This window comes from Neoarius graeffei, chromosome 22 (genome assembly GCF_027579695.1).
Source record: "Neoarius graeffei isolate fNeoGra1 chromosome 22, fNeoGra1.pri, whole genome shotgun sequence".
Taxonomy (NCBI): Eukaryota; Metazoa; Chordata; class Actinopteri; order Siluriformes; family Ariidae; genus Neoarius; species Neoarius graeffei.
In genome coordinates this window covers 1,359,995-1,420,167 of record NC_083590.1, presented here as the reverse complement: position 1 = coordinate 1,420,167, position 60,173 = coordinate 1,359,995, and the positions used below count along the sequence as shown (strand labels likewise).

General features: G+C 41.7%; 2 protein-coding genes across 3 annotated transcripts in view; both read left to right on the top strand.

Moving 5' to 3' along the window:
• Positions 1 to 5,029: 5,029 nt before the first annotated feature.
• On the top strand, positions 5,030 to 20,584 carry LOC132870496 (GTPase IMAP family member 7-like). 2 transcript variants are annotated; one of them, XM_060904153.1, is made up of 3 exons: positions 5,030 to 5,122; positions 5,685 to 5,753; positions 19,464 to 20,584. In XM_060904153.1, exons 1-3 carry the CDS (start codon positions 5,110 to 5,112, stop codon positions 20,378 to 20,380), a joined length of 999 nt encoding a protein of 332 aa, XP_060760136.1. In that variant the 5' UTR covers positions 5,030 to 5,109; the 3' UTR covers positions 20,381 to 20,584. The 2 variants fall into 2 exon arrangements, with proteins under 2 accessions (XP_060760136.1, XP_060760137.1); XM_060904154.1 differs by lacking the exon at positions 5,030 to 5,122 and adding an exon at positions 5,141 to 5,253.
• Positions 20,585 to 50,689: 30,105 nt separating this feature from the next.
• The window catches only part of LOC132871047 (GTPase IMAP family member 9-like), a 43,921-nt gene continuing 34,437 nt past the window's right edge, over positions 50,690 to 60,173 (top strand). The window contains exon 1 of the mRNA XM_060905201.1: positions 50,690 to 51,655. Coding sequence (XP_060761184.1) covers positions 50,700 to 51,655 — 956 coding nt within the window. The 5' untranslated portion in view covers positions 50,690 to 50,699. The remainder of the gene's footprint in view (positions 51,656 to 60,173) is intronic.

The following is a 60,173-nucleotide window of genomic DNA, read 5'->3' as shown; positions in this document are numbered from 1 at the left end:
AGTGATGCTGTAAATGATAAATGAAGAGCCAGAGGTGGTGAAAACACACAACATTTGAAGAATGAAAAGACAGTTGATTTTCTATACATTTTAGGCCATTTTTTGCCATTTTTGACCAAAAAGGCAGTTTAAATGTTGTCAAAAGTCAAAAACAACCACTTCATTTCATTCCTTGGGTCAGTGTTGTATGCGAAAATGTGTTCATTTGTCTCTGTATGTGGTTTACTTCAAAAGTTATCCCACATTCTGACAGTTTTATCATTTTCCGGGTTCCAGTCTAGGGCATTAAAGGGTTAAAAATGTTGACTTTGGGGCATTATTTCAGCTTAATAGCCAATATAATAATCAAATGGATACTGTAAATGATAAATGAAGAGCAAGGGGTGAAAAAAGAAACTTCAAAGAATGAAAAGAAAGTTGAATTTCTACACATTTTAGGCCATTTTTTTTTTTTTTTTGCCGTTTTTGACCAAAAAGGCGGTTTAAATGTTGTCAAATGTCAAAAACAACCACTTAATGCCATTCACTGGGTCAGTATTGTATGGGAAAATGTGTTAATTTGTCTCTGTATGTAGTTTACTTCAAAAGTTATGACCCATTCTGTATCCTTTTTTCAATCTGTCGGGTTCCGGTCAGGTGCATTAAAGGGTTAAAGATGAAGCCCTTGGGACATTATTTCAGCTTGGTACCTGTCAGATTCTGAAAGTAAACACTTTAAAGATACAAAAAAATCAGGTGTCATAAAAAAAGCCGGGGGGTGCGCGGACCCCTATTTCCATCTAGACTATACTGTACATACAAGGAATTTGCTTTGATGATTTGGTGCTTGAACAGTTAAGATAGAAGAATTTAGCAAAGACAAAAAGTAGCTACATACATTGAATAAAAAATAGAAGAATCTGAAATATATTTGAAAAGTGGACATATTTAAGGGGAATGCGCATGGGTTGTTGGAGTCCTAGCTGTACAGTGTGTCCGGAATGTGCAAAAACAGGTCACATGATGATGATGAAGATGAAGAAGAGTCATGATAAGAGTGCATGAAAGGAATAGAATATGTGTAATGGGCCAAGTCAATAACCAAACTGTACAGTATGAGCCGGAATGTGCAGTAAAGGTTCACAGAATAGGGGCGGCATGGTGGTGTAGTGGTTACCACTGTCGCCTCACAGCAAGAAGGTTCTGGGTTCGAGCCCAGCAGCCGATGAGGGTCTTTCTGTGTGGAGTTTGTATGTTCTCCCTGTGTCTGTGTGGGTTTCCTCCGGGTGCTCCGGTTTCCCCCACAGTCCAAAGACATGCAGGTTAGGATAATTGGTGGCTCCAACATTCAGTTGGTTGGCCAGGCGCAAGTCATTAACAGAGTGGGGGGTTGAAAGTTTGTAGTTAGTGATCTGTCTGAGCCCTTTCCAGACAGACGCAGAGTTGTTGGCTGAGAACTGGTGTTGGAGTTTCTCAGAGTACAGTCATTTAGCTTCTCACCACCTTGCTAAACCTGTTCCTCTCCCTACTTCTGAACGCATCTTCCTTTTGCTGCCTTAGCTGTCTGAACTTGTCTGTGAACCAGGGTTTGTCATTACTGTAACTCACCCTGGTTCATGATGGAACACAACAGTCCTCAGAGAAGCTGATGTAGGACATCACAGCCTCTGTGTACTCATCCAGACTATTGGTAGCAGTCCTGAACACATCCCAGTCTGTACAGTCCAAGCACGCCTGAAGGTTCTCCGCAGCCTCATTGCTCCACATCTTAGATGTCCTTACTACAGATTTCCTCAGCTTTAATTTCTGTCTGTATGCAGGAATCAGGTGGACCATGATGTGGTCAGAGTGGTCCAGTGCAGTGTGGGGGACAGCGTGATGGGCACTGCTGACTGTAGTGTAGCAATGATCCAAAATATTTTCCTTTCTGATCAGGCATTTAATAAACCATTTGTATTAAGGTAGTTCGTAGCTGAGGTTAGCTTTGTTAAAGTCACCAGGGACGGCGGCATGGCGGTGTAGTGGTTAGCACTGTCGCCTCAGCAAGAAGGTTCTGGGTTTGAACCCAGCAGCCGGTGAGGGCCTTTCTGTGTGGAGTTTGCATGTTCTCCCCGTGTCCGCGTGGGTTTTCTCCGGGTGCTCCGGTTTCCCCCACAGTCCAAAGACATGCAGGTTAGGATCACTGATGGCTCTAATGCCGCTTTTCCACTACAAACGCGGCTGAGTCGTGCCGTGCCGAGTCGAGCTGAGCGGGGCTGTTGGAGTTGCATTTCGACTACAACCGCGCTGAACCGTGCTGGCTGGAAGTGGGTGGACACATTGGGTGGAGTTAGCGAAAGTGGGTGGACGTCATGTGATGCCGTTAAGCAGCGCAAACAGTGACATCAGTGACAGTGGCGGAACAAGTCAGAGCCGGGCCGGGGACGGGGCAAATGACCGGGCCCTTTATTAAAGCTTATCATAACATCATTTTAGGCTACAAAATGTCCGCAACTGCGGTGTTTACCAATTTCAACACTACTGGGTGCAACTATGTTATTTAGTACATCAAGTCCTTCAAACGAACATGTAACTCAGAAACAAAAAACATTAGGATACTGTACATGGCTCATAATAAAACATCAATAGCCTATACTGCGCACATTATTTGAAGGGCATACGAATGAGCGCTCAGAGGTTGCAACGCTGACAGGAAGAGTCAGAAATAAAAGGAGGGCGGTGCAAACCTCATTGAATGCACTGTGTTTACCAATTTCAACACTCCGGGGTGCAACTATGTTATTTTGTACATTAAGTCCTTCAAACGAACATGTAACTCAGAAACAAAAAAAAACATTAGGCGACATACTGTACATGGCTCATAATAAAACATCAATAGCCTACTGCGCGCATTATTTGAAGGGCATACGACGAGCCTTGCGCTCCGCGAACTCGTGCACGATGCTCTGTATGTCACTGATTCAGTGATCTTTTCAGCGGTAGTCTCACGACCCGAATAGTAAACAATAAACATGGAGGACATGGAGTCGTTAGTGTTGCTGGTCTCGGTGCTGTGGCTTGTTGTCACCGACAACGCCAACAGATACTGGCAAGAGCGTATAGATGAGGCGAGGCGCATAAGGCTTCAGAAATTCTCGTAATTCATAATTCTTCTTCTTCCGGGTTTGCGGTGTTTACAGATCCCAGCGCGCTCGCGGGGCGTGTGTGGGTATGTGAGGACACTCCTCCTCACCAATCAGTGCACAGGGGAGTGTCTGCTCACGCCCCCAACCTCAGTCAGCACGGTTTGGCTCGCTTCAGCCCTACCCCAAAACGGTGCGAGTTTTAGGGGCTAAGCGGGGCTGAAACGAGCTGAGTCGTGCTGGTTTTTGGTAGTCGAAACGCGAGCCGTGTCGGGCTGAAGTGAGCTGAAGCGAGCTGAAGCGAGCTGAAAAAGGGTAGTGGAAAAGGGCCATAAATTGACCGTAGGTGTGAATGTGAGTGTGAATGGTTGTGTTTCTCTGTGATGATCTGGTGACTTGTCCAGGGTGAACCCCGCCTCTCACCCGTAGTCAGCTGGGATAGGCTCCAGCCCTCCTGTGACCCTGTAGGACAGGATAAGCAGCTACAGATAATTGATGGATGGAAGGAAGTCACAAAGGACAATAAATAGGGAGTCCAGGTTAGTCTGCTCCACACCTAGTATCTGATTGGCCAGCATGTTCTGCACATTGGCCTGCAGTGGAATGGAAACTCCGACCAGAATGAATAAAGCGAACTCATGGGGTAGTACAAGGGTTTACAATTAATAATAAATGAATCCAGGTTGGGAGAACAGTGCTGCAGGATCACTGACACATCACTGCACCAGCTGCTGTTTACATTAAAATGGATTCTTCCACCCTTTGTTTTACTGGAGAGATCTGTGTTATGGTCTGCTCTGAAAAGTTGGAAGCCGACCAGCTGCAGTGCAGAGTCCGGTATGAGTCTGCATCACCACGTCTCTGTGAAGCATAAAACGAAAGATGAGTGAAAGTCCCCGTTTCTCCCCACCAGCAGCTGGAGTTCATCCAGTTTGTTGCACAGTGAGTGCACAATGGAGAGAAATATCGCAGGTAGCAGAGTGCAAAGTCCACACCAACAGAAGTGGACGAGTACACCAGCGCATTCAGTGTCTCACTGAGTGAGCAAAGGCAAGGGCACCTTTGACCAGAACATCCAATAATTCCACGGATGGCACCAGAAAAGTTGATAATAAGTCCGCTGGAGTTGTTCCCCTGATGTTCATGAGCTCTTCTCTGGTGAAAGAGATTCGAGTATCGCAGCAGTGAACTGGATTTACAAACAAAATGAGACAAAACAGTGCACACTAACACACCAAGACAGTCATCCCTGGCACCCTCTGAATTATGGATGGAGGAATAAATGAATTCCTCTATCCATAATTCAGTCCAAATTACCCTCCTGTAAACAGACCATTTAAAGTAAACTCACTAAAACACCATAAAGGCTGGTGTTAAAACATTGAAATCAAATTATTAATCCTAGATCTATTTAAGTGTTCGACAGAAACCTGAGAAATATTAAAATATTCACCTCTGTGTCATTCCCACAGTTTTCCTGTTGAGTCCTGTGCGTTTACAGAAGCTCCTCATCGGTATTTGTTTCATTTTTAATGTTTTCCTCCAGACTCCATGTGAAAACCTGATTATACATTTATTCCTCCATCCATAATTCAGAAATCAGTGTGATCAGAGGGTTTAATTCAGAAGCTGAAGGTTAAATACATGACATTTATTTAATCCACACACTCTCTAGTTCTGGGATATCAACTCAGTTTACACCGTCCTGTGCTGTAATGAGTGCATTATGAGAACAACAATCACGGACATTAGTGGACCTGAAAGTGCTGAAGAGAATGAAAAGTTTAACCATAACCTGTGCAGGACTTTATTTATCTCCCTCTGACTTTCCTGCGCTCTCCAGCTGTGCCATGTGGGGTGGTGTCCTGGAGGAGAACTGAAAGTGTGGCCACCAGGGGGCGCTCAGCTCCCAATCAGGAGGAGGAAGTTGACTCTGATCTGGAGGAGGAGGACTTTACCCTGACTGCGAGACTGGATTGAAGAATAAACAGCGTTCAGATGACAGGAAATGTCGCGATCAGGTAAAGAAGTAAAATAGAACCTTGTGTTAAAGGCGCATGTTTACACTGAGCTCTGTGTGAATCAGATTCATGTAGAAACTGTGGAATGGATTTAGTTTCGGTTTAACCCGCGACTGCTGGGTACATTACAGGTCAGAGTCTCTCTCTCTCTCTCTCTCTGAGGTGGGTCAGGGATTTATTATCTGCTGCTGTTCTGGATCATTGTGTAGTTTTTAAAAACAGCAGGAGGCTGAGTGTAAAGCTGATTAACATCTTCATCACTCACAGTGGGTCTCTGCCTCAACTTAAGTTGTTTAATGGATCGAGGTGTAAATATCAGGAAGTGAAAGCTGGAATTCTGATCCATGATATCATACTCCTCTCTTCATCTCAAACCAAAATGCCTTCAGTGTAAAGCAAAAGATCTGGCCTCACTGTTCCAATACTTTTGGAGGAGACTTTTTAAAAAAATCTTTTTTAAACAGTTAGACACTAATCAGAGAGTAATGTGAAGAATAGCTGAGTGTGCTTATATGTGTCTGCGGGTGATTTATAAAGGACATCTTCACTTTCAATTCTCTAGTGGGAAAGCATGAGGGAGAAAAGGAGAGACCATCAGGAAGACGTAGTCCTGATTTTAACCGTCCAAACAGTAAGAACACACACACACACACACAATTACACTGATTTTCTGCTGTTTAGCTGATTACTGCTTCATGGCAATATTCAGGGCTTTCCCCAGAAAAAAAAAAAAAATTTTATATATATGGGTCTGTCTCAGAAATTGGGTACTGCGGGGGTTCCCCACTAAATATACTCACAGTCAATAAACTATATGGTTTTAAATGGTGATGTTGGTTTTAATTTGAAATAAAATGATGAAAGAAACAATACAGAAAACTAAATCTTTGATGTGAATACTCTATTCAGAATTTGGCAAAAATTCTGCAAATATGTGGAAAAATGGCGGCTTGATCTGGGACATGATAAATGGTTGACGACATCGCATTCCCTTAAATAGGTTGTAGTCCACTGAAAAGTCTACAGTTATCACTAATTGTATTTTAAGTTGTAACTTTATACACCTAAGGATTGGTGCACTCACAGAATAATCATAACCATAATAAAACATCATGCAAAATATTTGATCACCGTCGTAACTCCATTTTCCGCATACCCAAAACCAATATGATTGTGTGTTTTGATCTAAACGGAAAGCCTCAGGGTCAAGGTCACGACCTCACCAAAAGTAGTAACTTAAAATCACTACGCCATATAAAAATTTAGTTATAAATCTGTGATTTTGTTTTTTAAAACGAAAGCTGAAAGTTAGGTATAGAATATGTTTCTTACACTATGCTAGAAACACCTCATGGATGCACTGGGACGCATCCTCAGTGATGTATCCTGGGGTCCTCGGGTGTTTCGGGTCTCACAACATCATACACCCTCACCCAGGCAACCCAGCCGGGGTTGATCAAGCCCCGACTTGCGTCCCAGTAGCAGTCCACGGATCACCCCTTTTAATCCAAAGCCACCGTGTGGCTTTCTCTGTGGCTTCGCTTGTGAATGCAATGGCCCTCTTCTTTGCTGCTCCTACAATGCCCAAGCGACTCAGGACTTTGCAGAGGGAGCGCCCTGCAAAACCCCTACAGCCGACTTCTATAGGCTCGTAGAAGGTTCTCCAACCTCTCTCCCTGCACTCCTCCACCAGCTCCTGGTACTTGGCTCTTTTCCTCTCATTGGCCTCCTCAAGATGCTCTTCCCAGGGAACTGTTAGTTCCAGAATGATGAGGTGTTTTGAAGCCTCAGATGTTATCACCACGTCTGGACGGAGAGTTGTTGCTGCCACATGTTGGGGAAACCTCAGCTGCTTTCCCAGGTCGGCCTGCAGCTGCCAGTCATTTGCCGTGTGGAGGAGGCCTGTTGTTTTATGTTGGCGTGCTCGGGGTTTCTCTCCAGCTTTTACGAAGGAGACTGCCTTCTTTGGGTCATGATGGTGCTTGCAGGAGTTGATGGCAGAGGTTAAGCTTTCAGCAACTGCCTTAAGCACCTGGTCATGGTGCCACCGGTAGCGGCCATCAGCCAGGGCCTTTGGGCAGCAGCTGAGAAGATGTTCTAAGGAGCCTTTACCTGAGCACAGAAGACAAGAGGGTGTCTCACTCTTTCCCCAGACATGGAGGTTCGCTGGGCTAGGCAGGACATCATAGACAGCTTGCACTAGGAAACGGACCCGATGGAAGTCTGCCTGCAAGATGTTTGTCCAGGTGATCCTGTGCTGTAATGCGCTCTCCTACCTTGTCCATGCTCCCTGTTGCCGGAGTCCCACCGCCCTGCTCACACGCTCTTCCTCCATGCCTGCTCAGACCTCCTCCTGGATCAGGTGGTGTCTCTCCTTACTGCGGGTCTGGCTGATCAGGGTCTTTGGGTAGTAACCCAGACCTGCTCTTTCTGTTGCCACGGTACCCACCAGTGCCTTCTGTCTATGGCGAGACTCTGCCACCTCCACTGCTCTCCCAGCCTTCCACTTCCTTGCTGTCCTCACCTCGATGCCAGCTGCTGACACCTTGCAGTCCCTTGAGTCCCTGTACTGTAAGGCTTCTCTGGTGCGTACCACCATAAACTCCTCGGTGAGGCCGCTGAAAGGAAGCTGCAGTGTGTTACTCGCCCCATACAGTGCTGCACTGGTGAGACTGCATGGGAGGCCTAGCCACTTTCGAAGAAAGCCACTGATCTTCCTTTCTAGGGACTCAACTGCTGTCATTGGGACTGCATAGATTAGCATGGGCCAGAGGATTCGTGGCAGGATAGAATGCTGATAGATCCAGGCTTTAAATCTACCAGGCAAACCAGACTTGTCGACCTTGGTGAGCCAGGTTCCAAGTTCCATGCTGGACTTCAGGATGGCAGCTGAGTCTTTCAGGCTGGAGTCGAAGAGTTTCCCCAAACTCTTGACAGGTTGCTCTGTGATGGTTGGAATAACACAGTTCCTGAGATGGAAAACCGGAACTTGTCAATCACTTTCCCCTTCTTCAGCACCATCGATCTTGACTTGGAGGGCTTGAAACTCATCCTTGCCCAGGTAATGAGTCTCTCGAGCCCTTGTAGAATCCACCTGCACCCTGGGACCGATGTTGTAGTGACGGTCAGGTCATCCATGTAGGCCCTTATCGGGGGCTGCCATACACCTGACTTGGTCAGGGGCCCTCTGCATTCCACCTCGGCTGACTTGACCACCATGTTCATGGCTAGCGCGAAAAGGATAACAGAGATAGTACAGCCTGTTATTATTCCTTTCCCAATGCGATGCCAGTCTGATGTTTCTGACCCAGAAGTGACCCTCATCCGGAAATTGTTGTAGTAATCCAAGATGAGGTCCTTGATCTTAATGGGAACATGATGGAGGTGCAACGCAAGCTCGACCAGCTTATGCGGTATGGACCCGTAGGCGTTGGTCAGGTCCAACCACAAGACCGCTAGGTCGCCTCTGTTCTCGTGAGCCTCTCTAATCAGCTGTGTGATGACTCCAGTATGCTCCAGGCAGCCGGGTATTCCAGGGATCCCTCCCTTCTGCACTGATGGATCGATGTAGTTGTTCTTAAGGAGAAACTCTGTCAGTCTTTGAGAGACGATGCTGAAAAACACCTTCCCTTCAACAGTCAGGAGTGAGATGGTCTGAAACTGGTTGATGTTTTTCGAGTGCTCCTCTTTGGGGATCCATACTCCCTCAGCACACCTCCACTGGTCAGCGACTTTTCCCCTTCTCCAAATCACCTTCAGGATCTTCCACAGGTGCCGTAGAAGCTCTGGACAGTGCTTGTAAACCAGATAGGGAATACCACTGGGGCCTGGAGCAGATGCTGAGTGGGCTGCCTTGATGATGTCCTTGACCTCTTTCAGGCTTGACTCCTTCAGGTTGAACTCTGTTATTGGGGGGGCGGGGCTGATGAGAGATTTGTTGGGTTCCAGGTCTTGTTCTCTCAGAGGATCGCACACTGTGTCCTGGAGGAAGCGATTCACTTGCTCTATCGAGCACTCAAGCCGGCCACTGCGCTTGTCCCCAAGCAGTTGTTTTGTAAAGCCAAAGGGATTGGCAATGAACGCAGCTCGCTTCCTCGCTCTCTCTCTTCCCCGTCTCCGGTGCCACTCTGCTCTGCGAAGGGTCATCAGCTTCTTCCGCAGGATGTTTTTCAGCTCTGTTAAAGGTTGCTTCTCCTCATCAGCAGCAGTCTTGTACTGCTTCTTCAGAGTGCGAAGCTCCTGGCGCAGGCGATGTATCCTAGTGGCCCTGCGGTTCATTGTGTAGGAGGTGGGCTTAGATCTTCCTTTCTCTACCAGCTCAAATCTCTCTGAGGCATAGCTGAAGACAGAATATGTTATGACGGTAGCTGGTCTTGTATGAATTTCTGAGCTATAAAATGAGTTGTGGTCTATTTTTTACTGTAGCGTGTTATTTGTGTGCGGGGAAGGACACACATTAACAATTTGCATGTGTAGAATGGAATTTTCCACGCCAACAGTTAGAAGTTGATCGTGCTTCCATTTGTGGTCTCTCTGTTACACGGGTGATCTGTTCGGACGTTATCACTGAAAAGGTGAGTTTTGACAGTTTTATTTTGTTTTAGTCTTGCAGTATAAGGCAACAGAATGTTTCTTTTTCATCTTACTTTCATATTTCGTAGTGTTTGCGTATTTTTGACCAATATTTTGCAACCATGGCCAATTTAGATCGAACTTTTGATAGAATCTACGGCCAGTCATTTTGCCCCGCCCCTGCCTCGCGCTCCGTCTGGTGCGGTAGTGATGTCCCGTTGCTCGCGCGCCGCAGCAGAGACCCGCGCGACCTGCAGCCGGTACAGTCGCTGTTCTTTTACCACCGCCGTTATTCTCATCTTTCCGGTGTGTTCTTGATTTTTCCATTGTGTCCTATTTCGCCATATCAAACACCCAAACTGTATCATATTATTCATATTTAAGTGAATAATCAATTCAGTCATCATAACTTGGCATTTTTAACCCAAGCAATCAAAAAGAGGAAATTTATTCAATATTTTCACTCATCTGTGAAGGAGGGGCTTTAATTCTTCATGATGTAGTTATTTTATATGTAAATCAATTTTACAAAAGCATTTGAATTGTAATAAAAAAAAATTCCACAGTGGAGGGCAGATAAAGCAAGATGCTATCTTTATTCTTATTAAATATGACAAAAGAATCATTGAGTGTTAGGTAAATGCAAAAAAAAAAAGTAAAATTAGAAAAAAATGTTTTTGACCATAATGTCCCAAATGAGAGGCCAGTTTCTGAGACGGACCCATACACACACACACACACACACACACACACACACACACACACACACGTGTGCGTGTGTGTATATATACTCTCTTCATATCAGCATTCTCAAAGGCCAACGCTAGTGACTCGGTGCTGTTAGTGCAGTAGTCTCGTTACCTTCCAACCAGTGTAGTGTTAGTGAAGACCAATGCTAACACATTTCAAACCAAATATTATTATTATTATTATTATTATTATTATTATTTTCCCTGTGAAATTTACTGAGTTACTTTTAAAATCAACATCCACCACTACACACAACAGAGCGACCTGGCAGCCGAAATTCTCTCAAAACCTTCTGTTTTTAACAAAGCAAACCTGGCAGCCATGTTTGTTTACAAATATTTTTACAATATTGCACGTTATCAAGACAACATGATGTCACATGTCAGAGACATAAAACTTCCGCGTTAGCTAGCAACTGTGACAATTTGTAAACAAACATGGCTGCCAGGTTTGCTTTGTTAAAAACAGAAGGTTTTGAGAGAATTTCGGCTGCCAGGCTCTGTTGTGTGTAGCTGTGGATGTTGATTTTAAAAGTAACTCAGTAAATTACACAGGGAAAATAATAATAATAATAATATTTGGTTTGACTGTGTTAGCATTGGTCTTCGCTAACACTACATTGGTTGGAAGGTAACGGGACTGCTGCGCTAACAGCACCGAGTCACTAGCATTGGCCTTTGAGAATGCTGATATGAAGAGAGTGTGTATGTATAATAATAATATTGGCTGGGTTTTTTTGTTCTATCAGATATATTCCATTCAGCTATGCATCTTTGACTCATTTAGTATCATGCTAGCTGAATGGAATATATCTGATCGACCACAAAAAAGCCAGTCAATATTATTTAAATATAGCATGCCTCTTAATTTTCCAATTCCAGGATGCCAGGAATAGAATCGAGGTCAAATCACACAACAGTGCCATCTAGTGACTAGCGCCTAGAATGTGGTTTCATGTATGGTTGTGAATGGCAGTCAGTGCATGCAGCAAAACCCTTTATTTTCTGGGTTGAGTACCAGGATAGTCTAGACCCATTTATTACAGCATCTTCCTATTTCTATAGTTATTACTCATTTTCAGAGAGGAATAGGAAATATTTAGGTGCGGAAAGTACTCTGCATTGTTCAATTTATGGTATTTATTTTTTATGGTGTGCAAGTGACAGCACGGCACTGATGTTGCACAGTGCAGCAGAGCGCCAAGTATCCACACTTTGGGGAAAGCCCTGGTGATATTCATTAGTCTAAAAACTTCTCAGCATCCAAACTCACCATCAGCTCAGTCCTGTAACATCAGAGTACAGAACCAGGTGAAAGGTTTATTCATTAAAATCACTTCATGTCTTAAAGTAATGATGGATGTTGTTTCTCTTTACTTAGTTGTTCAGTTCTTGATATAATATGGATTACTACAGTTGTGGAATAGGGCTATTTACTGTATTTTTATTATTTACTGTTTAATCTCAAATGCATTAAGAAGGAGAGAAACTCGTCTGCTAATCACCTTTTGATGAGACACACCTGTTAACTGAAAAGTATTCCAGGTGACTCCCTCATGAAGCTGGTTATGACAATAGTGTGGAAAGCATCATCAAGGGAAACACTGAAGAATCTAAAATAATATCTGTCTCAATAATATTCTGATGTAAAGTGGAGTTCATCGTTCTCTCAATAACTGCATGCTTCACAGGTTCTGTGGCTGCAAAACAAACCCAAATCATCACCTACCCACCCCTCATCATCACCCCAAATCATCAGCCCTCTACCACCATGCTTGAGGTGTTTCTGGTCATACACTGTGTTTGGTTTTCACCAAACATGAGGCTGTGCATGATGACCAAACATCTCTATATTGGTCTGATCAGTCCAAATTATATTATTCCAAAACTTTAATGGTTTGTTCAGATATAATTTTGCAGACCCAAGTCACGGTCCATACTCTTTTTGGAGAGAAGGGGCCAAACTTCCATGAATTCCATACTTGTTCAGTCTTCTTCTGATTGTGCAGTCATGAACATCAACCATTAATATGCTTACAAAGGCCTGTATGTCACATCCCAGCTAACAATTGAACATTGAGAATGTTTACTTTAAAGTTCTGTGAATGTTCCCAGGGAATGTTGTAGTAACATTTTTTGTAGAGTTTTTATTATGTTATGGGAATGTTAGATCTTAATGTTATGAAAATGTTTTGGGAACCTAGTGAGAACCTTCATAATTTATTACTTTTGGTTTAAAAATAAATGAAAACTCAAGACATGAACATGTAATGAATGACTTATTTCTAGTAGGTTCCAACTGAACACTATTATGCTACTGCTAATACTCAAGTTTAAAAAAAATACACTCCAGCTCAAAGAAAAGACTCAAGTCATATGCGTATACAAACCACGTTTTGAAAGTGCATAAAGTAAAGAAATAATGTTCAATATGTATATTATTTAAATGTTTTTTAAATTCATTAACTAAACAATATATTACTAATTTCAAATATTGTGATTGAAAATTTTAGGCAAACTGAACCATCAAAATTCACTCAAGTTTTACAACAGAAATTAACTATAGTAATTAACACAGGGAAAAATGTAATTTTACTTGTAAGTAATGCTCAAATCAAAACTATATATCATGCTAAGTAATTTTTTCTTCTTTAAAATACATTTCCATTGTGGAGCAAATAAGGTTTGACTGTAAAAAGGCACATTACTTATAGTAAATTTACAGTGAAATATCTGTAAAACTTAATTTCTTTGATGATTCAATTTATCTAAATTTCAGTGCAATATATACTAGGCTGACTGAAAAAACTATAAATGTTTTGTTTAGCTCATCCATGACAAAGATGTTCAAGAATCACAACCAGGTGACAATCTATTCACTGCATTATGCACCTGCTTCTTCTTCTGAAATGAAAGTTAAGAACATTAGTCAGTATACTGTTGTGTGCCAATAGCACTGTACAAAATAAAACATGTAACACACAGTTACTTAAATAAAGGAATGTTTTTCTTTATCAGAAGTAAACAAGGGCAGTAATTACAGTTACCTGAGTCTCATATTTCGACCCTCCAGCTCTGTGGGGTGCATAGCGTAGAAACTCAATCAGCTCCTCATGAACATCTCTCGTTTTAGTATTTTTATATGCTGCTTTACATGCCCCCGGGGAAAAAATAAAGCATAATTTACCATATTGTGCTTTTTCTCTCAGTGGTGTTTGGGGTCTACTGAAGCGTTACTGCACAAGAGTATTCATGTACAGTATTATAATGTGCATGTGTAATCCTGATCACTGCATCTGATATTACAAAAACACTATGTTTATTTTTCGATCTATTGGTCACAGATGTATATATCAAAACAATAAAACTCACTGATTATGATGTTGCATACAGATAGCTGGTCTAATGGTTGCTTTCCTGCAGCCCTTCCTTTCAGGGTGTAATTCTCCCACAGGCAATTCTTCCCAATTTGGTACATCATTGAGTGTAGTCCATCTGCGAAGCCACTGCCACCAATTAACTGCAGTGCTCTTATCTAAAAAAAAAATATATCAAACAGACATAACAAACAATATTAAGAAAAATCAACATATTTCAGTCTGTATATAAAAATGTTAACATGTATATATGTGCCTTTAATTTTGGAACAGTAGTAGATAACAAGTGCCAGCTGGAACTTGAATTCTTCATTGACATTCAACCTTTGACATAATTCCTCCAGATCCTCAGTCTCACTTAATGGTTCTGGAATAAGGTCCGTGATGTCTACAGGCACGCCCCCACTTGATTTGGCAACAAGTGCACACAGGAGACGAAGCATTTCTATTTGGTTGTCTAGTAAAGTCTGGAGGACCATGTTGTTCTGGAAGTCTGCAAAATCACACACACACACACACACACACACACACACACACATTTATGCCTTAGTTGCACTTCAAAATCAAATTTGGTCTTCGATGAACATTTCTTTACTACCACTGATAGGAAGAAATACTGATGAACTAACCTTCATTGCTGGCACAAGTTCTTGGCTTGTTTCTCCTGGGTGTAGCCTGTGGTGATGCTGAGTGCTGTGTCCTGTTCTCCTGATTCAGATGTGACGGAAAGTATTGTCTTCTGGTGTTGCTTTGTACAGGGGATGGAGAATGTTGTCTTCTTCTGGTGTTATTTTGTATAGGGGATGGAGAATGTTGTCTTCTTCTGGTGTTATTTTGTATAGGGGATGGAGAATGTTGTCTTCTTCTGGTGTTATTTTGTATAGGGGATGGAGAATGTTGTCTTCTTCTGGTGTTATTTTGTATAGGGGATGGAGAATCTTGTGTTTTTCTGGTGTCACTTTTTTATTTCCTGATTTGTGTAGATTTATTGAGAGTTTATCTTCAAAATGTTCGTGATGTATGTTGAAACACAGAAATGAGGCTGCTTTGTAAGCTGCACTTGCGCACATACTCATTTGGCCTTTTACTGCATCTTGAATGTTTTTAAATGTAGATATGCATTATGAATATAATAGCATCATACTCATCAAGACCTTTCTAACAAGCCCTCAAACACGAAAATTGGTTAATAAATAACAGTTATGATGAATTTCATTTTTATCATTAGTAAACAAGTACAGTGGTGCTTGAAAGTTTGTGAACCCTTTAGAATTTTCTATATTTCTACATAAATATGACCTAAAACATCATCAGATTTTCACACAAGTCCTAAAAGTAGATAAAGAGAACCCAGTTAAACAAATGAGACAAAAATATGATACTTGGTCATTTATTTATTGAGGAAAATGATCCAATATTACATATCTGTGAGTGGCAAAAGTATATGAACCTCTAGGATTAGCAGTAAATTTAAAGGTGAAATTAGAGTCAGGTGTTTTCAATCAATGGGATGACAATCAGGTGTGAGTGGGCACCCTGTTTTATTTAAAGAACAGGGATCTATCAAAGTCTGATCTTCACAACACATGTTTGTGGAAGTGTATCATGGCACGAACAAAGGAGATTTCTGAGGACCTCAGAAAAAGTGTTGTTGATGCTCATCAGGCTGGAAAAGGTTACAAAACCATCTCTAAAGAGTTTGGACTCCACCAATCCACAGTCAGACAGATTGTGTACAAATGGAGGAAATACAAGATCATTGTTACCCTCCCCAGGAGTGGTCGACCAGCAAAGATCACTCCAAAAGCAAAGCGTGTAATAGTTGGCGAGGTCAAAAAAAGACCCCAGGGTAACTTCTAAGCAATTGAAGGCCTCTCTCACATTGGCTAATGTTAATGTTCATGAGTCCACCATCAGGAGAACACTGAACAACAATGGTGTGCATGGCAGGGTTGCAAGGGGAAAGCCACTGCTCTCCAAAAAGAACATTGCTGCTCATCTGCAGTTTGCAAAAGATCACGTGGACAAGCCAGAAGGTTATTGGAAAAATGTTTTGTGGACGGATGAGACCGAAATAGAACTTTTTGGTTTAAATGAGAAGCGTTATGTTTGGAGAAAGGAAAGCACTGCATTCCAGCATCAGAACCTTATCCCATCTGTGAAACATGGTGGTGGTAGTATCATGGTTTGGGCCTGTTTTGCTGCATCTGGGCCAGGACGGCTTGCCATCATTGATGGAACAATGAATTCTGAATTATACCAGCAAATTCTAAAGGAAAATGTCAGGACATCTGTCCATGAACTGAATCTCAAGAGAAGGTGGATCATGCAGCAAGACAACAACCCTAAGCACACAAGTCGTTCTACCAAAGAATGGTTAAAGAGGGATAAAGTGAATGTTTTGGAATGGCCAAGTCAAAGCCCTGACCTTAATCCAATGGAAATGTTGTGGAAGGACCTGAAGCGAGCAGTTCATGTGAGGAAACCCACCAACATCCCAGAGTTGAAGCTGTTCTGTACGGAGGAACGGGCTAAAATTCCTCCAAGCCGGTGTGCAGGACTGATCAACAGTTACCGGAAACGTTTAGTTGCAGTTATTGCTGCACAAGGGGGTCACACCAGATACTGAAAGCAAAGGTTCACATACTTTTGCCACTCACAGATATGTAATATTGGATCATTTTCCTCAATAAATAAATGACCAAGTGTAATATTTTTGTCTCATTTGTTTAACTGGGTTCTCTTTATCTACTTTTAGGACTTGTGTGAAAATCTGATGATGTTTTAGGTCATATTTATGCAGAAATATAGAAAATTCTAAAGGGTTCACAAACTTTCAAGCACCACTGTAAAAGTTTATGAACTGCGAGATGGATGAGTACTGCCCCTGACTTAAATTACACTAACGAGCACTGCCCTTAGAAATGACACACTAATTGGAAATTTTTCAACTCGCACAATTAATATACATTGCATTAATTATTTTAAAATGTGTAATTATTTTAAACAGTGGTGTAGTGCACTGTTGCCTCACAGCAAGAAGGTTCTGGGTTCGAGCCCCGTGGCCGGAGAGGGCCTTTCTGTGCGGAGTTTGCATGTTCTCCCCGTGTCTGCGTGGGTTTCCGCCGGGTGCTCCGGTTTCCCCCACAGTCCAAAGACATGCAGGTTAGGTTAACGTGGGGCGGCTTTGGGCTGAGGTGCCCTTGAGCGAGGTACTGAACCCCTGACTGCTCCCCGGGCGCTCTGGTGTGGCTGCCCACTGCTCTGAGTGTGTGTGTGTGTGTGTGTGTGTGTGTGTGTGTGTGTGTGTGTGTGTGTGTGTGTGTGTGTGTTCACTGCTTCAGATGGGTTAAATGCAGAGGATGAATTTCACTGTGCTTGAAGTGTGCATGTGATGAATAAAGACGACTTCTTTCTTCTTCTGGTAGACGTAGAGTACAAACTTTTAAATCTTATATAATCTTTTAATTCTTATAAAATCTGTTAAATCTTATAAAAATTAACATAAATAAATAGATAAATTTTACTTAGATCTACTATCATGAATTCCAGTTTCTATATAATATGCAAAGAGGGCTTATATTATTTCTAAAATATAGATTACTTCTGTAGAAAAAGTTTCATTTCTCTCTCAGTACACTTGGATCATTGAAAGCAACATACACATGTGCATACTGAAACTTTAATATATTTCATCCAAAAAGTACTTTAACATCATTCTCTTTGTTTCATCTATGTTTCTACTCAAGGATTACTCTCAATAAACGAATTTATTCTGTAGAGCTTAGAAATTAAATTATACCTTTACACAAAATGTAGTTGTGTTTAACAAATCACTGAAATCTCATTATCTCTAGCTGCTTTATCCTGTACAGGGTCGCAGGCAAGCTGGATCCTATCCCAGCTGACTACGGGTGAAAGGCGGGGTACACCCTGGACAAGTCGCCAGGTCATCACAGGGCTGACACATAGACACAGATAACCATTCACACTCACATTCACACCTACGCTCAATTTAGAGTCACCAGTTAACCTAACCTGCATGTCTTTGGACTGTGGGGGAAACCGGAGCACCCGGAGGAAACCCACGCGGACACGGGGAGAACATGCAAACTCCACACAGAAAGGCCCTCGCCGGCCACGGGGCTTGAACCCAGACCTTCTTGCTGTGAGGCGACAGCGCTAACCACTACACCGCCGTGCCGCCTCACTGAAATCTTCAAAAATAAATTGATGTACATGTAATAAGATAACACAATGTTAAAGTGTTCTCTCGTGTTGTTTTTTGATGCCTTCTGTGTTCTAGATATCTTGAGGAAATGTAAAGTGAATATATCCTATCATTATTTATTCATGTATATTAATTTACTCACATGACACTAGCTATATCCATGTACACATCAAAAGTTGGTGCTTACATAATTCAAAGTCTTAAGTGCAACGGCTTTTCCAGGACATACTTCTTAAATTCCAGGAACTTTTATACACACACACACACACACACACACACAGAGATACATGCATACACAAACATACAAACACACACTTTACATTGCATATATACCTTAAACATTCGTGGAACATTTGCATAATATTAGTGTGGTGCTCATATTCCCTGAATGTTCTCAGAAGATTCCCACATAACAGAACATACTAATAACATTGTGGGAATGGTTAGGAGAATGTTAGTTGTTAGCTGGGATGATGTAGCTCTTGGGTTTTCTTTATATAACTAAGCAAACAGTCTGACCTTGTTCTGAATTTGCTAGGACACCCACTCCTCTGGGGAGATTGGCATTATTTCAGCCTGGAAAGGGTTACAAAGCCATTTCTAAGACTCTCACAACTCATCTCAAATTTGCCTAAAAGCAACTTGATGAGCCCCAGGCCTTTTGGGATCATGTTCTGTTGACTGATGAGTCAAAAATTGAAAGACATGGATTCCATTATATCTGGTGTAAAGCAAACACCGTATTGCACAAGGATGACATCATACCAACAGTAAAACATGGTGGTGGTAGTGTGATGATGTGGGGATGCGTTGCCACCTCAGGGCCTGAGTGACTTGTCATAATTGACAAAACAATGAATTCTGCTCTCTAATTGAAAATCGTGAGGAGAATGTCATCAGTCCATAATCTGAAGCTCAAGAGCATTTGGGTTATGCAACAAAAAAAGGATTCACAGTGCAAGAGCAAGTCCACCTAAGAATAGCTCAAAATACAACAAAAGTAAGGTCTTGGAATGGCCTAGACAAAGTCCTGACTTGAACCCCATTGATATCCTGTGGCAGTTCATGATTTAAAATGCCCTTGAATGTGGCAGAATTACAGAAATTCTGCAAGATGACTAGACCAAACTCCCTACTCAGGGATGTGAAAGGTGGCATAACCAGCTATTATGTTTAAGGGGCAATTACTTTTTCAAATGGGTGATATAAGTGTGACAGAACTCTTTCTCCTTTAATAAATAAAATGATTATTTAAAAACTGAGCATTGCCAATCAATGTGGCAATTATTCAGAGAACGTTTTAACAAAATAAGTCAAATAATCCATAAAAATATAAATGAACAAAAATAAAACACATGATAAGATGTATTACTTTTGATATGGTTTGATAAATTCCTTCCCTGTGTCTACAGTGTCCATGTTGAGGATGGTGCTGGTGGGAAAAACTGGAGCTGGTAAAAGTTCCTCAGGAAACACCATCCTGGGCAGGAAGGCCTTCAGAGCTGCTAAGAGTGGATCATCTATAACTAAAGAGTGCTGGAAGGAGACTGGAAAAGTGGGTGGGAGGGAGATGATGCTCGTGGACACTCCTGGACTGTTTGACACAGAATTTTCTGAAAAAGAGTTGAAACAGGAAATCAGTAAGTGCATTAACATGACGGCTCCAGGACCCCACGCCATCATCCTGGTGATTTCACTCGGCCCCTTCACCGAGGAGGAACGTCTCTCAGTGGAGAAGATCAGAGCCATTTTTGGGGAAGAAGCAGATAAACACACAGTGATCCTCTTCACACATGGTGATGAGCTGGACCACACGATTGAAGAGTACCTCAGTACAGCTAACAAGCCCCTCAAAGATCTGATTAGTCAATGTGGACAGAGATATCATGTCTTTAACAATAAAGCAATGCAGGACCGCATGCAGGTTCTGCAGTTCTTGGAGAAAGTAGACAACATGATTTCAGCAAATAATAATGAGTACTACACCAGTGAGATGTACCAACGTGTGGAACAGCGGCTAAAGACCAGGGAAGATGAGCTGAGGAAGTTCTATGAGCAGAAACTACATGAGCAACAAATGGAACTGGAGGCCAAGTGTCAGGAAGAAAAGAGGAAACTGCAGGAGATAATTGATGTGTTACAAGAATCTGATCAAGAAAAGGAGAAGAAAATCAAACAGCTGGAGTCTCTGGTCAACCGGAGTCACCAAATACTGATGGAGTATGAAAGATATTATGAAGAGAAGCTCAATGCAGTGAGACAGGAAGCAGAACAAACTCAGATGTTTGAGGAGGTGCTGATACACATCCTTAGAGAGCTTAAAGTATAAAATAATATGCATTTTATTATTATTATTTTTTTTTACAATATATAGAAATTAAATGTCAAACTAAATACATTTATTCAAAGAAATCCTTTTACACTGTGAAACCTAACAGTGTAAATGACTAAATGAAATGTGTAATCACTACTTTCATATCTGATTGAGATACTTACTTCATTTGTCTATGAAATATTAAATAAGCAAAACTCATATGGCTCAAGTTTAATTACTCAAATAATATCAGTTTATATTTAGTCCAAACTTCCTTCTTTCAGGTTTATCACTACCCTATAGAAAGTAGGTGTTGTTTCTCTTAAAGGGGACATGCTGTGGAAAATATGTTTGAAATATATTGATATGACTGAGAGACGTACTGGACTTTTTGAAGTTGACCTTCCCAGACTGTCATGACCACAGAAAGAAAGTAGGTGGAGAGAAGAGACCAGTTACAAAAGTTCATGGTTTTTTTGTAGAATCTCTTCTCATTTTTTATGGTACTGCCCCTCATTAACATATGACTGCCTGTAGCAATCAGAATCAATTAGATAGACATTTATCTACATGTTCTATATGAATATCTACCTAGCTATTCACAAACCATACCTGGAAGGATCAAGCAGAGATGTCAGGGAGAAACATTAACATTTACTCCACACAATGCCTGTGAAGATTCTCAGTCATCCAGGTCATAGTAAACTGTGGGTGGTAAAAGAGAGCAACTGGACTTGCTTGAAGATTCTTGAAGATGTTTCACCTCTCATCCGAAAGGCTTCTTCAGTTCTGTCTGACTAAGGCCCTGTCCACACGGCAATGGATTCAGGTGAATCTGATAAAATTGTTTATCGTTTCGGCCTGGTGTCCACACGGCACCGGCATTTTGGGTGCCCCAAAACGAAATCTTTTGAGAACGGGTTCCAGAGTGGAAAGATCTGGCAACGGCACCGTTGCGAAGTTGTCTGGATGAGTAGAACGGATTTGTTTATGATGACGTCACAACCACATGTGCTTCACGCCAGGTAGAAGTGTAATGAACTCGATGCGAGTTGCCAACAAATCCTATAACTTGGTTCATGAAACGCGCTTACAAAATATTTTCACTGTGAATATTTATTGTGTAATGGTGCAAAGAGAGAGAGAGAGAGAGAATAGCCCTTAGGGCAGAGTCAATCCCGCCAGCAAAAATAGGGAAAAAAAAGGAGCGATCTCACCTCTTCAGATGTTGGTTTAAGTCCTACAATACATTCCTCAAAAAGGGCGTAGAAGAACAAATTAATCCATCAACGTGTAGCATTCAATTTATTCCGGACCATTAAAGACGCCGCCTTCCGCGTAGAATCATACGTCATCCTCGCCGCCATATTGGATAGGTCAAAGCGGAGAATAAAGATGCCTCATTCATGTGCTGCATTTAACTGTACCAACAGGTTTGCCGTCTGTTGGGGTTCACCCAGAAAGGGACCCCGAGATTCCTTCGTGAGTCCCCTCGGATCCGGGACGAGAATGATCAGGTCGAGAGAAACAGACAAGGAACCAGAGGTTTCACATGCCGGTTTATTCGCACAGTCACTTCATCAAAGATGAAAGATTACAAACACCTTTTATAACAAATCATAATCTCTCCAAACGGCTATTGTGTCTGTCAAATGTGTGTGTGTTTGTATGTGACCTCAGAGAGGGGTGTATGTGTGTGTGTGTGTGTGTGTGTGTGTGTGTGTGTGTGTCTGTGGGAGGGTGTGAGTGAGTGACATCATTTTGATATCTGTGTCTATGTGCTAGGTCAGCAAATTACATCTTAATTCCATATGTATGTGTGTGTGAATGAAGCCTTCAATCATAAGCAAAATAATATTTCAGCAATTCAGCAATTTCATTTACGCACGTCAAAGCGCGCGAGATGTTTTTACGACAATGTTTTAAACAAAGACTATGTTTGGTCTAACAAAGAAGTGGTGTTCTCCACTGGACGAAGGTCAGGCTACACAGGAACAGTTTAAAATCACTGCCATAGTATATGCAATAGTCCAAAATAATAAAGGATCTTAAAAAGCTCTAAAATATACTATAAATAATATATACTATAAAAATATAATATAAGAGTCTTAACTCTTTGTTCAGCAATAAGGCTACCATTACATCCAACATTAAAGTGTGTGTGGGTCGATCTGACATCAAAACAGACCTTGGCGTCGTTCAGACACATCTCTGATCAAAAATACACATTTCATAAACAAAATGTTCCCAAACAATGTCCAGCCGGACCTAAGGTCGTTTCAACTAATATAATTCGCTGAATTCTTAACTAAACTTACATATGTCTACATATATCTTGATTTAACCTACTGATTCTGATTCATATTCTGATCATAACCTACGTATAATAAAATTTGACCTAACAATCCCCTCCTTTGATAATAGTATCACTATTATCAAATCCTATTATCACCTCATGATCATATATGTGATTACATCGAAAATTAATCCTGAGTTAATCTTTGCCCTTCTTGACGTATATTGGTGCTCAGAGGGCGGGCATGCCCAATCAGCCCTCGTCCCACCTCACCGGAGCTTAGAGAAACTCAAAACCTCTTAATTCCCAGATACACGCTACTTCCTTCAGAGTAATTTGTTCTAAAACAGTGGGGGGAAAAATGAAATTAGAAGGCATATCGACCTATAGTGAGAACAGAGTCCTGTAAGAATACAGAGTTTCAGAGCATAGAGATGTGTAATAATAGTAGAAAACGGCATCAGATGAAAGACATAACACATTCGTGTGGTGTGCGCTTGTGCAGTCCAGTTAGCGAAGTTAGTCCAGAAGATGTTGTCTCGAAGTCCAGCTCGAGCGGGTAACCCTGCTCCGAGCAATGAAGTGGTCCAGAAGGCTCGGGCGGGTAACCCTGCCCCGAGCAAAGATGAAGCAGTCACGAAGGCTCGGGCGGGTAGCCCTGCCCCGAGCAACAATGAAGCCACGAAACCCGTGATGAGGACTGTCATGGTTGTAGTGAGGATGACTGGTTCCAAACGGAGTGCAAGATCTCTTCCCCTCTTTGTTCACAACGTCTTGAGGATTCTCAGTCGAATCTGTGTAGAGCTCAGAAATAGAGAGAGAGAGAAAACTGGCCAGAGGGAGACTAGATAGGGACACAAAAAGCGTTAATAGCAGCAAACTTGTTATTATAACACAACTTTGTTATGGAGCCTTCTTCAATCGAGTGGCATGGATCCACTGTGGAAAAAGATCAGTTAAAACAGCAGCAAAAGTAATGGCGACTATGTCTGCAGGCCCATTATATTGTTTTCCCAATTGTCCAAATCATTACTTTAAAAAAAGATCACACCAGCACCTGTCTCCCACGTGAAAGGGGTGTGTGGTGGAGATAATATTGTATTATTGACCTTGGTACAAATTTTATGCAACTTATCTATAAGGGCTGCAGAATACTCATCCATATGCATTTTCAAATCAGAGGTACCCGGAGCTGGAGTTCCCTTCTTCCAGGGGAGAACTTTATTTCCAAAAAATAATTTCTTGGTGTCACACGAATTTCAGCCAGAATGAATTATGGATTACAGAACCAAACCTGTGTCCTGCATGACCTTAATTAATTTGTCTTTCAATGTTCGATTAGTACGTTCTACGATACCAGAGGATTGAGGAATGTGAAAACACCAGTTTAGTTTAGAGATACTTACAAAGGTTTTGTGTGACTTTTGAGGTGAAAGGGGTACCCTTGTCTGAGTCTATGGCATTTGAAACCCCATAACTATAATAATAATTATTATTGATTTCTTATTATTTTATTGTTGTTATTTTATTGTTTGTTTTTCTTTTTTACTGTCCAGTGTCCTTAGGTACCTTGAAAGGCACTTATAAATAAAATGTATCATTATTATTATTATAACTAGGTATCAAAACGAGTAACTACCTTCGTGTTCTCTCGAGAACAGGGAAAAACTTCTACCCATTTAGAGAATTTGTCCACAATCAAGATGACAAAAATCAAATGAGAAAGGAAAAAAAGAAAGAGCATATGTCTCATGCAGAATATCAGGCTGATATTGATTGAACACACAGAATAACCACAGAGTGATAATATTATAAATTATAAAACAAGAACCGTCTGAGGGTTTAGAACAAAAACAAAACCATCAACAAAGATCCCTAGAGGGCTGGAGGGAAGAGATCAGACCTGATACTAGTAGTATGTATGATTTTTTAGAGAGACAATATCAATGTCATCCCAAGTGTCATCCCGAGAATTAAGGAGGCGTGCGAGAGCGCGACCTACATTATCAAAAGAGGATGTGACACGAACTTCGAGAGTCTTAGTAGAACAGAGAATAAATAGTCATATGTTAATTTAATTATCTATTAAATTAATTTAATTAATTTAATGGGTCTGTCAATTTTACAACCATCAAAGCACATGTGGAGACAGCCCCCAGACACACAGGTAAGCCTTGAGCAACAATGTCTAATGTTTTGGATAAAAACGCACAATGATGCATTCCCCCCCCCCCCCCCCCCCCCCTCATGTTCCCCAGAGGCCGTGCCCCGGTGTCCACAGGCATAGAGGTGGAAGGGCTTGAAGTGAGCAGGTAACCCAGGGGCGGAACAAAGGGTGCTTCTGAGGGAGTGATAAGCGACCACCATAGCGTCAGTCCAGGTCAAAGGATGTTGCAGTGGAGGAGGTTTTGTGTCTAGAATGACAGCCTTGAGAAAGTTCAAAAGTTCAAATACTTAAGTGTCCATGCAATATTGCAGCTTGGTTCTGGAAACCTTAAAGCCCTTATGCGCCAGATGTTGAAGCAGGAGCAAGTGTCAGTGTCTTGGCAGATTTCTGGTGACTCAGCAGACACCAGAACACACAGACCACAGAGTCCTGAGGGAGGGAGAAGGTCACAGAGCACGTTATGAATTACAGCTGAAAAAAACAGCAGGAGAGTCAAATGAAACCTTGAGTCCAAACGTAGTCTCCTCATGTGCGTGGAAAAAAAGGCAGAACAGAGATCATTAATGGCAGGAACCTGTGATATTACAGAAGAAACAATCAATTCATACGTAAATCTTGTGTAAAGTGTCTCACCACGCCTTGCTCGAGAAGAGACTGTAGGATGACATGGATCCAGAGAGAGAGGTACTGCTTATTATAAACAGGATGCACATGAATAGTTTCATGTCAATTTAAGTTCCAGGTTGCAGTGCAACAAAACGCGGAAAGGTTCAAGGACAATGAGTACTTATACAAGCCAATGTATCATAATCATGATAATTTATGAAGTTTTTTCTTAATGGTTAAACAAAGATAAACCCAAGTCTCCGATTTATAAACAAAAAGTTATTCAAGTAAACGTTTGTTAACTGTTTCTTGCTGAAAAAAATTAAGGTTAACTAAATACATTAAAAGCCTATTCATTCCATATCCTCTGTGGTTTTAAAGGCAAAAGTATGGAGGTTTAAAACTCAGCAAACAGTTAATCAGAGCATTTCATATCAATAGTTCGAAATTAGGAGGAACATAGTTACTGTAAGCTTAGCCTCATAAGTAGCAATAAGTTTAAAGAAAGATAAGGAGATAAAAAACAGGGCAAATTGAAATGACAAACAATTTCACTGGATGTAATTTGAATAAAATTGAATAGCTGATAAGCACTCTTTGTTGGATTCGATATGTGACAGAGACTCAAAATACATTTTTAATTCAATTAACAGTATTAATGAGAATTGGTTGTCTGTCTTGGACATTTTGACTTTATGTATATGAAATTTACCTAATAATATAAAGATATTACTTATTAAATGTATTATTGTGAGAAAGTGCCAAAAATAATGATTTTCTCTGCCCATTGCAGATTTCTGTGTGTCCTTGATTCTTGCATGAGTTGTTTATATTATAGCTCTCTGTAACAGTCTGGGAGTCTTATCTCAATGCTGACTGAGAAAGAGACAGAGCATATTGCTACGGAACAATTATTCAAAATATTATTTATAATAGGACGACAATTATTCAAAAATGTCAAAAAATGAAGTAAAGAGTGGGTTAGCTCGCTGTTGAACTAATTTCATGCTTCCCAGACAAGACAAGTCCACATTTCGCTAAAACGCGTTAGAAACAGGAGTCTATAGGATATTTAAAGGTTAGAATTACATATGATTAATAAAAATACCACTACACCAGCGGCGGTGAGAGCGCTGAATCCTAACCACTAGACCACCACACGATCAGTTTAAAATGTTTTAGATCAACATTAAACATTAGGTTAAACATTAAACTTTTCGGCATTCCCATTCACACGTAGGGTAAATATATTTGATGCCTTTTATTATGCCTTTAAACAGGAAGTGGTATAATACTCAATATTTTAAAAATGATTCCTGATAAATATCTTCAAATCTGAAAGTGATATTTGATTTGGCTGAATTAATCAAACTCTAAGCCTTAAATATATTTCTTCTGTTTTTACCATGTCTGTTTAATTTAAGTGAATGTTTTAAAAATGGTTTTTGTGTTGTATTTGCTTGTACAGTTATTTCATTATTTAAGGTCTGAACGCATAGAATTACTGCCCAAATCTGATGAGACGAGAGTTTTGCCCTAAAGAGCTGCTTTTTCTTTTATCCAGTGCGCATGCCCAGTTCACAAGCATCATGGGAACTGGAGTTCTCATAATGTTATTTTGCCGTCACATACTTCGTATCCATCATTTATAAGATCTAGACATGAAACTGCATTAATAGCTGCACTATTAATTATTAAAACGCATTAATAGTCTTGTAGAGTGCTCGCGGACCTGTTCAGAGATCACCTCGCAGACCACTCGCGACTTTCCTGATAACCTTCCAGTTACAAGTTTCGGACTATCAACACACAATGAATATAAAATAAAATGCAGATGATCTACTCACCAAACGCTGGAACTAACTGATTAAGAAGCAGATTTTTCCTCTGATGATGTTAAGGGAAGAGGATCTCTTCTCTTGGGTTTCTAACAGTGATGAGATTCACAAACGATTCGGATCTTTTTCGGGACGAAACATAAATGACTCGATCGAGCGAATCGATACAGACGCATCAACGCTGCATTTGTTGAGTTCATGCACACGTAATGGGTTGAGGAAAGTTCATACTTTAATTTCATGCAGCATGAAAGTGTGATTATTGTTTACAATTTGAAAACAGGAATACAAATAAGGTTTCCGTAGTTTCTGAAGAATCAAGAGTGAATCAAGTAAATTGATTCACACGCATACGAGTTTGTTCTAAAGAATCGATTCAGTGAAGCTTTCGTTGAGATTATAATGCAATAAACATAGTATACGGGCGTACAAATGAAGTTATACGGATTCTTTTTTAACAAAAAACACCTTCAATATTTATTTAGAGCTATAATCAATTCCCACGATGATAAAAGAGCACATAACCTTTACACTTTGTAGTTTTTTGTCAAACACTGAAGCTTTGTATTCATTCTTAAAGTTTATTGAATAAAAAGTACCTGGGATATATCATTGTTAATTATCATTCAAATTTTAGGTAAATCATTTTAATTTGCATCTTATAAGGATTTTATAAAGGAAATAAGGACTTTGGAAGTTGGTTGTACAGATTTGACTGACCAAAGGTTTGACATTTACCAGGAACACAGTTCTAACTGTTCATGTCCAGACTACTGATTTGTTGTTTCATTATTTTGTGCATATCCAGTAATGCCTTATATAAATGCTAAAACAATTAAAGATAGATTACACAGCTCCCAGAGATTGCAAATACCTGGATGAGGATAAATCAAAACTGAGCCGGCCAAATTGTCTAGAATCTGTGTAGAATGCTAAACCACATCCAATCCCGTGGGTTTTTTCTCGGGGTCCGGGTACCTTAATACAATAATACAATTAATATAATACAATTAATATAATATATAATTTTTTTAAATCTCGTTGCCGTTGTCGTGTGGATGTAGCCTAATAGGGAGTATCAGGTATTTATCCTCTCGTGGATGAAAAGCAATCCTAAGGTGTCCTTGAGTCATCCTGTTGGTGTGGGTCACTGGGGGCTGGGTGTGAACGGCGTAGAGAGTCGTTAGGTTGATCAATGGAATGCTGATTCTCTCTGTCCTCCTGTGAGTCACTGAAAACAGCTGGGTTTTGGTGTGCATTCATTTGTCTGGGAAGTGTGCCAAGGACTGCATTGTAGGTGGCTGATAAATGGTGTCTTAGGCTACGTTTACATTAGACCGTATCTGTCTCGTTTTCTTCGCGGATGCACTGTCCGTTTACATTAACCCCCCTGGAAACACCGGGAAACGGGAATCCGCCAGCGTCCACGTATTCAATCCAGGTCGTGTCTGGTCCGGTGCTGTGTAAACATTGAGATACGCGGATACGCTGTGCTGAGCTCTAGCTGGCGTCTCATTGGACAACGTCACTGTGACATCCACCTTCCTGATTCGCTGGCGTTGGTCATGTGACGCGACTGCTGAAAAACGGCGCGGACTTCCGCCTTGTATCACCTTTCATTAAAGAGTATAAAAGTATGAAAATACTGCAAATACTGATGCAAATACTGCCCATTGTGTAGTTATGATTGTCTTTAGGCTTGCCATCCTTCCACTTGCAAGTGGTAAGTGATATGCGCTGGGATCACACACACAGCGGCTCAGTCCCGAATCACTGCTCGTGCGCTTCACTCGCGCGCTGTGTGAGCTGCGCAGGGCCGGAGTGCGCACCCTCCAGAGGGCATTCGCTGTTCAGGGCGGAGTGATTTGGAGTGCAGGATGCCTGTGGAGCCGAGCGTATCCGTGTATTGGTGTTGCTGTGTGCACGGCTAACGGTTTTAGTGTAAACACGAATCGTTTTAAGAACATTAATCTGATGATCCGCTGATTCGACGTAATGTAAACGTAGCCTTAGACCCCCACCTCTGTTCAGTGATGGCCATTCCAGGTTGACAAAAATGGCTTCTTTTTTTGACTTCCGCTTCCACCTTGATGGAGTAGACAGAGAGAGAAGGCAGCTCCGTTTCATTTCGATTCAGTAACCCGACTTAAATCAACCAAGCCATTTTATTTACAGTAACCGTCTTTATTTGAGTGCCTTTACGCCTCAAATAGTGCAACTTTACGCCTGTTTAAGTGATATTTAAAACTTTGATTATCCCCACAAAAGAGTGAAATTCTCCACAACAAGTCCACTCGAAAATGGCGGATGCCAAACAAGAAGCAGGTAATGCTATGCCCATCTCTCTGGATATGCTTCAAGCCAAATTACAATCTTACAGAGAAGCCCTGACTAGCGATATTAAATCACAAATAAACTGTCTCCATCAGGAGATTAAGAAAGATATCTTATCGCACAGAGAAGAGGCAAAAGCAGACATTCGCAAGCTCCGTTCTGAAATGGTACAGGAAATGGCGACATTGCATAAAGCACAGACAGATTTGGAGAATGAACATGCAGGAATGGGCAAATCCCTGAGTGATACAGTGGACCGGGTGACCTTATTAGCACACAAGTGTGAAACCATGGCAAAAGAAAACAAAAAGATATCCAAAAAATACATGGATTTAGAGAACAGGAGTTGCAGATTGAACCTTAGACTGATCGGAATTTGGGAGGGAGCTGAAGCAGGAGACCTGGTCCGGTTTGTTGCAGAATTTTTTTCAGACGTGCTTGATGCAGAAAACTTTGACTCCCTGGTGACCATTGATCGAGCACACAGGACTCTTGCTCCGAAACCAAAAAAAGGAGAGTGACCACGGGCGATGGTTGTTCGCTTTCATTACTATACGAAGAAAGAAAATATCCTGAAGCTATCCAGAATTAAAGGCTGCCTGTTCTACAGGGACACTCCCGTGCACAGCTTTCCAGACGTAAGTCCTGAAGTTGGGAAGCTGCGAGCAGCATTTAACCAAGTGAAGGCAAAGCTGCGGGATGTTTTACCCTGTCAGCTACAGTCTGTTTTACCCTCCCAGGCTGGCGGTCACAGTGAAGTGCTCCAGGCACTCATTTGATAGCCCAAGTCTCATCTCATTATCTCTAGCCGCTTTATCCTTCTACAGGGTCGCAGGCAAGCTGGAGCCTATCCCAGCTGACTATGGGCGAAAGGCGGGGTACACCCTGGACAAGTTTGATAGCCCAAGTAAAGCAGAAAAATTTTTTAACACGAAAATTGCTGCTTGAGCCGGCAATACTGTATAAGAACTGTGACTGAACTATGTTGGCACTTAAAGAAGTGAATCTTCTTAGTTTTCTCTGAACCCTTTGATGTTATGGCTGGGTGCCCCCCCCATGCTCTTAACTACTGACTGGTAATTACTAACACTGGCCACTAGGCGGTGTGCATGACTGGTAATTACTAACACTGGCCACTAGGCAGTGTGTATGACTGGTAATTACTAACACTGGCCACTAGGCGGTGTGCATGACTGGTAATTACTAACACTGACCACTAGGCGGTGTGCATGACTGGTAATTACTAACACTGGCCACTAGGTGGTGTGCATGACTGGTAATTACTAACACTGGCCACTAGGCAGGGTGTATGACTGGTAATTACTAACACTGCCCACTAGGCGGTGTGCATGACTGGTAATTACTAACACTGACCACTAGGCGGTGTGCATGACTGGTAATTACTAACACTGGCCACTAGGTGGTGTGCATGACTGGTAATTACTAACACTGGCCACTAGGCGGTGTGTGTGACTGGTAATTACTAACACTGGCCACTAGGCAGTGTGTGTGACTGGTAATTACTAACAGTGGCCACTAGGCGGTGTGCGTGACTGGTAATTACTAACACTGGCCACTAGGCGGTGTGTGTGACTGGTAATTACTAACACTGGCCACTAGGCGGTGTGTGTGACTGGTAATTACTAACACTGGCCACTAGGCAGTGTGCGTGACTGGTAATTACTAACACTGGCCACTAGGTGGTGTGCATGACTGGTAATTACTAACACTGACCACTAAGCGGTGTGCATGACTGGTAATTACTAATACTGACCACTAGGCGGTGTGTATGACTGGTAATTACTAACACTGGCCACTAGGCGGTGTGTAGAATAGAATGCCTTTATTGTCACTATACACGTACAATGAGATTAAAGCATCTCCAATAACAGTGCAAACAGCGTGTAGAGAGGGAGAGAGAGAGGAAGGGGGGAAGGAAAAAAAAGGGGGGGTGTAAGGGGGTAAAATGCACAGTCTGAGGTGTATGTGTTGTGTTACACATTATGGAGTGAGGTATTGCTCATATAAAGTATTGCACAGAGACAGTCACATTATAAATTATTGCACGAGAGAGTCACATTATAAGATAAAATATTACACATTATGAAGTATTGCGGGCGGCACGGTGGTGTAGTGGTTAGCGCTGTCGCCTCACAGCAAGAAGGTCCTGGGTTCGAACCCCGGGTCCGGCGAGGGCCTTTCTGTGTGGAGTTTGCATGTTCTCCCCGTGTCCGCGTGGGTTTCCTCCGGGTGCTCCGGTTTCCCCCACAGTCCAAAGACATGCAGGTTAGGTTAACTGGTGGCTCTAAATTGACCGTAGGTGTGAATGTGAGTGTGAATGGTTGTCTGTGTCTATGTGTCAGCCCTGTGATGACCTGGCGACTTGTCCAGGGTGTACCCCGCCTTTCGCCCGTAGTCAGCTGGGATAGGCTCCAGCTTGCCTGCGACCCTGTAGAAGGATAAAGCGGCTAGAGATGATGAGATGAGATGAGATGAAGTATTGCAAGGTAAGGTGCACAGACTTGAGGTGCATGTGCTGTGTGTAAGGTGCACAGTCCTGAGGTGTGTGTGCTGTGTGTAAGGTGTACAGTCCTGAGGTGCATGTGGTGCATTTCACATTATGGAGTGTGGTATTGCACATTATAAAAGTATTGCATAGAGAGTCACCTTATAAAGTACTGCACATTTATAAATTAGTAAAATAGTAAAATAAATAGACTATACAGTCAGAGCATATCCGAGTTCAGGGCGGTTATGGCTTTTGGAAAGAAGCTGTTTTTTAATCTATTTGTCTTTGTCCTGATGCACCTGTAGCACCTCCCTGAGGGCAACAGGTCAAACAGATCAAAGCCAGGGTGGGAGCTGTCCTTGATAATATTCTTAGCTCTGCTAAGGCAGCGGGAGGTGTAAATGTCCATCAGGGAGGGAAGAGGGCAGCCAATGATCTTCTGTGCTGCCTTAACTACCCTCTGGAGCCTCTCCCTGTCTACAGCAGCGCAGCTGCCGTACCATACTGTAATACAGTACGTCAGCAGGCTCTCGATGGATGAGCGGTAGAAGGTCACCGAGAAACCGGAAGGTGTGGACCCTCTCCACATACACGTTGTTGATGTAGAGGGGGGCTAGGTCGGTGCTGTGCTTCCTGAAGTCAACAATGAGCTCTTTGGTTTTCTTGGTGTTCAGAGCGAGGTTATTTTCTGAACACCAGGCTGCCAACTTCAGGACCTCCTCTCTGTAGGCTGCCTCGTCTCCCTTTGAGATGAGTCCGACCACTGTGGTGTCGTCAGCAAACTTGATGATAAGGTTGTTGTTGTTGTGGGTCGGACTACAGTCGCGGGTGTAGAGGCAGTACAGGAGGGGGCTCAGTACACAGCTCTGTGGAGAGCTGGTGCTCAATGTGCAGGTGGAGGAGAAATGGGGGCCAAGTCTCACGGTCTGGGGCCGGTTAGTAAGAAAGTCCTTTAACCAGGCACATGTGAGAGGGCGGAGGCCGAGAGTGTCCAGTTTTCTAATAAGGATGTCTGGGATTATTGTATTAAAAGCTGAACTGTAATCCACAAAGAGTATGCGGACGTAGCTCTGCTGCTGCTCCAGGTGATTTAGCGCAGAGTGGAGAGCTATGGCAATGGCGTCCTCTGTGGATCTGTTTGTGTGATATGCGAACTGGTAGGGGTCGAAGTCTGGGGGGAGGTGGTCCTTGATGTGCTGAAGAACTAGTCTCTCGAAGCACTTCATGATTACCGGGGTGAGGGCCACAGGACGGTAATCATTCAGGCTGGTGACAGGAGACTTCTTCGGCACTGGGATTATTGTTGCAGATTTTAGGCAGGGCGGGATGACTGCCTGAGCCAGGGAGAGGTTAAAGATCCTGGTGAAGGTAGGGGCGAGCTGGTGGGCGCACGCTCTGAGCACCTTACCAGGTACACCATCTGGGCCGGCAGCTTTCTTGGGGTTCACTGCCAGGAGCACCTGTCTGACATCGTGCTCCTGTACAGTGAAAGGAGTGGTGTAAGAACTGTGTGGTGGTGGGGGCAGGGCAGGAGCAGATGAGTGCTGCTGAGATGTTTCAAAGCGAGCAAAGAAGCGATTTAGCTCCTCTGCTAGCAGCGCACTCCAGTCTCCTGTTGGGGCATCACAGTCTCTGAAGTTTGTGATGTCCTGAATGCCCTGCCACACCTCCCATGTGTTGTTGCTGGACAGGTGGGACTATACGCAGCCTGTGGCCCACCGTGGCTTTATTTATTCCTCTTTTCAGATCAGCTCGAGCAGCTCTGTACAGAGCTCTATCACCTGACCTGAAGGCAGCATCGCGAGCCCTGAGGAGTGAGCGGACCTGGCTGGTCATCCAGGGTTTCTGGTTTGGGAAGACCCGGATGTTTTTATCCACCGTCACATTCCCGATGCAGAACTTGATATAGTCCAGCATCGTTCCTGTGAATGTCTCCAGCTCCTGATGTTCAAATAAGTCCCAATCTGTCTGTTTAAAGCAGTCCTATAGTTTGGAGAGTGCATTGTCAGGCCAGGTTGTGATAGTCCTTGTGGTGGGCCTGGCTCTGCATCTGAGGGGGGTGTAGGCTGGGGAGAGCAGGAGGGAAAGATGGTCTGACTGGCCAAGGTGGGGGAGGGGGATGACTCTGTATGCACGCTTGATGTTAGAATAAACATGATCCAGAGTGTTCTCCCCTCTCGTAGAACACTTAACATGTTGGTAAAACTTTGGCAGTACAGTCTTCAAGTTGGCCTTATTAAAGTCTCTTGCGATTATGTGAACACCGTCAGGGTGGGCCCACTGCTGTTTGTTAACGGTGTTCAGCAGGAGAGAGAGTGCTGTGTTTACACTGGCGTCAGGTGGAATATACACAGCTGTGACAATCACTACAGTTAGCTCTCTCGGTAGAAAAAAAGGCTGGCATCTTATAGACATGTACTCAAGGTCTGGGGAACAGTGTTTATCTATAATTGTTCCGTTGTTACACCAATTATCATGCACGTAAATACAGAGCCCTCCTCCTCTGCTCTTACTGGAGTCCTCATTCCTATCCCAGTGGAGCAGAGTGCGGCCTGCTAGCTGCAAGCTAGCATCGGGTATTTCCGGATGAAGCCAGGTTTCCATGATAATTAAAACACAGCAGTCCCGAACATAGCGATTTCCAGCAAGTTGTAATTCCAGATCATCCGTTTTATGTACCGGGGATCTAGCATTGGAGAGATACAGGCTCGGTAGAGGTGGCTTGTGTGGTTGTTTTCTTAGCCTTAGCATAGCACCGGACCTGCAGCCCCACTTCTGCTTCGTCTCCCTCCTCCGTCTGTGCCGGCTCCTAGACCCGACAACAATCCATGGAGAGCCCGGCAGTCTCTCTATGTCATCTGGGATGTTATGCGTGAAGAGAAAGTCGCTCGAAACAGATACCTGATGTTGGTCACCAATGGCTAAAAGTGTCTGGCGGGTGTACTGGATGTTTGCAGAACTGATGTTGCACAAACAAGCAAGAAAGAAATACAAAAACAAACAAAAAAAGAGCACTGAGAAGGAGAGCCATAAGCCGAAGCAACCGCGCGCGCTGCCATCTTAATTTCAGGTGCATGACTGGTAATTACTAACACTGGCCACTAGGCAGTGTGTATGACTGGTAATTACTAACACTGGCCACTAGGCGGTGTGTATGACTGGTAATGACTAACACTGGCCACTAGTCAAGTCAAGTCAAGTAAAGTCAAGTTTATTTGTATAGTGCTTTTAACAAACATTGTCGCAAAGCAGCTTTACAGAATTTGAAAGACTTAAAACATGAGCTAATTTTATCCCTAATCTATCCCCAATGAGCAAGCCTGTGGCGATGGTGGCTAGGAAAAACTCCCTCAGACGACATGAGGAAGAAACCTTGAGAGGAACCAGACTCAAAAGGGAACCCATCCTCATTTGGGCAACAACAGACAGCCTGACTATAATATTAACAGTATTAAAATGAGGACAGTTTTGTTGATGTTATACAACCCCGATTCAAAAAAAGTTGGGACAAAGTACAAATTGTAAATAAAAACGGAATGCAATGATGTGGAAGTTTCAAAATTCCATATTTTATTCAGAATAGAACATAGATGACATATCAAATGTTTAAACTGAGAAAATGTATCATTTAAAGAGAAAAATTAGGTGATTTTAAATTTCATGACAACAACACATCTCAAAAAAGTTGGGACAAGGCCATGTTCACCACTGTGAGACATCCCCTTTTCTCTTTACAACAGTCTGTAAACGTCTGGGGACTGAGGAGACAAGTTGCTCAAGTTTAGGGATAGGAATGTTAACCCATTCTTGTCTAATGTAGGATTCTAGTTGCTCAACTGTCTTAGGTCTTTTTTGTTGTATCTTCTGCTTTATGATGCACTAAATGTTTTCTATGGGTGAAAGATCTGGACTGCAGGCTGGCCAGTTCAGTACCCGGACCCTTCTTCTATGCAGCCATGATGCTGTAATTGATGCAGTATGTGGTTTGGCATTGTCATGTTGGAAAATGCAAGGTCTTCCCTGAAAGAGACGTCGTCTGGATGGGAGCATACCGTATGTTGCTCTAGAACCTGGATATACCTTTCAGCATTGATGGTGTCTTTCCAGATGTGTAAGCTGCCCATGCCACACGCACTAATGCAACCCCATACCATCAGAGATGCAGGCTTCTGAACTGAGCGCTGATTACAACTTGGGTCGTCCTTCTCCTCTTTAGTCCGAATGACACAGCGTCCCTGATTTCCATAAAGAACTTCAAATTTTGATTCGTCTGACCACAGAACAGTTTTCCACTTTGCCACAGTCCATTTTAAATGAGCCTTGGCCCAGAGAAGACACCGGTGCTTCTGGGTTATGTTTAGATACGGCTTCTTCTTTGAACTATAGAGTTTTAGCTGGCAACGGCGGATGGCACGGTGAATTGTGTTCACAGATAATGTTCTCTGGAAATATTCCTGAGCCCATTTTATGATTACCAATACAGAAGCATGCCTGTATGTGATGCAGTGCCGTCTAAAGGCCCGAAGATCACGGGCACCCAGTATAGTTTTCCGGCCTTGACCCTTACGCACAGAGATTCTTCCAGATTCTCTGAATCTTTTGATGATATTATGCACTGTAGATGATGATATGTTCAAACTCTTTGCAATTTTACACTGTTGAACTCCTTTCTGATATTGCTCCACTATTTGTCGGCGCAGAATTAGGGGGATTGGTAATCCTCTTCCCATCTTTACTTCTGAGAGCCGCTGCCACACCAAGATGCACTTTTTATACCCAGTCATGTTAATGACCTATTGCCAATTGACCTAATGAGTTGCAATTTGGTCCTCCAGCTGTTCCTTTTTTGTACCTTTAACTTTTCCAGCCTCTTATTGCCCCTGTCCCAACTTTTTTGAGATGTGTTGCTGTCATGAAATTTCAAATGAGCCAATATTTGGCATGAAATTTCAAAATGTCTCACTTTCAACATTTGATATGTTGTCTATGTTCTATTGTGAATACAATATCAGTTTTTGAGATTTGTAAATTATTGCATTCCATTTTTATTTACAATTTGTACTTTGTCCCAACTTTTTTGGAATCGGGGTTGTAATTCTTCATTGATGGAAACTTGAGTGCAAAACTGTTCATGACAACTGCAGTCCTAAAGTTAGCAAGTCAACTGTAGTCCTCAGCCATAAAAGCATTACTGTAAGAGTCCAGAGCATCCTCCAAGTATAACCCTCAACTGTCCTCATGGGGCCGTCCTTCACAGAAGCGATGCAATAAAACTCTGACCAGACACAGGGCACCAGGATGGGTCAAGCAGGTCCGAGGGGCAGAAGAGGCCAGCACCTCAATCCCAGGATCAACATGTAACTCAGAGGGACAGATTGGGGGGGGGGGAGAGAAAGAAAACACATGTTGTTAGGTATGCCCTAAAAATGACAAGTATTAAATCTGTGTGGTAGACTCGCAGAGACGAGAGTCTTGACATCAGGCATAACACACAACAATGGCATGTTAATATGGTTAAAAAATATCATGACCTGCTCTGGCTGGATGCTTGATTGGGTGATGGGAGCACACTCCTCAGCAATGATGAGATGCAGATGGGACCCTTAGGGCTGGCCAAGACAATTCAGTTACATTTCACCGGGTCTGGGACATGCGACAGAAAGTCTGACGGCTGATTCCCTGCAGGCTGCGATAGCCAGTCGAGGTCTCCACCCTCTCCACCAGAAGATTTTCTGTTGACTCCATGTAACTCAGAGGGATAGATTTGGGGTGGGGGGGAGGGAAAGAAAACGCAGGTGGTTAGGTATGCCCAATGTCACCTGAATAAGTAGGAGCAGTATACATATTGCATCGAGTACAAGCAGGGACTCCGGCAACTAACTATGACAGCATAACTAAAAGGAGAGAGCCAGAAGGTAACACAGGCATGAGGGAGCTCCGGGACATAAAGCAGCAGCCACTACACGTCAACAAACTCGAGTGAGCAAGCGAGTGGGGGACTGACAGCATCCATACATCCCAGTTTACCAAAACACTCTGTCTGAGGACCCTCTAGATCTACACCTTTACCTCATAAACACCATTAACAAAAGGCTTGACTAAACAGATATGTTTTCAGCCGAGACTTAAACACTGAGACTGTGTCTGATTCCCGAACACTACTTGGAAGGCTGTTCCATAACTGTGGGGCTTTGTCAGAAAAGGCTCTGCCCCCTGATGTAGCCTTCACTATACGAGGTACCAGCAGATAGCCTGCACCTTTTGATCTAAGTAGGCGTGGCGGGTCATAGAGGAGCAGAAGTTCACTCAGGTACTGTGGTGCGAGACCATTCAGTGCTTTAAAGGTCAATAGTAGTATTTTATAATCAATACGAAATTTGATTGAGAGCCAATGCAGAGTTGATAAGACAGGGGTGATGGGGTCATATTTTCTAGTTCTAGTAAGGACTCTTGCTGCTGCATTTTGAACTAGCTGGAGCTTATTTATGCACTTATTGTAACATCCAGACAGTAAGGCATTACAATAATCCAACCTGGAGGTAACGAAAGCATGGACTAGTTTTTCTGCGTCACGCAATGCCATTAAATTTCTTATCTTAGCAATATTTCTGAGATGAAAGAAAGCTATCCGGGTGATGTTATCAATGTGAGTTTCGAATGAAAGACTGGGGTCAATAATCACTCCGAGGTCTTTTACTGCTGCACGTGAAGAAACAGAAAGGCCATCCAGAGTCACTGTGTTATCAGAAAACTTACTTCTAGCTGTATGTGGTCCTAGCACAAGTACTTCAGTCTTGTCAGAGTTAAGCAGAAAGAAGTTAATAAGCATCCAGTGTCTAATGTCCTTAACACATTCCTCAATTCTATTAAGCTGGTGTCTCTCATCAGGTTTTGAAGAGACATACAACTGTGTGTCATGAGCATAAAAGTGGAAACTAATACAATGTTTACAAATAATATCACCCAGAGGTAACATATATAGAGAAAAAAGCAGTGGACCCAAAACAGAACCTTGTGGAACACCAAACTTTACCTCGGTACATCTAGAAATATCACCATTTACATCAACATACTGATAACAATCAGTTAGATAAGAGCTGAGCCAGGAGAGGGCCGTTCCCTTAACTCCCACAACATTTTCTAGTCTATCCAGAAGAATGGAATGATCAATGGTATCAAATGCTGCACTAAGGTCAAGCAACACAAGTAGCGAGACACAGCCCTGATCAGACGCCAACAGTAGGTCGTTTACTACTTTAACCAGAGCTGTCTCTGTGCTATGATGAGGTCTAAATCCTGACTAATACATTTCATGGATGTTATTCCTATGTAAATATGAGCATAACTGCTGTGCCACAGCTTTTTCAAGGATCTTGGAGATAAAGGGGAGGTTTGGTATTGGCCGATAATTGGACAGCTGACAGGGATCAAGGTCAGGTTTTTTAATCAGGGGTTTGATAACTGCTAGTTTAATTTATTTAATTTATTTATTATTTTTAGAAGTGGTTCAATTACTCCAGGCATTATCTGTTTGAATAGATGTGTCGGTAAGGGATCTAGTATGCAAGTTGAGGCTTTTGATATAGAGATTAATGAAAGTAATTCAGTTTCTTTAAGGGGAGTAAAACATTCTAACTGATGATCTGATACAGTTATATTGTTAACTACAGGGTCACTTTCATTGTCTGACCTTAAATTAGTAGTTTGAATTTTTTGTTGGATATTCTCAATTTTGTCATTAAAGAAATTCATGAAGTCGTTGCTACTACATACTGCAGGTGTGCATGTGTCTATAGTGGACTTATTCCTGGTTAATTTTGCTACAGTATTAAATAGGAATCTAGGATTATTTTTGTTATCTTCTATTAGGGAGGAGAAATATGTTGATCTCGCAGCACTAAGAGCTTTTCTATACTTCAGGAAGCTCTCCTTCCAAGCTAATTTGAACACTACCAATTTTGTTTGACGCCATTTACGTTCCAATTTTCGAGTGGTCTGTTTTAATGTGCGAGTGTCATCATTATACCAGGGTGCTAATTTTTTGTCTCTGACCATTTTCCTTTTTAGAGGAGCTACATTATCTAAAGTATGGCAGAATGTTGACTCTAAGCATTCAGTTGCCTGATCAAGTTCTGTAGGGGCTGACAGTGACCCAATCAAAGTTGATAACTCTGGGAGATCATTTATAAAGCTCTGTGCAGTAGTTGACATAAAAGTACGTTTAATACAGTAGCGTGGTGAGGTGCATATATTATTACTCAGACATAGTTTGAATGAGATGAGATAATGATCTGAGATAACTTCAGACTATGGAAGTATTACTATATTTTTTACGTTTAATCTGAATGTTAGTATTAGATCGAGGGTGTGACCACCATTATGGGTCGGTCCTATGACATTCTGCTTAATCCCTACTGAATCTAAAATGGACACAAACACTGTTTTCAAAGGGTCTTCTGGGTTATCGAAGTGAATATTAAAATCTCCGACAACTAAAGCTTTGTCTAAGGAAATAACTAGATCTGAGATAAAATCTGCAAATTCAGAAAGAAACTCAGAATATGGCCCCGGGGGCCTGTAAATAATAAGCAATGGAATTAACTGGGTAGACTTATTTTTCGAGGCTACATACATTATATGAGTATGAAGAACTTCAAACGTATTAAATTTATAACCAGGTTTTTGTGTTACACCTAGATAATCGTTATAAATAACCGCAACGCCTCCTCCTCTGCCAGTTAGACGAGGCTGGTGTATATAACTGTATCCAGGAGGACTCGCTTCATTTAATGCTATATATTCATTTGGCTTAATCCATGTTTCAGTTAAACAAAGTACGTTAAACTCCTGATCAGTAATGGGTTCATTAACCATTAGCGCTTTAGATGTAAGAGATCTAATATTTAATAGCCCCACCTTTAGATCAAAGGTGCTGGCAGCAGCTGTACAATCAGTATGATCTAATTTTATATTGATTAGGTTACTGGAACAAACTCTCTGAATATTTCTACCTTTTTGTTGAGCTTGGGGAACAGACACAGTCTCGATGTAGTGGACCCTGAGTGACGACTCTGTGCAGCTAGCAGACAGTCGGTTTAGCCTGTTCGTCTGCTCCCTGGCCTTGGCTCTGGATTGTCAGAAATTCACTAGGCCTGTTCTGAGACTATGACCTATGCTGCAGGAAATGAGAGCAGCACCTTCCCGAGTGGGATGGATACTGTCCCACCCTAACAGGCCAGTAGTGCCCTCAAAATTAGCCCAATTATCTATAAAGCCCACACTGTTTTCAGAGCACCACCTGGACAGCCAGCAGTTCAGCGAGCATAACCTGCTGTAAGCTACATCGCCACGCCACATTGGGATGGGGCCAGAGCATACTACAGCATCGGACATCGCCTTCGCTAATTTAAACACCTCTACAAAGTTACTCTTAGTAACCTCAGACTGATGAAGGCATATATCATTAGCTCCTGCATGAATAACTATCTTTGAGAACATGTGTTTGCCTAGGACCCTAAGATTACCTGCTATGTCCGGCACCCTGGCTCCCAGTATACACCTGACTAAAGCTGCTGGTGCCCCTAAAGGCTGAGCTAATTTCACATGCCATATGATAGAGTCCCCTATAACCAGAGCTCTTTCAGGTTTCTCAGCGGGTGCATCACTAAGGAGAGCAAACCTGTTCGGCACGTGACGCGGAGAGGAGTGGTGCTCCCGTGGGCGAGCCTCAGTGGTAGCTTTGGCTCTATGCTTATGCCGCCGAGTCGTCACCCATTCGCCCCGCTGTAAGGGCTCTAATGCCGGAGTTGGGGGATTACTAAATCCACCTAGGGCATCCAGACTTTCCCCTACAGAAACTACACTGTTCTCACGCTCACTAACCTGCTCTAAAGCCTGGACACATGCTTCTAGCACTGTAATCTTCTCCATCAGAGAGCTAACTAATCTGCACTAATCACAAATAAAGCTAATAAAGCTATCGCTAGTGACGGAGGAAGAATGACTAAACATCCTGCACTCAGCACACTGAACAGTCTGAAGGTGTGCCATGATGAAAAGATTCACGTACCTTAATCGAAGATCTGTTTATATTAAAGCAGATCCGATGTGGATGGCCTCCGCTTGTGGTCTTTACACAGGAGAAGAGAAAAAGAAAGCTTCCGGTCTCGGCATTCTTCCGAAAAAAGAGAGAAAGGGAAAAAAAAACTGAAAAGGAATGCGAAAGAGAAAAGTACAAAAAGGAACGCGACGGTGTGTATGACTGGTAATTACTAACACTGACCACTTGGCGGTGTGTATGACTGGTAATTACTAACACTGGCCACTAGGTGGTGTGTGACTGGTAATTACTAACACTGGCCACTAGGCGGTGTGTATGACTGGTAATTACTAACACTGGCCACTAGGTGGTGTGACTGGTAATTACTAACACTGGCCACTAGGCGGTGTGTGTGGTAATTACTAGCACTGGCCACTAGGTGGTGTGTATGACTGGTAATTACTAAGACTGGCCACTAGGCAGTGTGTATGACTGGCAATTACTAACACTGGCCACTAGGCGGTGTGTATGACTGGTAATTACTAATACTTGCCACTAGGTGGTGTGTATGACTGGTAATTACTAACACTGGCCACTAGGTGGTGTGTGTGGTAATTACTAGCACTGGCCACTAGGTCGTGTGTATGACTGGTAATTACTAATAGGGTGTTCACACGGCACATATTTGCATCGATGCTGCACCGATGTATTTTGTTGCGATATATCTTACACCGGTACAAATTTTGTGGAGCGTTCACACGTCACAAACCTGCTTACTAGAGAGAAGCGTGTTAGCACCGGTGCAGCCCCACTTGCGGTCACACGGCAGTTTTTGCGACCGTGCTATATGATAGCAATAAGGCGGAAATGAAATATGCGCATGCGTGAAAATGTACTTCCTTTTCCTGCCTTGTTTGTGATTGATATCGAAAAACCATGGTTTATACTTCTCCAGACAAACTTTCTACGTTGTGGTCTATCAGACACCGTAAAAGGGTAAAAGAGAGAAAGGAAAGGTTGCGCAAGTACAAGAGAGCACGAAAACAACGCATTCTACAATTCATTCGACAACAAATCGACAACTTCCTGTCGTTCATGGCCATGTGGACGGTTGTCATGGCAACACCAAGCACCGGGAAAACAACGTGGATGAAGACACGCAGTTCTGTTTGGTGGGAGAGAATTGTTAACGGATCGTTTACTCATTCAGACTGGATATCAAACTTCAGAATGAGCAAGGAAGCATTCGGATATTTGAGTGCTAAGCTTCGTCCATCCCTCTCACGTGTAACGACTGTCATGCGAGTGCCGATCAGCGTTGAAAAACGGGTCGCAATCACCCTATGGAAACTGGCTACCAATGCGTGCTATAGAACGATAGGACATCTTTTCGGTGTTGCTAAAAACACAGTCTGTGTCATCGTTCACCAGACTTGTTCTGCCATTGTTTCGGAAATGAGCCAAGATTTTATTAAATGGCCTGTTGGTGAACTGATGATTGAAAATGTCCGAAATTTTGAACAGCGCTGGGGCTTTCCTCAAGTTCTGGGTGCGATCGATGGTACACATATTCCTATTATTCGACCACACGATTGTCATACTGACTACTACAACAGAAAAGGATTTTATTCTGTTATTATGCAAGCAGTTGTTGATAGCAGCTATAGATTTATAGACATTTTTATTGGCTGGCCAGGTAGTGTACATGACGCACGAGTTTTTGCAAACTCGCCTCTATATCAAAACATATTATCTGGCTCATTGTTTTGGGGAGATAAACGGGATATTGGTGGAGTGTCAGTACCATTAGTGCTGTTGGGTGATGCAGCATATCCCTTATCAACGTGGCTTATGAAGCCTTTTTCAGACAATGGTAGACTGACACAATCTCAAAAAGAATTCAACTATAAACATAGCAAGGCACGGATGGTTGTAGAAAATGCATTTGGCAGGTTAAAAGGTTGATGGAGGATTCTGCTCAGAACACAGGAAACACACCTGGAGAACCTCAATAACATTTTTGCAGCATGTTGTATACTGCATAACTTGTGCGAGAAATGGGGAGAAAATTTTGACAATGAATGGATGGTGGCAAGTTGTGAAATTGACACTGATACGAGAGATGAAACGAGAGACAACCAAAGACCATGTGACAGTGCAGCAGTCATACGACAGGCCCTACTAGTGCATTTAACAAATTAATGCCTTAATTATATTAATGTAATTACTAGTAATGTGTATTCAATAAGCTACAAAATATTATGCATTATTGATTTTACAAAACAGAAAAAGTACTGCTACACTAAATAAAATTTTTATTTTCTGAAAAACGCATATGATATTTGATGTTTCTTTTATCCGTGAAACTTTAAACACACTATATATATATATATATATATATATATATATATATATATATATATATAATATAAACTTTATAAACTTTTCCACACACACGTGTGCGTGTGTTAAAGTTTATATATATATATATATATATATATATATATATATATATATATATATATATATATATATATATATAAATACTTGTGATCTGGCACTCGAATACAAAATTTAATTTGGCACAGAAATCTTCAAAACATCTACACATTCATATACTATGAATTCTAAAATGATTACATTTTATCACTTTCAAATACGAACACATCATTGATTTGAAAATCTCGAAAAAATACTGCCATTTTAAATATATATTTTTATTATTTTCAGACAATGGCATATTTTTATGTTTTTATCCTTAAAACTTCAAACATGCTATAACTTGAAAAATATGATAAGAAAATGCTTATAACTTGGCACTTGAATTTGGCACAAAAATCTTCAAAACTTTGTGAACTGTAAAATAACTATATTACATTTTAGCACTTTCAGATACTATTCATGTAAACATTACACACTAATAGCATAACCTTTGAACCGAATTTCTACATGAAAATTACAAAAGAAAATACAAATTTGGCACACACACACATTATATTATATTATGGCAACAGGGTCTACATATCTTGGTACACGGGAGGGTCTAAAATATCCAATGCACTCGTGATTGGATGATTCGGTGACTGCTCGTAGCCACCTGCACTGGTACCAGCACGACTGCCAGGGTTTTGCAGTTGTAGAAGCATGGACATCATGCGAATCTGGTGTTCCCGATCTTCTCTCCTCCTCCGGTCATCCGCTTCCCTCTCTTCCCTTCGTCTCTTCTCTTCTGCCTCTCTCTCCTCTTTCCTTTTCTGTTCCTCCCATGCCATTTCTTCCCTCCATCTCTTCATTTCCATCTCTTGTTCTAGAGCCATCTTTTTATTTTCATTATCAATGAAGAGCTGAAATAATAATAAACTTATTTTAAGAACTACTTTTATAAAATATCATAAATGATAAATCATTTAAAAAAAAAAAAAAAAAATATATATATATATATATATATATATATATATATATATTGTGTGTGTACCTTCATATTTGCTTTCTGGCTCTCCGCAAACATTTCGAATGTTTCCTTCATATATTTTTTGAATTGATCAGCTTTTGTTTTCCTTCTTTTGGTTGGTTTTGGGGTTGAAGTACACCTATTCCCCAGGCTGCTATCACCACTGCTTTCTTCATCATGACCGCTGTCCTCACCTTCTTCATTGGCGCTTATATCGTCTACCGATGCTGCACTCGCACTGGGAGCGGGGGCGCACGCCGGGGCATCGTCCATGTTGCTGGTCCCCTCGTCACTATTGACCGGGGTCGGACTCTGTGGCTCTGGCAGCATGCTCGGGCCAGGGGACGGCGAGGTGGAAGCGCCAAGGCCAACGAGGTGATGCGGTACACTGGCTGGACGGTGCCCGAGGATATCATGTAGTCGATCATAAAATTTGCATGTTTTCCTCCCCCTACCAGATTTGTTGTTATTATCGGTCACTTTTTTATAATCTTGCTTTAGACTTTTAATTTTTTGGCGGCACTGATCGCCGGTGCGGTTGAATCCTTCTGCCCTTATTTTCTCACCTATTTTTTGGAATACCGCTTTATTTCGCCGGGATCCTTCTAGTTGGGCTTGGATGGCCCCATCAGCCCAAATAGTTATCAGTGCTGACGTTTCATCGTCACCCCAGTTCATTCCTCTGTGCTCGTTTCTTATCTCACACGTGTCGTTGTTGTTATTCGCCATTTAAGCGCAAAATACCAGGATGCAAATTATGCAATGCCCGTATGTAATCAACTCTCCTCACGCGTAGCGAGTCTACCCCTGTAGCATTCAGACGTCCCATTTTATATCGGTGCTGCCCCGCAAACTAGCATTTACTCCGGAGTAAATTTCTTAAACCACCTCCCGAGCAGGGTTAGATTTGCACCAGTTTAAGCAGCTTTCAGGGGCTACACCGGTATAACTTTGTACCGTGTGAACGCTCTACCGGGGCAGCCCCGGTGCTACACCGGAGTAAAAGTTGCCGTGTGAACACCCCTTAAGACTGGCCACTAGGCGGTGTGTATGACTGGTAATTACTAACACTGGCCACTAGGCGGTGTGTATGACTGGTAATTACTAACACTGGCCACTAGGCAGTGTGTATGACTGGTAATTACTAAGACTGGCCACTAGGCGGTGTGTATGACTGGTAATTACTAACACTGGCCACTAGGCGGTGTGTATGACTGGTAATTACTAACACTGGTCACTAGGCGGTGTGTGTGACTGGTAATTACTAACACTGGCCACTAGGCGCTGTGTGTGACTGGTAATTACTAACACTGACCACTAGGCGGTGTGTATGACTGGTAATTACTAACACTGACCACTAGGCGGTGTGCATGACTGGTAATTACTAACACTGACCACTAGGCGGTGTGTATGACTGGTAATTACTAACACTGGCCACTAGGCGGTGTGTATGACTGGTAATTACTAACACTGACCACTAGGCGGTGTGCGTGACTGGTAATTACTAACACTGGCCACTAGGTGGTGTGCGTGACTGGTAATTACCAACACTGGCCACTAGACGGTGTGTATGACTGGTGGTACACGTACACGGACAAACCACAAAAAATCGACTCAATGGGTTTACCATTTTTTCTTAGGTATGGTGCTCCGCTGGAGCTCCGCTTATATTTTCCGCTTAATCTTTCCGCCAGACAAGGTTGTCCCCTGTCCCCGCTTTTATTTGCGCTGGCTATTGAACCACTTGTGATCTCTCTATGCACCACACACTCTTATGACGGGATTATTAGGGGAGGGACTGAACACAAAGTTTCATTATATGCAGACGACCTTCTGTTATATATCTCAAATCCTTCAAAATCAATGCCAGCCATTTTATCAATCCTGGATAAATTTGGGAAGATATCCGGTTATAAAATTAATCACTCAAAAAGCATTTTATTCCCCATCAACTCTATTGCCCGACAACAAACATTTAGCTCCCTCCTGTTTACAGTTTCAAATCAATTCAAATATTTAGGAATCACAATTACTAAAACATTTAATGAATTGTTTAAACACAATTTTCTGGAATTATATAATCACATAGAGCAGGATTATGAATGGTGGGCAAACCTCCATATCTCTCTGGTTGGCCGAATTAACATTGTAAAAATGAACATTTTACCAAAACTTATATTTCTTTTCCAATGTATCCCATTTTATATTACCAAATCCTTTTTCAAGAGATTGGACAAAATCACAACCCATTTCATTTGGAACAAAAGAATTCCCAGAATTAAGAGACTGTTCTTACAACGAACTAAATCACAGGGGGGTATGGGATTGCCCCATTTTCAGTGCTACTATTGGTCATGTAACATAAGAGCCCTCTCTTTCTGCCTCCAAGAGGGGTGGTCTGACTGGTCAAACCTTGAGAGTCATAGCTGCTTCCCTTCCTCTCTATCTGCAATGATACTTACTGCTCAACCTGCACCCTGCCCATATCGGTTAATGAATCCGGTAGTTTCACATTTGCTTAAGATCTGGTCCCAGATTAGGAGACATTTTGGATGGCAGGAATGCTCGATCCAGGGCCCACTGGTTACTAATCACTCATTTACCCCCTCCTTTGCAGATTCAGCATTTCATTTCTGGCACAATAAAGGTATACACTCTTTTAGGGACGTATTCATTGATAAACTTTTTCCCACATTCCAAAAGTTGCAAAGCAAATTTAACCTGCCCCACTCTCACTTTTTCAAATACCTGCAAGTATGCAGCTTTGTGAAGAAAAACTTTCCATCTTTTCCCCAAGAACCACCCAGCTCACCAATGGAATCATTGTTTTAAACAAACCCCTTCATTAGAATACATGCTAAACTTGCCCAATTTGGGCACACAACCACACTAGAACACCTAAGAGTGGCATGGCAGGAAGACCTAAAAGTAGATATCACCGAAGAGCAATGGGAGAGGGCAATTGGGCAAGTTCATTCTTCTTCAATATGCATCCGGCACGGATTGTTGCAATTTAAGATACTGCACAGACTGCATCTTTCTAAATTAAAGCTCACAAAAATGTTCTCAACAGTTGATTCAGCTTGTGATCATTGTGGGCAATCGCCAGCATCACTGGCTCACATGTTCTGGAATTGCCCCAACATCAGTAATTAGTGGTTTAAAATCTTTCAAGCCCTTTCTGCTATTCTGAAGAGACCCATTGACCCTGACCCAATATTAGCCCTTTTTGGGGTTACAGCCCCTGATTTAATGTTGACAAGCAATCAAAACAATATGGTTGCATATGTAACTTTGTTAGCCAGAAGGGTGATTTTACTTAATTGGAAACGAACAATACCTCCATCCCATGCTGCATTGTTAAAAGACGTCATGCAACACCTCCAGTTAGAAAAAATAAAATTTTCACTCAGGGGGAATACAGGCAAATTCTTCTCTGTATGGCAACCATTTATAAATTATTTCAATAATACTGTACTGAACCTACCTGAAAACCAGCCTAGTACATTACAAACGTTGTAGATGCTAAGTGTTGACCATTATACCAACTTTTATTTATTTATTGCTTGTTTGTTTGTTAATTTTATTTTTTTTTTTGATAATGTTTATAAATAGGGAAATGTGTTTAAGCATATTTATATTTTTGGATATAACACCCAGTGCTTTATGTGCATATACGTGTGTGAATGCGAGTTTTTGTGTATTCAAACACATATGTAATTATTTATAAATGGAAGAAATTGATGTTTTTGTTTTGTACCAGAAGATGCCCCAATAAAAAGAAGTAAAAAAAAATGGCTTCTTTAACTCCTCGCTCATACCAACGATCCTCTCTGGCTAAAATGCGTACATTGCAATCCTGAAATGAGTGTCCTTTGTTGTTAAGATGAAGGTAGACAGCAGAGTCCTGGCCTGAGGAACTGGCTCTCCTGTGTTGAGCCATACGCCTGTGGAACGGTTGTTTAGTTTCCCCAATATACGAGTCCGTGCATTCCTCACTGCACTGAATGGCATACACTACGTTAGTTGTGGTGTGGTAGAAGCACAGTGCACACACTCATTCAGATACAGATCACAGGTTTCAGCTGATGTTCACGTCAAGCCTCAGAATGAAGAAGGAGAACACGGAGCATTAACTGAGGCTCTTCAGCTGTTCCTATTAAAGTGGACACTGAGTGTGTATCTATAATGCAACGCCTCTGTAATCTCTCTCTGAAGGTCAGCGTGTCGTGTTTATTTCACTCGTAATAAACCAGGGCTGGAGTGCAGATCTGGAAAATCCAGCAGTCTGGAATTTAAAGGTTTTTCTTTTCACACTTCAGCTTTTGGAAATCTAGAATATTTTGTTTGTTTTGTTGTTGTTTTATAGGATGACTAATGCATTACAAAGCGTTACGCTAAAACATTCTCTGTAATGTGTTCTCGTTCCATCAGTCTAATGACCACTAATAATTTAGCAGCTTTTCTAGCCCTGCCCACTTAACTACAGTTGTTGGAACTCCTCTTATCTCATTGAATATGCAAATCAGCACACTGTTTCTAAGGCCCTGTCCACACGGCAACGGATTCAGGTGAATCCGATAAAATTTTTTATCGTTTCGGCCTGGCGTCCACATGGCACCGGCGTTTTGGGTGCCCCAAAACGATATTTTTTGAGAACGGGTTCCAGAGTGGAAAAATCTGGCAACGGCGCCGTTGCGAAGTCGTCTGGATGAGTAGAACGAATTTGTTTACGATGACGTCACAACCATATGACTAGAACAAGCAGCACTCTCGCACGCATCATTCGTAACAACAACAGAAGAAGGAGTTTATGCGCATGCGTCCTTCTTCTTCTAGTGTTCTGGTGTCTCCGATGAGGCCGTCTTACAGTGCACGTAGAGGTGTGGCATGTGTACTGCATCGTTTTAAGCAAGCGTTGCGTTGCCATATGTACCTGATATTTTACTGATCCGTTGCCCATGTGGACGCGATATTTTTTTTACCCGCTAAAAAAAAAATCTCGTTGTCATTGTCGTGTGGATGTAGCCTAAGTTTTGTACCTGAATTCCCCCTCATGAGAAACCTTGTTGTCCATTTTCACAGACTGCAGTCATGTCTCATCTCAGCAAAGTTCAGATCACCTTAATTGGAAAAACCGGTGTTGGAAAAAGTGCTGTGGGAAACACCATCCTCGGCAGGACCAGCTTCACGAGCACTTCTGGATCTTCATCAGTTACCAGACGATGTCAGAAGGAGAGTGCTGTGATTGAAGGCTGCACAGTGACTGTTGTAGACACTCCAGATTTTTTCCATTCAACACATGAAGAAGATCTTGTCAGTGAGATAGACAGGAGTGTGATGTTATCTTCTCCAGGAGTTCATGCGTTTCTCTATGTGTTAAATCCCACCACATTTACAAAGCAGGAGGCAGAAACGGTGTCACGGTTTAAACAGACCTATGGAGAGGAAGTGTTGAGATACACAATAGTTGTGTTCACACATGGAGATGAGCTTCAGCTGCATCGTGTAGATCTGGGCACCTTAATCTCACAGAACGAGTCCTTGATGAATTTAGTGACTCTCTGTGGCGGGAGATTTACTGTTTTAAACAATGAAGCTCCAGCAGACAGAGAGCAGGTTTATTATCTCCTGGATATGATAGACAGAATGGTGTCTGGTAATGAAAACGGCGTCTACGTGCTGGAGATGCTGCAGGAGGCACGGAGGAGAGCTGAAGAACAGAGAGAAATGAGTTTAGAGAGCGCTAGAAAAAAACACCAAAGGGATTTAGAGAGAGTAAAAAGGGAGACAGAGATGCGTGTAAGGAAAGAACTGGAGGAAGAACTGGAAAAGGCAGGAGCAGGGGCTGAAAGAGCAGATAAGAACAGAGCTGAAGGAGAGATGGAAATTAGCAGCGTAGAGCAAGAGCTACAGGAGAGAGAGTGGAAATTAATTTACAATGAAAGAAAAGGAAAATGGTGGCTCATTTTGCAGACAAATGAGTTGCTTTTCATTCTATTTTTCTCTGTGGCCTTTGGATTCCTGTTGAGTGAAATGTCTGCAGACAGGTGGGCATGGTTACGCGGGTGTTGTTTAGGGGCGGCAGCAGCAGCAGGAGGACTCGTCACAGGAAAGGCACGGGTTCTGGTACAGAGGAGTCCATTTAGGACGTCCTGCGTCATCAATCATCAGGAGTGTCCTCATGTTCCTTATCAGTGGAAAAAAGTGTTTATTACCATCTGTGTGCCAGAGGTGTGTGTCTGCGTGAAGGAGGTGTGTGTCTGCGTGAAGGAGGTGTGTGTCTGCGTGAAGGAGGTGTGTGTCTGCGTGAAGGAGGTGTGTGTCTGCGTGAAGGAGGTGTGTGTCTGCGTGAAGGAGGTGTGTGTCTGTGTGAAGGATGTGTGTGTCTGTGTGAAGGAGGTGTGTGTCTGTGTGTATCATTTCTGGAAGGAGTCTCCAGTGTCAGCGCTTTGTAACAGTCAGAGGTTAAGCTGGAACTAAGCTTTCCTCCATCTTCAGGACAGAGGAGTTTATACTTCTTTACAGTTTCTCAGTAACATGAAGCTGTGAGGTTTTTTGTTTTAACTTCAAGAGAGAGCTTACCGTATATGTTTACAGCAGTGTTTATATCTGCTATAACATCAGTGACCACAGGAACTAACTTCACAAATGTTCCACAACACTAATTGTAATTATACATGGATAAGAATTATAATGTACCATTCTTGAATAAATCAGAATTGTTGTTAAATTAGTGTGGTAAAAGAGGAATAAAATTTGGGTATATGCTGTTACAGGAAAATAATCAAGGCGATCATCAAAAGTCCATTTTATTTCACCATCCCACCATGTTTACCTCCGCCAAGGAGGTTATGTTTTCGGTAGCGTTGGTTTGTTTGTTGGTTTGTCTTTTAGCAACATTACGGAAAAAGTTATGAACGGATTGCTCTGAAGTTTTTTCCAGAGGTGTGACTGGGCACAAGTAACAATCCATTAAATTTTGTCAGTGATCCGGATCACCTTCGGGATCCAGGATTTTTTTAAAGGATTCTTTATCATTGCGAGATGAGCTGCTTGGCGGAGGTCTGCGCTCTCCGAGTGCTTTTCTAGTTTTACATGAGACAGAACAACCCCAACCCCACCTAGACATACAGTGGTGCTTGAAAGTTTGTGAACCCTTTAGAATTTTCTATATTTCTGCATAAATTTGACCTAAAACATCAGATTTTCACACAAGTCCTAAAAGTAGATAAAGAGAACCCACTTAAACAAATGAGACAAAAATATTATACTTGCTCATTTTATATTATCATATTATCTGTGAGTGGCAAAAGTATGTGAACCTTTGCTTTCAGTATCTGGTGTGACCCCCTTGTGCAGCAATAACTGCAACTAAACGTTTGCGGTAACTGTTGATCAGTCCTGCACACCGGCTTGGAGGAATTTTAGCCCGTTCCTCCGTACAGAACAGCTTCAACTCTGGGATGTTGGTGGGTTTCCTCACATGAACTGCTCGCTTCAGGTCCTTCCACAACATTTCCTTTGGATTAAGGTCAGGACTTTGACTTGGCCATTCCAAAACATTAACTTTATTCTTCTTTAACCATTCTTTGGTAGAACGACTTGTGTGCTTAGGGTCGTTATCTTGCTGCATGACCCACCTTCTCTTGAGATTCAGTTCATGGACAGATGTCCTGACATTTTCCTTTAGAATTCACTGGTATAATTCAGAATTCATTGTTCCAACAATGATGACAAGCCGTCCTGGCCCAGATGCAGCAAAACAGACCCAAACCATGATACTACCACCACCATGTTTCACAGATGGGATAAGGTTCTTATGCTGGAATGCAGTGTTTTCCTTTCTCCAAACATAACGCTTCTCATTTAAACCAAAAAGTTCAATTTTGGTCTCATCCAGCCACAAAACATTTTTCTAATAGCCTTCTGGCTTGTCCACGTGATCTTTAGCAAACTGCAGACGAGCAGCAATGTTCTTTTTGGAGAGCAGTGGCTTTCTCCTTGCAACCCTGCCATGCACACCATTGTTGTTCAGTGTTCTCCTGATGGTGGACTCATGGACATTAACATTAGCTAATGTGAGAAAGGCCTTCAGTTGCTTAGAAGTTACCCTGGGGTCCTTTGTGACCTCGCCAACTATTACACACCTTGCTCTTGGAGTGATCTTTGTTGGTCGACCACTCCTGGGGAGAGTAACAATGGTCTTGAATTTCCTCCATTTGTACACAATCTGTCTGACTGTGGATTGGTGGAGTCCAAACTCTTTAGAGATGGTTTTGTAACCTTTTCCAGCCTGATGAGCATCAACAACGCTTTTTCTGAGGTCCTCAGAAATCTCCTTTGTCCGTGCCATGATACACTTCCACAAACATGTGTTGTGAAGATCAGACTTTGATAGATCCCTGTTCTTTAAATAAAACAGGGTGCCCACTCACACCTGATTGTCATCCCATTGATTGAAAACACCTGACTCTAATTTCACCTTCTAATGAACTGCTAATCCTAGAGGTTCACATACTTTTGCCACTCACAGATATGTAATATTGGATCATTTTCCTCAATAAATAAATGACCAAGTATAATATTTTTGTCTGACTTGTTTAACTGGCTTCTCTTTATCTACTTTTAGGACTTGTGTGAAAATCTGATGATGTTTTAGGTCATATTTATGCAGAAATATAGAAAATTCTAAAAGGTTCACAAACTTTCAAGCACTACTGTATGTACTTTAACAAAGGTCCTTGCTAATATTTCTGCTCTGTTCTTATTGTCTATGATTATATCTCTACCATCTTTCATTATCGGATACCCATACTCTTTCCTATTCCCAGACATTCTTTTAATCATACCCCATACTCTATCTAACAATATTTACTCCAATACTCCCTTTTAGTCCACTTTATTATACTCCTCATGACTGCCTGCTTTCTCTTGTAGTCAATCAAATTTTGAAAACTCAGTGGTTTTTTTTTTTCCAAAACTTTGAAAGCCTTATTTCGACTTTGTATTGCCTTTGTGCATTCTTGTGTCCACCATGCAACTAACTTTTTCTTTCTATTACCACTTCTTTTTGGGATAGACTTTTTTGCTGCTCTGATTATAATTCCACTGATTTCAGAATTTAAGTCATTAACTGGTTGATTTATATTTACAACATTCAATTTCTCCTCACATAACCCTTCAAACTTTCTCCAATCAGCTTCCTCAAATTTCCATCTTCCTTCTCTTTCATCCCATTTTATATCATATTCTATTCCTATATTAACAGATATTGGGTAATGATCACTTCCTAGAGTACTTCCTTTCCGTACCTTCCATCTACTTTTTCCAGCCAGCAATTGTGAAACCAGTATGATATCGATTGCTGATTCTATTCCTCTCACCACATTCACCCTTGTGCTTGAACCATCATTTAAATACATCAATTCCTTTTCATCCATTATTTCTTCTATTATGCCTCCATTTGGGCCTTCTTGGTTCCCCCATATTGTGCTGTGTGCATCAAAATTTCCACACCAGACTACTTTCCCTCTCCAATGCTCCAAAATTGATTCTAATTTTCCTTTCTCTAACTGTTTACATGGGTTATAGAAGTTTATAATTTTCATACTTCCTTCTCTATTCCATACTTCAGTCACTACTATTTCTAACTCTTGCACTGTCATTAGCTGTCTGTATTTCATTCCTTGTTTGATAAATGTTGCACATCCTCCACCATTTCCATTGACCCTATCTTTGTGTATGCTATGAGATCCTTTAATATTAAAGTTTAGACCTGGTTTGAGCCATGTTTCCTGTATGCATATAACATCTAGTGGTGTTTTTAATGAACTGATAGTAGTATGTAGTAGCAACGACTTCATGAATGTTTTTAATGACAAAATTGAGAATATCCGACAAAAAATTAAGGTCAGACAATGTAAGTGACCCTGTAGTTAACAATATAACTGTATCAGATCAGCAATTAGAATGTTTTACTCTCCTAAGAGAAACTGAATTACTTTCATTAATCTCGCCATCAAGAGCCTCAACTTGTGTACTAGATCCCTTACCTACATGTCTATTCAAACAGATAATACCTGAAGTAATTGAACCGCTTCTAAAAATAATAAATTCTTCTCTTACGATTGGCTATGTACCCAAATCCTTTAAACTAGCAGTTATCAAACCCCTGATTAAAAAAACCTGACCTTGATCCCTGTCAGCTGTCCAATTATCGGCCAATATCAAACCTCCCCTTTATCTCCAAGATCCTTGAAAAAGCTGTGGCACAGCAGTTATGCTCATATTTACATAGGAATAACATCCATGAAATGTATCAGTCAGGATTTAGACCTCATCATAGCACAGAGACAGCTCTGGTTAAAGTAGTAAACGACCTACTGTTGGCGTCTGATCAGGGCTGTGTCTCGCTGCTTGTGTTGCTTGACCTTAGTGCAGCATTTGGCACCATTGATCATTCCATTCTTCTGGATAGACTAGAAAATGTTGTGGGAGTTAAGGGAACGGCCCTCTCCTGGCTCAGCTCTTATTTAACTGATCGCTATCAGTATGTTGATATAAATGGTGATATTTCTAGACGCACTGAGGTAAAGTTTGGTGTTCCACAAGGTTCTGTCTTGGGTCCACTGCTTTTTTCTTTATATATGTTCCCTCTGGGTGATATTATTTGTAAACATTGTATTAGTTTCCACTGTTATGCTGATGACACACAGTTGTATGTCTCTGCAAAACCTGATGAGAGACACCAGCTTAATAAAATTGAGGAATGTGTTAAGGACATTAGACACTGGATGCTTATTAACTTCCTTCTGCTTAACTCTGACAAGACTGAAGCACTTGTACTCCGACCACATGCAGCTAGAAGTAAGTTTTCTGATTCCACAGTAACTCTGGATGGCCTTTCTGTTTCTTCACGTGCAGCAGTAAAAGACCTCGGAGTGATTATTGACCCCAGTCTTTCATTCGAAACTCACATTGAGAACATTACCCGGATAGCTTTCTTTTATCTCAGAAATATTGCTAAGATAAGAAATTTAATGTCACTACATGACGCGGAAAAACTAGTTCATGCTTTCTTTACCTCCAGGTTGGATTATTGTAATGTCTTACTGTCTGGATGTTCCAATAAGTGCATAAACAAGCTCCAGTTAGTTCAAAATGCAGCAGCAAGAGTCCTTACTAGAACTAGAAAATATGACCACATCACCCCTGTCTTATCCACACTGCATTGGCTCCCAATCAAATTTCGTATTGATTATAAAATACTACTATTGACCTTTAAAGCACTAAATGGTCTCGCACCACAGTACCTGAGTGAACTTCTGCTCCTCTATGACCCGCCACGCCTACTTAGATCAAAAGGTGCAGGCTATCTGCTGGTACCTCGTATAGTGAAGGCTACATCAGGGGGCGGAGCCTTTTCTTACAAAGCCCCACAGTTATGGAACAGCCTTCCAAGTAGTGTTCGGGAATCAGACACAGTCTCAGTGTTTAAGTCTCGGCTGAAAACATATCTGTTTAGTCAAGCCTTGTGTTAATGGTGTTTATGAGGTAAAGGTGTAGATCTAGAGGGTCCTCAGACAGAGTGTTTTGGTAAACTGGGATGTATGGATGCTGTCAGTCCCCACTCGCTTGCTCACTCGAGTTTGTTGATGGTGTAGTGGCTGCTGCTTTATGTCCTGGGGCTCCCTCATGCCTGTGTTACCTTCTGGCTCTCCCCTTTTAGGTATGCGGTCATAGTTAGTTTTGCCAGAGTCCCTGCTTGTATTCAATGCAATATGTACACTGTTCCTAATTATAATAATAATTTATAATAATTTAATATTTATAATGCGCATATTTCATGTGGATATGCTCACATGCGACTAAGATTAACAAAACAAACAATACGAATCAAATTTCACCATAACAATTACACATACAAAAATGGATAAAAACTTGTAAATATATATCCATATAAAAAAATCCTAATCACGTTCATAAGCTAATTTAAAAAGATAAGTCTTAATATACGATTTAAACTTAGCTAAAGATTGTTCATTTCTAATTTCCATAGGAAGTGCAGTCCAAAGCTTAGGGGCAGCAGACTGAAAAGCCCAATCACCCAATGTTACTTTACACTTTCCACTGGCTGGAACTAACAAAGTACCCTTGTGATTATGTAGATTATATCTAGGAGCCTTAGAAACAGAGACTAATTCAGATAGACATTGTGGTGCCAGACCATGTAAACATTTAAAAGTTAACAATAAGATCTTAAAATGAATATGATACCTAGTTGGCAGCCAGTGTAGATCAAATAATACAGGTGTAATATGGCAAAAACGAGAAAGTCCAACAACAAGCCTGGCCACAGGATTTTGTACTGTCTGCAATTTAGTAATATGTACATCAGGAAGGCCATATAATAAGCTATTGCAATAATCCAATTTACTTGTAATAAAAGCATGAACTAACGATTCTGTTGTATTACGAGATAAATACTTTCTAATTCTACAAATATTGTAGAGGTGGTAAAACGATGAACAACATGTTTTTTTGATATGTTCATGCATGTTCAAGTGGGAGTCAAACCAAACTCCCAAGTTCTTTACAGCAGAAGATGATTGGTCAATTATAGATTCTCCAATACACAGATTCATGACAGTAACTTTCTCCAACTGAGGTTGAGTACCAATCAGCAAGAATTCTGTTTTATCAGTATTCAATTTGAGTTTATCAGACAACATCCATTTATGTATATCCAAAATACATGCTTCCATTGAAGCTATAGCCGATTGTTCATCAGTGTCATCGCCAGGCTTGAACGCCAGATACAACTGGGTATCATCTGCATATAAGTGGGCAATAATTATTCAGGTGACATTGGGCATACCTAACAACCTGTGTTTTCTCTCTCTTTCTCTCTCTCTCTTCTCTCCCCCCCCAAAAAAAAAAATCTGTCCCTCTGAGTTACATGTCGGTCCTGGGATTGAGATGCTGAACCTCTTCTGCTCCTCGGACCTGCCTGATCCATCCTGGTGCCCTGTGTCTGGTTGGAGTCTCATCACATTGCTCCTGTGGAGGACGGCCCCATGAGGACAGTTGAAAGTCACACCTGGAAGACGCTCTGGACTCTTACAGTAATGCTTTTATGGCTGAGGACTACAGTTGTCTTGCTAACTTTAGGACTGCAGTTGTCATGAACAGTTTTGCACTCAAGTTTCCATCAATGAAGAGTTTATAACATCAACGAAACTGTCTTCATGTTAAAACTGTTAATATTATAGTCATGCTGTCTGTTGTTGCCCAAATGAGGATGGGTTCCCTTTTGAGTCTGGTTCCTCTCGAGGTTTCTTCCTCATGTCGTCTGAGGGAGTTTTTCCTTGCCACCGTCGCCACAGGCTTCATCATTGGGGATAGATTAGGGATAAAATTAGCTCATGTTTTAAGTCATTCAAATTCTGTAAAGCTGCTTTGCTACAATGTTTATTGTTAAAAGCGCGATACAAATAAACTTGATGACTTAATTATTATAACCCATGTGGGAAGTTAAATTAGAGTATTTTAGAAAGTATTGTGGGACCACTACAAAATGATGTAATATGGTGTGGGGATTTCAATTCCAATAACTCACTATGGTGAAGTAACAACATAGATACCAATGGCTCTGTTATAGAAGAGTTTACTGATAGTCACTGTTTACTGTGTATTAATAATGGGGAAGGTACATGATATAATAGTTTAAACAATACAGAATCAGTGCTTGACCTGACATTTATATCACATACAATAGCAGGAATGAGTCCATGGAGTGTGTTTAAACAAACTACAGCAGGAAGTGATCGTTATCCAGTGCTAACTAAAGTTGGAACAGAGATGTGCTGTGAAAGTATGAAAAGAATTCCCAGGTGGAAAATGGAGAATGCAAACAGGGAAGGTTTTCAAATGATCAGTACAATAAGATGTCTCAAACTGGAAAAAGTAAAAGAAATGGATATAAATGAATATAACAATACATTAGTAAATGAAATAAGTTCTGCTGAGGAAACAATACCTAAAAGTACAGAATTAGAAGCAATAAGAGTGTACCATAATGGAACAATGAATGTAGTAAAGTGCTAAAACCAAGGAATAAATAATTTAAACTTATTTAAAAAAATCCCAGTCCCAAAACACACTAACAGATTATAAAAGGTCACAGGCAGCTGTAAGGAAAATGATCAGGATACAAAAATGAACCTTTTGGAGAGAAAACTGCAATAGTATCGAAAGGACTGTGCAACTATTGGAAGTATGGTATGGGACATGATAAGGAGAATGGGAGGGATTCGAGGGAAATATGAGTTACCAGTATTAAACAATGGAGATCTGGGATTCTGGTCAACTTCCATCAGCATAGAAACATGCAATAATAGTGCCTGTACATGGTTTTCCCCAAAGCGTTTTAGCGTATCGGGCCCGATCCGCTTGCTCTGCCTGCTGATATGCTTAGTCGCTTTAGTTAAAATCCGATACGCTTAGATTTATACCGATACGTTAAATTTCCTACCCACAAGTAACTCGATACATAGGAGAGCAAAT

Coding starts and splice junctions, on each gene's coding strand:
- LOC132870496 (XM_060904153.1), top strand. Junction 5,754..19,463: donor TGATTTTAACCGTCCAAACA/GTAAGAACACAC, acceptor CTGTGTCTACAG/TGTCCATGTTGAGGATGGTG.